Here is a 72,089-nt window from a genome sequence, read left to right on the forward strand (position 1 = left end):
TTTTATTGGTTGTCATTTTCGATGGAAAATAAATTAAATATGTGGAGTCAAAAGAGAGGTAAAATAGGAGGTGGTTGACAATTTAGTCATGGTTTATGTAACACTTGTTTTTCTTTTACATGAACACATTATACCATCCATCAGGACAAATTAATATGTCTTGGGCCTTTAAAAACTATAAAAAAATAATTTTAATGGTTCCAATAACAGCTCCAGATGAATGCTGGAAAACAGATACTCCAAACTGCCGAACAGAATATGTATTACTTGGCTCTGTTATAACTGCAAGTAAATGCTGCTTTTGTATGAAGTTTCCTTGACTGCCAGCGGAAGAACTGTAACACATTTATTACGAACAAAATTGGAATGGGAATGTGACATGTTACAACAGAATGGTACCAAATTTCTTCTTGCCACTTGGACTGAATTAAAATAATAAATCATTAGGACAATAAAGTGTTCTTGGTTAAATGAAGGAATAATTTAATTAAAAAGTTTTTTTTTTAAATAGCAGGTTCATACATATATCACTTGTGATACAGAGTATTTATTTTAAAAACATGATTTTTGTTATGTGGGGAAATAGATTTAGATCCCATATAAATGTGTGTTAAATGGAAAAAAGTCTCAGACAAATTTTAGAGACAAATTCAACTGTGGTATGGAAAGTGTTTACATAAAAGGGCAGTTCCTACTTGCTATTTACTGCAGGTAAGGGATTTCAGGATGCTGTCCTGTGTTTGAAATGGATGAATCATGCCATTATTTATTGCGGTTAATTGCTAATGTTTGTGGGAAGCACAGTATGTTGCAAAGCAGGACTGAGTAATCCATGATGACCTTTTGTGCTATCAAAGCTTTATCAATTAGAAGCCCCTGATTATAAATTCAGAGAGCACCCAGTGAGGACCATCAAAGAAAGATTACACTTGGCTTCTTATGCCATCCATTCTTGCAGGAGGCTCCTTTTCCTTCAAACTGAGTTCTCTCTAGGGTACTGTTTCCAAATCCACAAAGTGAAGCATATTCAAAATGTTTTCCAACTTCAAGGAGTATTGTGGCTTTTGCAAGCAATAGCAGGAATTACAGAAAAATAGTGGTTATATTTTCCTGATAAATGCCTTTCTTCTTAAGGCCCCTGCACTGGCTGCCTCACTTACTTCCTGGTCATTCCCCCTGCCCCATCTATTATATTTTGTTTATTCTGGGCTTGTATGACCTTTAGAAAACTTCGTTAAATATTTCCAAATTGTTAATTAAAGCCCTTATTTTACTGATGCTTTTCATTGTGAGTCAGTCTTAAAATATTCGTTCTCAATCACTGAGCTCCAGACAGGATTGTTCAGTTCTTACTCTCCTTCATGTTGCCGCAGCTTTGGACATTGTTTAATGCCTCCTTCTTGAAACGCTCTGCTTTCGTGTCTTCTATGACTACATTGTCATGGCTCTTTTTTTGTTTACTTTGCCCTTTTTCTTCTTTTTAGAACTGACTTACCTTTTTTATATTCTCTAATTTGGTCATTACCCAAGACTGAGGCCTCAGCTTTCTTTTCCTCCTCTACTCTCTTGGCAAGCTCATCTACTCCCAAAGATCATCCAGGCTCCAGGTCTGCACTTCCAACTGCTGTCAAACATCTCTGCCATCTACATCAAACATCCAGAATCACATTCCAATCTCTGCCCAGATTCAGCATCTTAAATTGTTACCTGAACTACTCCCTGAAATCCTCTCACCAGTTTCTCTTGGAGGATTGCTGCTACTGAGTCTCACGTTGCCACTAAATTGTCATTCTCCTTTCTCCCGTGTCCCCCCAGTGTGGGCTAGTCCAACAAGCCTACACTTCTGCTTTGGCTTCTGTTTATAACTGCTGAGGAGTTCATGGAGCGGTCGGGTAGTTCTGGTCTCTGCTGGGCTCCTTTGTGAGGCTGTGGTCAGCAGAGCCACCTACCCAGCCCGTAGCTGTCAGTTACGGGCTGGGTAGGTGGCTCTGCTGACCTTGTTGGGGCCTACTCACATGTTTCAATGTCTGCTGGTGATAGGTTGCTCTTTTACTTTCTTACCTGTCTGCTCCAAAGGCAGCCCCGGTTTGTTCTCAGGGCAGAGTCTGGGCTTCCAGATTGTAAGCCTCTGACAGCTCAGCTGAACTAGAGTGAGAGGCCTGGTGGTCTGTTCAGAGCAATAGGAAATAGAATGAGGGAAGTGGCTCCAGTAGAAGAGCATGTATGGAAGGCAGGACAGGTGCGGAGAGGCTGATCAAGCTGCAGAGACTAAAACTGCAGAAGCAGTCTCCAGTGAGGAAGCAGAGCAAGTCAAGAGTTTGTGCACAACAGGTGGTAGCTGATAGAGCATGGCACCCTCAGTGTGGAATGAATATACCAATGGCAAAATTAACGGCCTTCCTGTGCCCGCAGACTTCTGTGTGACTCTGCAGCTTTTTCCATGCAGAGGTGGAGATTATCCCCCCACCCTTGAATCTGAGCTTGACTAGGGCTTGCTTTGGTCAATACGAGGTAGGTAAAAACATCAGTGGCTTTCCCCTTCCCTATTCCCACTGAAAGGTGAATTGCATTTGCTGCATTAGTTAAGTGGTCAGTCAAGATGGAATGTCCACTCATTTGATCAGGCCTACATCACTATTGCTCTGGGGGAAAAAACAGGCAGATCTCCTGGAAATGACTATAGAGAGAAACAAAGATTTTTTTAAAGACTCAGATTGAATCAGTTAGTTATATTGGTGTCCTCCTAACTCCTCTCAATTGGGAGCTTTTCCAGTTCTTCAAATGAGCCATGTTTTTCCTGCTTCAGGGTCTCTTCCTCATGCTAGGAAAATGTCATCTCTTCATAATATAGTCCCTAAACAACTTATTTAAAGTTGGTTTTCCTGTTTTAATTTTTTTCTATTTTTAATTCTTTGTTTTTATAATTCATCATATTGAGAATTATTCGGTGTACTTTTTTCTCTTTAGTTAAACTGTGAGATCCATGAGGATCTAGTGTCTGACACATATCAGGGACTTGATTAAAGTTGAATTAATCATAACTTGGAGGGAAAAATCTTGGGGGCAGGGGACTAAGCTGGGTCTGGGCGTGGTCTGAGCTCAAGGTCAGACTATCTGAAAACCCCAAGACTGGTGCTCAACAGTCCAAATACAGTATCCAAAGTAGGGTGATGACTCAGATTCAGTCTCAACTGTTGTCTAAAAGGTTTCTTCTGGTGAGTTAAGAAAAGGCAATAGGAGTCTGTGGGGCAGTGGGTACATCTTAGTCATATTCATATGGGCTACTCACACACAGAACTTGTATCCTAGTTGTCCTACTTGGAACTACCTTAAATTGTTATTGGTCCTCAGTCAGTGTCTAGGGGAATAGACTAGAAGATCTGGAAAAGGCTAGGGATGTTGCTATCAGCCATCTCCCTTCCATTAGGGCAAGAAGGGACCTGAGCTTAACATGTGGGTTTAATTCACTCATTGTCCTTCTAAGGAAAAGAAGGTCTCAAGGTACTTCAATTAAGGTGGAAGGAGGTAAGCCAAACAGGAATTTCAGCCGAGTGGGCAGGCCTCATAGGAGTCTATGAGATGACCTAAGCCTCAAGAGAAAGCAGGAACCATACTACCACTGAATCTTAATGAAACTGAAACAAAATCTCAGGTGGCTTTTTGGATCTCAGACACGGAGTTCACAGATCTTTAGACCAGGTCTCTGCCTTTAATATAACTAAGCAATTCTCTGTGCTTCTTTTTTGATGTTCTCTCCCTTTCCCCATTTCTAACTTGCTCCTTTTCTTCAATAGTTCTTGAGTTTGAGTCAGACTCACCCGTGGAGCTTTAAAAATTATCTTAATTTGGGTTGCTCTAACAAAGCAAACAAAATCCATGGCTCATGGAATTTATTTCTCATAGTTCTGGAGGCTTGAAGTCTAAGATCAGGGTGCCAGCATGACCAAGTTCTGGCAAGGACTCTTTTCTGGCTTTTTATAAGGGCATTAATCCCATGCATGAGGGCTCTGCTCTCATGACTTAATCACCTCCCAATGTCCTCACCTTCTAATTCCATCACTTTGAGAGTTAATATTTCAAAATAGAAATCTTGGGCGGGGGCGGGGCGAGAAAAGCATTTAATCTGTAGCAAATATATACATCTAATCCTATACCTGTAGATTCTAACTTAGAATACAGACTGAATAAAAATAATGGTTTTATTTATTTTATCCTATGCCTATAACAGTACTTGATACTGTTCAAAAAGTATGTGTTGAGTAAACAACAGTCTATGGGCTGGGACCCAGATGACTAAGTTTTTAAGTTTCTCAAGTTATCTAGCTATGTGGTCAGGTTAACCACTACCATGTATACTTGGTTTCTTTTGGTTATTTTACAGATTCATCTTCAGAATGTCATCTTGTTCATGGCTTCTGCTCTATTTCATGGCCTGCTTCTCTGCATCATTTCAGCTTCATATTTTTAATATATTACATATTTCTATATTTCATACTATTTCTCTGTATTTTTTTAAGATTTAATTTATTTATTTGACAGACAGAGATCACAAGTAGGCAGAGAGGCAGGCAGAGAGAGAGGAGAGGAAGCAGGTTCCTCGCTGAGCAGAGAGCCCGATTCGGGGCTCAATCCCAGGACCCTGGGATCATGACCTGAGCCGAAGGCAGAGGCTTTACCCCACTGAGCCACCCAGGCACCCCTCTCTGTATATTTCAATTCAAGTTTCTATCAGCCACATACAACTTGGTTCTAAGAATCATTGGTCTAGTTTATTTCTGTTTGAATGGATTTCTCACATCAGAGCCCTGTACAGTTATCTTGCAGATTGAATGCCCTTGTTTCTCTCTAGCCTAATGATTCATAGCCAAGAAGAAGGGAAGTAGAAAGAACAGAACCACCTGGTATAAAACACAGCAGCCTAACAGGCTGTGGGTATGGTAGGTAATAGGATTGGTTTGTCTAGTACAGAAGGCTATATTTTTACTAATTATAATTAATTGATTAAATATCTTTGAGTGCTTCATGTGCAAGTATTGAGTGCTTAATGCAGTAAACAGTAAGCAAGAGAAACATGTCGTCTTCCCTCACTGAGCTTATTCTGTAATAGGAAAAATAGGCAATTAATAAAGCCATTAAAATAGGGGGTCAAATGAAAGAAAAATGGGTAAGTGGGGCCCCATAAAAATTGATATCTTTTGCTTTTCAAAAGACAATACTAAGAAAGTGAAAAGGTGAGCCTTAGTCTTGGAGAAAATATTTTCAAAACATATATTTAATAAAGGACTGTATCAGAATATAGAGAGAACACTGTAACTCAAAAATAAAGAGTCAACCCAATACAAAACTGGGAAAAATATTTGAACAGATACTTTACTAACAAAGATATATGAATGTCACAGGAGTATATGAAAAGACATTCAACATCATTAGTTATTAGGGAAATGCAAATTAAAACCACAGTGTGAAACCACTATGCAGCCACTTGAATGGCTAAAATTAGAATGACAGGCCATACCAAGTATTGCCAAGAAGACAGAGCAACTGGGATGCTCAAATATTGGTGGGAATGCAAACTGAAACAACCACTTTGGAAAGTAATTTGGCAATTTCCTATAAAGTTAAACACATATTTATCATATGACCCAGCAATCCTACTTGGAGGTCTTTGCCTAAGAAAAATGAAAATATATGTCCAGACAAAGACTTGTAAGTGAATATTCATAGCATCTTTATTCCTAATGTCTCCAAACCAGAAGCAAACATTTTGGAAACAGGGTAATAAATGAACAAACTGTTACATCCATGCAAAAGAATGCTGCACAGCAATTAAAAAAAAAAAAAAAAAGGAATGCACTGCACTTACATGCAACAAGGATGAATTTCAGAAGCCTTCCATTAAGTGAAAGAAGCCAGCTACAAATGACTGCCTATGAGTGCACATATGATTCCATTTATGTGATATTATAGAAAAGGCAAAACTACAGTGACAGAGGAGATCGGTGGTTAATCTGAAGTGGGTGGGGAGGTGGGGGAGGTAGGGGTGGGGGAACGATTAACAATGAAACTTCTTGGGCAGATAGAAATATTCTATATCTTGACTGTAGTGTTTGTAACAGGATTGATGTGTTTGTCAAAATGTGTTAAATTATACAGTTAAATTGTCTAATTTAATTGTGTACAGATTATACCTAAACTAAGCTAAGTTTTAAAAGAGAAAAATGACGTGTGATACATGCTTGGATTGAGAAAAGCAAGGGGTGTTCTGGGAGCACAATATAGGTCACCTCACCATTCAGCAGAGTCTGAGGGGGCTTTTCATGGGATGAACCACTGGCTCTCAGCATGAGTATGAATAGGGCAAGTGCACAGAGTTAGGTGGAAGGGATGGAGGTTCAACAGAGTCAGCAGCAGAGGCTCAGAGGCAAGAGAAAACAAGGAACTTAGGAAATGTTAGTGAAGGAGGAGGGAGGAAATATGAGTGTGGAGAAGTAGGCAGGGCAATATAAGGACTTTTATTTAAAGAGTGGATTTTATCCTAAGAGTGACTGAAGGCTTTTAAGCCCTTCTCATCATGGAGTTATATGTGATTTTCTGATTTGTAAAGAATCTCCCTGGCTGCTGTCTGAAGAATGGGTTGGATGGAAAAACCTTGACTAAGAGGGCATCAGATGATAGTGCCACGAATTGGGGAAGTTGTCAAGGGGATGGACAGAGGTGGATAGATTTCAGAAATACTTAGGAAGTAGAATTTTCTGTGGGAGTTGAGGGTGAAGGAAGAATCATCAAGAATGGCTTCTAGGTTTCCAGTTTGGATAACTGGGTATATGGTGATACCATTCACTGACGTAAAGAATAAAGGAGCCAGAAAGGGTTTGGAGACAATGTGATGACTTTAGTATTGTACATGTTGTTTTGAGGTGCCTGGGAAGCCTTGTGTTTTGAGGTAGTTAGATATACAGATCTGTTGCTTAGGAGACAGATCTCAGCTGCAGAAGTAAATTTAGTCATTTCCATGTAGGTAGTAACTGAAATCATGGAATTGATGACTGAGGAGATGAATGAGTAGGATGAGGGAAAAAGAGGCCCACAGAAGAATCCCAAGAAATTCCATGCTTTATGGAGAGGTAGGAGGAAAATTAGGAGAGCACTGTTTTATGGAAGCTACTAGAAGAAATTAAGAGTCAATACTATCAAATGGAATTCCTTCATTAAAGAATGTGGTGAATTAAATTATGATTAATATGTATATTAGAATTTTTGAGAGACGCACTTACAGTAAAAGATGAATCACTGTTACACAACTATCAAAAAGAAAAAGAAAGTAAATGGTTTGATGGCCTGTGAAAAAGCAGTGCATTTCTTACATAGATGGACGAACTCAAGAGTTTTCCATTATTTTGTTTTGTCCTTCCCCTTTTGGATTTTCCTCCCCCATTGGAGACTTTCAGAATACTAAACATTAAAGAGCTTCCAAAAATCCACTTACATATATTCTGGGTGGAGAAGCTCGCACCAGACATTCCCTTATTTACAAATCCATGAGCAAGAATGTACTTTTTGTAATGTTTGCTTAATAAGTACTATCCACCTTAATTCCCCTGTTCCTTTTGGTCTGTTTCATTCCCTGAGGGGTTGTGACTAGCTTGAAGAGCTCAATGGGAGAAGGGCTTTGATCCCCCTAACTTAAGCAAGAAGTGTTTGTGGAGCAGGCAAGAGAATCAGTCATTGGTACTGTTCTTAAGTGTGTTCCAGCTGCTTTCAAATTGATCTTACTACCATGGTCAGTTTTAGTGGTCCATGGAAGAATGCTGGAACAAAAGTCTCCAGTTCCCCAGATGCCATCTTTCTCTTCTTCTTCTTTTTTTTTTCTTTCTAATTCCCTTTTCCCCAAAAAGGAAGATGTAGAAAGCTTTTGAAAAGCTAGAATTATATTAGAATTATCATTAAAGATCCAATAGGAGAATATTTTTAAGGAGCCACTTAAAGGTCATGGTTGTAAGAGCTCAAATAGAATTGTCAGGGAAATGAGTAGGGGGGCCCTTACTCAGTCATGGTTCCAATCAAAGGCAATTTCTGTTGTCATTACTTTGTTCAGGTAAGAAGGGGGAAGACTTCCAAACTGTCTGTGTCAATTATCAATTTACTGTTTCTGAGCTCCAAATGTACTTTTCAACATATGCTTGGGATAATAGATTAGACTCTTAAACATTTTTCTCTCCCAGTGAACACAACATTAAGCTTTGTCAATAGAGCTTGCCTTGGGACACTACAGGAAGACAAGAGCTTCTCTTCCTGGTCCCATGTGCTACATTTGGCTTTTCTTTGCTCCTGCTTTGAGGTCTGCCAGTGGTGTGTGTTTATGGGCCATCTACTGGTGCTCTACCCCAAATATGACCCAGAATATGTGGTCCCTTGGTAACCTTAAAGGCCTGGGTTGGACCCAGTGACTATCTTGCTTCCACCCTCCCAAAGTGGACACTGGTATGCTCAGGTCTAATGCTGGCTGGCAGTGGAACCTGATTTCTTTCATGTGTTTTCCTTGCTTGCTTTACTCCAGAAGGTTGTTTCTTGTAACTGTCTCACTATAGATACCATGTGCTCCAGGCCTTGTACCAGCAGTAATACCCTGATTCCTTCTCTAAGCTCATCCAGAGCCTTGACTTGCCTACTCCCTAGAGGGTTATTTCTGGCTGTCCAGTGACTCCGGCCTGTCCAGTTTGGCAAATAGCTCCACTGTTGAGTGGGCTACAGCCATACCTTCTCCAATGAGGTTTTTTACCCCAGCCTTGGGGAGGAGGCCTTCTGTCCAAATTTCTTCTTCCTTACATAATTTCCACCAACCATAATGCTCTCTTTAGAGTTCTCTTTCATCATTATAGTTACTTCTCTATCATAGTTTAATGATTTTTTAACACTAAACTTCTCCTATTCAATTTATTGTGTGGTTTCTAACTTCTAATTACACCAGACTGATATATTATCCTTTCTTTAATCTATTACACATACATTTCCCAGATTAGTCTTCTAACAGCTCAACTCTTATTTAAGACACAAATCAACACTGCCCCCCCCCCCCCCTTAAACCCAACAACCATCCTTGAGTGATTTGGTATTGCCTGGCATTCAAGATCCTCCACGATCTGACCCCTGCCTGCCTTTACAATCTTATTTTCTACTCTTTCTAGAATAACCAAGGCAAGCAGCACTGTGCAGTACAGGAAGTCCACTCAATAGTTTTGACTTTTAGCTCTACTACTTATTACGAAGCAGACAAGGGCATGTCCTTAGATTCCACTGAATTTCAGTTTACTCTCAGAATGTGCAGAAGTGCTTTGTAAGCTGTATAATAGAAGGAAGTGGAGTATTTTTAGAAAGTTAACCGGAGAAAGAAAACCTTCAAGCTGGTGAGAAATTCAACCTATTCAAAATTTAGACCCCTTAGGAGAGGCTCTTCTATTCCATGAGAATTTGATGAAGGGTCATAGGGCCTTAAATGTGTGGTAAAAGATGAGGGACCCAACTACTTGTATAGAAAAGAGGCAGATTTCTCTGGTTGCTCATGGATTGGACTCATCTTTGTTGGGCATCAGGCCAGCCTGTGGATTTTTTTTTTTTAATCAGCAGGTGGTTCTTCTAAATTCCTCATTATCTTGGATACATAATGCTGGAGGAAAAAAATCCAATTCCAGGAGAACTTGAAACATGAATACGAAAGGCATTTAAAAATTTAAGTGAAAAAAAAGTCCTTAGGGAAGAAATACAGGATTCCTTCCTTTATAACCTGCAGAGAAAGGTGAGTTTAACAGAGGGAAAAAATGAAGAGAGGTAGCCATTCCAGTCTTGCTTAGACAACACCTTCATTATCTAACCTCTCTACAGCTCTTTGTATTTTCCAAAGACCTTTACAAATGCACTTCCCCCCAATATAATAAGCCTCTGATCAAAGCAGGTTACTTTTCATCTTTCCATTTTCTAGATGAGAAAAAAGGAGTTCCAGAGAAGTGAAGTCACCTTCACAAGTCCCCGGGTGGGTCAAAGGTGGAATGAGGTTTTGAACCTTTGCCACAGAGTTCTTGGCTTAATTGCTTTGCAACATGTTATTTCCTGTCTTGACTAAAGCTCTACAAATTGGTTAAAAAAGATTCTTAATCTAAGAAGCCAAGTCTAGAATTCTAACTAGAGAATCCTCTGTGGGAAGTCTTGAGGTTTTATTGAAACTGAGATTCCTCTGGGCCACCGTGCTTGGGAGGCGGTGGAGAAGAACAGATGTGGTTCACAGACTTGAGAGAAGGAAGTACTACACTTCAGATGAGGTACTCCTTCAGGTCTCCTGGGGATTAGAGTTAGATCTCTTTATAGGAAAAAATACGAAAGTGATGCTTATAAGATTGGCATCTGAGAAAGTGGCTTCACTCAGTGGTTGAGATTTGTGTCCAATTCTCATGTGCCCAGTCCATTCTTCTTGCATTTGAATCCCTTTTTTCCCCAGGGGAGAAATAGGCCAGTTTCCAATTTGTGGAATTCTAATTTAGGTTATATATTTCTTTGCAATGTGAATCTATTTCAGATTTGATGTAAGGTCACTGACTAGTACATTGCCAAATACCCTATAGGTACCTTAATAAATATTTATTAATGTTAATCATGAGAACCATCTTTTTCAATATTTACATTTACAGTATATACTCTACCAATACTGCAACAGGGAAAACTTTCAGGATAATTACATTTTGTATTTATATCCAGTGATTTATTTCCTAGAATCTCAATTTTGTCAGAGACATGATTATGGTATTTTTTCCCCCTCAACCTTAAGGTTACCGGCGAATGTTCGTCCTATTTTACAGATGAAGAGTGTAAAAGGAAAAGGGAGTAATTGGCAACAAGTCTCACAGTGAACTGAAGAGAAGTGGAGAATGAAAATTTAAGTTTATGTTTCCAAAGTTCACTAAAAATACCTGTTCTGGGAACTAAGTAATATTGAGCATTTTTTTATAACATTATATATTCTTATATAATACTAAACTATGCTAGACTAGACTAGACCATACTATACTTCATTACAATATTTTTATAATTTTATAATACTACTATTGCTTCTCGGCCTTTTGGCTAAGATCAAGTATAATTTTATAATACTAGACCATACTATACTTCATTGCAATATTTTCCAAACTGATGTTCCTGGCGCTTGTAAAAAAATAAATATGGAGGGGGTTAAGGAGAGCACTTCTTGTGATGAGCACCAGGTGTTAAATGGAAGTGATGAATCACTATATTGTACACCTGAAACTAATGTTACACTGTATGTTAACTAACTGGAATTTAAATAAACACTTGAAAATTATATATGTACATACATTATATATTTGGAATCTACATCACAGACCTACTAAGTCCAAATTTTTGCAAGGGGCACAGAAATCTGCATTTTAGTAAGCTTCCAGAGAATCTCTTACAGAATGGTTTCCATAGAAAATACCACCATTTAAGACCACATTCATATGGGAAAGTCATTCATGATTTCAACTAAGGATTTGAAGAATAAATCCTCCCTCTCCTTCTCCAACACTAGCTAAAGCACCTTCTTACTGCATTAGAGATATCCCACCCCATATCTTTCAAGTTTCTGTTGGTGGTTTGTACCTGGGAGAGAGCCTCCAACAAAGCTCAGGTGACAGTAAGGGAAATTGAGGAAGGACAGGCTTTCAAGTTACAGATAAAGGGATAAAGGCATTGGGGGGCCAGGACCTCCTGCCACTAAAAGACTATAGGAACACTCCTGGAACACACTCATTTTCTTGCCAGTCCCTTCCCTCGTACAGGTCAGTGTCACCCCATCCCCAGCTACCCATTTCTCTGCTACCTTCCACTGACTGACTACAATTTCTCTTTTCTTCCTGTGTCACTACAAAACCGGCCCCAAACTCACAACCTCTCCTCTCCTACCTCCAAAGCCTGTATCTAATGCCTGCCTGATTTCCTTATTATCAGCAACCAAGAGAAATAAATAGCAGCTAAAAAGAAATCCCATTGCATTGTGTCATTCACTGTAGGCAGGATTTCCAGATAAAATATAGGATACCCAGTTAATTTAAATTTCAGCAAATAATTTTTGTAATGTAAGTATGTCCCAAATATTGCACGAGATAATCATTATACTGAAAAAATTGTTCATTGTCCGAACTTCAGATTTCATTGAACATTCTATATGTTTATTTGAGAAATCCAAAACCTTAGCTGTAAGGGGAAAGAAAACACACAAATGATCACAAGGGATTATGGTCTTTGGGGTGTCTAAAAGACTGCAGTGAGAATTGTCTACATACCAGGAAACCTAGACTCAAACTCTTCTGGGCATCTCCCCTCAGGAGTAGAGACTGCTAGAGATGGAAGGGAGCCTCCCAGTATTACAGAGAGGCCTAGTGTTGAGGTAGGCAAGAATAGAATGAAACTGTAGAAAACAGTACATCAAATCCCAGAGTATACCACATATAGTAAGAGTAATTATTATTTTCTTAACAAAAGATATGAAATTTTTGATTTGGTACCTATATATTGGTAATGAGTCACCATGTAAAGTATATTCCTTATTGAAGTACAGTCTAGAAAGTTTGATAAAGACTTCTTTGGGCGATCTAAAAAGGTAGTTGCCCTCAATGAATGCCTGACTATAAGGAACATACATAAGTTAGGAAATATCTATAGTATGTTAACTTATTTATTTGAGCAGTTCCTACTCACTAGTATATATCTCTGGTATTGAATGATCTGTAAGAATGGTCTGTTGTGGCAGAAACTGACTCTGTTCTCTTCTTTCTCAATGAAGGATGAGACCACAGCTCCCAGATGCATGCAGCTCAATGGAACCATGACTGATTCTCACCAGGGGCATTTGGGAGAGGGGGTGATGTATGTCACCTCCAGTGAGGTGGTTAAGAGCATATACAACTCTTCACGTTCTTTCCGTACCTTGTCTGAATACTGGACGCAGACCACATTTCAAGACCTTTGAAGATGGAAAGACTGAAAGATGAAGATTGACAGAGGCCTGGATCTCTGCATGGTACAAAGCTCCAATCTATGCCTGACACCCTGCATTAGCTGTGACTAATGAGAAATAATCTTTTATTGTGTTGAGCCATGTTTTGGGTTATTTATTTCAGGAGACTAACATAACTACCAAAATTTTTTATTAATGCAGGAGGCAGATAACTTAGAATTGCAAATATACACAAATCGATACAAATTGCTACACAAATGGACTCTATAAATAGTATACCAGCCTTTAGGTACTTGGGTGGTTCAGTCAGTTAAGCATCTGTCTTTGGCTCAGGTCCTGATCCCAGAGTCCTGGGATCCAGCCTCTTCTATGATTCCCTGCTCAGTGGGGAGCCTGCTTCTTCCTCTCTCCCCTGCTCCTGCTCTTTCTCTCTCTTACTATTGCTCTCTCAAATAAATAAATAAAATCTTAAAAAAGAAAAGAGTATACCAGCCTTAAGCCAGGTGCTTCAGGAAAGTTTCCCATTTTATCAGCATAATGATGGCATTTATAGTTATCAATGATTTTATAATTATAAATGTATATTATTAATATTATCATTTTGACTCCTGAGTTTCTTTTTCCATACATTAATTTTTACATGAATCACAAGTAGAAATAATAGTTTACATGGCTTGTCATTCACAAGTAAAAAATTTGGAGCCATTAATACCAGGATAGTGAGGAATAAATCATATATATCTGATATCCTTCAAAATAATTTTATGTAAGAACACAACCCTATGTCTATTTAGCCTCACCCATCTTTCTTGATAGTGAAATTAACTCCACGAATAATTTATAAAAGTAACACAAATGAATCCAGTTAATTTATGTTGCTGCCTATCTTAAATCTCTATTACCTCCAGGATAAGATCCAAATGCCACAGCATATTGTGCCCTTCATGTCCTTGTTCATCTCCCTTGATTCGGTACCCATGTACCTTTCTTCTCACACTGAAGCAATGCTGAGTTATCTCCAGTTTATACTAGTCACTTAAAAAGCATATTTAAAATGTAGATTTCTGGAAAAATATATAAATTATAAATCTATAAAATATATAAATATGTAAAAATCTACTAAACTAGATAGTTTCTAAAACATCTACTAATATCTACATTTCTAAAATATCTACTGAACTTTCTTCTAAAATAACTAACCTAAGCCATTTTCCACTTTGATTAAGGGAAGTATTAACAGATATTCTAACTTCAACTACTATTTTTAATGTATGAATCTATATATTGAAAATCAAAATATTTGATAAATTTCTATATTGATAGGGTTGATTTAAAAAAATAAATGGTCAACTAATATGCAACAAGGCAGGAAAGACTATCCAATGGAAAACAGTCTCTTCAACAAATGGTGTTGAGAAAATTGGACAGCGACATGCAGAATGAAACTGGACCACTTTCTTACACTATACACTAAAATAAACTTGAAATGGGTGAAAGATCTAAATGTGAGATAGGAATCCATCAAAATCCTAGAGGAGAACACAGGCAGCAACCTCTTTGACCTTGGCTGCAGCAACTTCTTGCTAGGCACATCTTCAAAGGCAAGAGAAACAAAAGCAAAAATGAACTTTTGGGACCTCACCAAGATAAAAAGCTTTTGCACAGCTAAGGAAACAGTCAACAGAACTAAAAGGCAACCTACAGAATAGGAGAAGATATTTGCAAATGTCTTATCAGATAAAGGGCTAGTATCCAAAATCTATAAAGAACTCATCAAACTCAAAACCCCAAAACCAAAAAAAAAATCCAGTAAAAAAGTGGACAGAAGGCATGAGCAGACATTTCTCCAAAGAAGATATCCCAATAGCCAACAGACACATGAAAAAATGCTCAACATCACTGGGCATCAGGGAAATACAAATCAAAACCACAGTGAGATATCACTTCACACTGGTCAGAATGGCTAAAATAAGCAATTCAGGAAACAACAGATGTTGGTGAGAATGCAGGGAAAGGGGAGCCCTCTTACGGTGTTGGTGGGAATGCAAGCTGGTGCAGCCACTCTGGAAGACAATATGGAGGTTCCTCAAAGTTAAAAATAGAGCTACCCTAGGACCCAGCAATTACACTACTAGATATTTATCCAGAGGATACAAACATAGTGATTCAAAGGGGCATAGGTATCCCAATATTTATAGCAGCAATGTCTATGATAGCCGAAGTACAGAAAGAGTCCAGATGTCCATGGACAGATAAATGGATAAAGAAGATACAATGGAATATTACTCAGTCATCCAAAAGAATGAAATCTTGCCATTTGCAATGACATGGATGGACCTAGAGGGTATTATGCCAAGTGAAATAAACCAGTCAGAGAAAGACAAATATCATCTGATTTCATTCATAGGTGGAATTTAAGAAACAAAAAAGATGAACACAGGGGAAAGGCAGGGAAAATAAGACAAAAAACAGACATGGAGACAAGCCATAAAAGACTCTTAATCATAGGAAACAACTGAGGGTTGCTGGAGGAGAGGTGGGTGGAGGATGGGGTAATTGGGTGATGGGCATCAAGGAAGGCACTTGATGTAATGGGCACTGGGTGTTATATGCAACTGATAAATCACTAAATTCTACCACTGAAACTAATAATACACTATATGTTGATTAAATTGAATTTAAGTAAAAATTTTTAAAAATATACAGTAGTAATAAATTACAGTACTATAGGCATACCAAAAATTTAGTTATGATTTGTAAGTTTTCTAAAGGTATTTTATTTTAATATATTTTTATTAATTTATTTTAAAAGATTTTATGTATTTATTTTAGAGAGAGAGAACACATGGCAGAAGGAGAGGGGAGAGAATCTCAAGCTGATGCCACACTGAATGCAGAGCCTCAAGTGTAGGACTCCATCCCATGACCCAGAGATCATGACATGAACCTAAATGAAGAGTTGTTTGCTCAACTGACTAGGCCACCCAGGCACCCCATAATGTCTTTTTGTTTTCTTTTTTTTATGAATGCTTTCACAGTTTCAAGCTACATACTACTTAGCAAAGGACTTTTGGAACAGGGCCCTTTTCCAAATTTCCAAACATGGCTAATACAAGTGCCATCTAGTGGCCAAAATAATTTTAACTAGGTTTTGTTAAAAAAAAAATACTAGGGAATTTGATTTTCTATGTAACCAGCTTGAGGGACTAGCTCTGAGACATAAATGTTGCATGCTATTGTAAATTCTAATGGGAATCGCCTCAGTCACGTTGAAGTTACTGTGGCACAGATAGTTCTGCTTTCCCCATTTCTGAAGCAGGCAGCTGGGATAGGAGGCTTGGACCACAAAACGGCTCTGCTTATTCTCTGATGTTGGAGAGTATTTGATATTCACTCACTCATTATTCCATCATTCATTCAACACTGAGCCAACATTTGTTTACTTATTTGTTTGTTTGTTCATTCAGTGCCAACCAGGTTTAGGGCACTGTGCTAGGCAATAAAAGATTAATCAGACTGGATTTTTATTCTTTTAAGGGCTTATTATTTAATGAAACTGGTTTTGTGAGGTTTAGAAAGGTGAATCAGATATTGTCCTAACCTTAAGGAACTTACGGTCAGCAGAGGAGACAGGAAAGTCGTAGTACTGCTCTAGGCGCCCTCTCACTAAGAGAGATGGGACACAGGCCCACAAGACAGGGAGGAATGGCAGGCAGTGGCTGAACTGAGTGCCCCAGGGCTCCATCCACAAGTTCTGTTCTGCTACAAGGTAGAAAGGGCATTCAGTACTCTATGCCTTCCCTACTTAGTTCTGCATGTTTTGCAAACAATAGACAATCATTGATGTAGAAGGAGCAACCAATTAGCTGTTTTTCATATCCATGGTTATCAATTGCAACACAGCAGCTTTACAGAAAAGAGGGAAAAAAAGCCGGGGCCCTGTCACTCTCATCAAATCACTAATTTGTCTTAAAACTTTTATATAGATTTCAGCAAGCTTATGTAGCTAATTTTTTCAAATATGAAAATCTCATGGCTATTTTTTGGTTAATTTTGATGATAAAAAATGACACAACAAACTGAATATATAAAGAAAAGCTTGTATTTGAATTTAGCTATGGTGAATTAATAGCAACCCCAAGTCCCTTCCTTATAGCATTGTTAAAGTGTGTAGTGTTTTCTAGGGCCCCCTGTCTCTCCCATTTTCCTCTTTCAAGGTCATGATTAATTTTATTGACTTAATCTCAAACTGATATTTTTACAGTAAATCCTTTCATGCATTCAGAGACAGATTTCATTTAATGGTTTAAATTTGAACAGTTTTTCAGTGCTTTGCTGAGTTGCTGTTCTGAGTGCTCAGATGGGAGAAGGAACTTAAAAAATGATTTATAAAGTGATAATATCTGTGACATTCATTTTACCTACTAAAAGCTGCAAGAAAAAAATTGATCTTGCTTTTTTTTCCCTTCAAAAAAATTCCCAAACCACTACTCAATTAAAATCTCCAACCCAACACCCTACCTGGTACCATATTAATGACAGACCTACATAATTTGATGCTCTCTTTAAAAATTGTTATCAGAAAACACTTTGAGTGATTTATGATATGATAAAATTTAGTATATTTATATATTGGTAAAATATATTATTTATTTATGTATTTATTTTGCATGCCATTAATGTTGACTAACATGAAGGCAAACTTTGGTTACTTAAAAAACACTCCTGTAACAAGGTAAGTAGTATTGGTGACTGTGAGTGGGACTTATGCAAATTTCATGGCCCTTTATATAACTTTTTTTGAGTCTTATGATTTTCTAAAAAAAAAAAAAAGAAAGAAAAAAAGCAGCTTTGAAGTATAAGCCATTATTTCTGAGTTATCTGCTGAGAACGGGCTACAGAAGGTCCTCTTTCTGGGCAAAGGAAACAGTACACAGATGCTCCTGCTAGGCGCACACTGGTCACAGCTGCTCTGCCCCAGCAGGGTAAGATTATTTTTGTGATTCTCCAACTTCTTTTTTTTTTCCCAATCAAATACAAATTTGGACTTAAGTGTTCTTTGCTAATGATCACAGAAGCAACAACCTGACATAAACTAGCAAGTTGATAGGTAATGGTTAGACACACCTCCTTTAATAAGATGCTTCATTCATTCATTCAATCCTCCCAGTAAATATTTATCAAGCACCCACTATCTATCCCACTATATATCAAGTACTGTTCTAGGTGCTGGGGTTTCAACAATGGACAAAATAGGCCACCATCCTGGCTCATAGGCCCAAGCTTATATTCTAGTGGATGGACGTAGACAATAAACCAAACAAAGAAGTAAAACATAGTGTGCAGATGAGGTAAGTTCTGTGGAGAAACATAAAGGAGGAAAAGGGTAGAGGGAGTTTCTAGGATTAAGGAGGGGGATTCAAATTTAAATAAACTAGCCAGACAAGACCTCACTGAGAAAAAAGACAAAGGTGGCAAAGGAATGAGCCATGGAAATACATCCGGGGAAGAGTGTTATAGGCAGAGGAAACTGCAAGTGCCATGTGGGAGAGGGCTTGATGTGTTCGCTCAACAAGGAGCCTAGTAAGACAGGAGCAATAGTGCAGTAGACGGCACAGGGAGCCATGATCTTGTTTGTGAGTCATTGTAAGGACTCTGGTATTTACTGTGAGGGAGAAAGGGAGCTACTAGAGGGTTCTGAGGAGAGAAATAAAACTATCTGATTTATGTTTTAAAACAATGACAAGGTCTCCTTCAGTGAAATAGGAATCAAGGTCATCAGCTGGAGGTGAGGATAAAGGGGAAGGTGCTGGAAGAGATTATGATGTGGTTGTCTAGGAGAGTGGGACAGTGATTTGATTAGGGAAATATAGTGTGATTACCACATAGTGTTGTGGGCCCACTTGGGGTTAGTAGTCATGAATTTAAAGTGAGATCAGTCAGCCACATGGAGCAGGCAGAGTAGGATTTAATGAGGTTTGAGGTTTTGTCAAGTGACTAACAGGAGGGTGGGGAAAGGGAGTTGAGGGTCATGCATGGCAGTGATTTGGTGATTGGCTCTGAAATGTAGGCTGTGTAAGGAGAGAAGTGAGTACCTGAGGGGCAAGGACGATGCAAGTGTGGTAGGGTCACTGGACTGAAAGTGTCACGCTGCAGGACTGCTGGTCATGGGACAGAGTGAGCTGCTGGTCAGAGAATGAAATGCCCCAATTTACGATCATGGGACTAAATGGGGTTTCCTGTATGGTATGTTGAGAAGGCTATCTTTCTCAAGTGTGGAATGAAAATACCAAAGAAAAATGTTCACTGCAGTTGGGTCTCTCTGAGCCATGCCATTCCTTGTACACCCCCCCCACTGCACCCCATATATGTGAGCTTTCAGAGCACTAGCAGAAGTTGTCCACAATGGCTGATATAGTTTAGCTACTCAGTTTGTAGAGTTCATTAAGAAAAGAAACTGCAACCCAGTATAATCTATCTTTCCAAGATTATTTGCTTTATCCTAGCCAAAAAACCTAACCATACTGAAAACTAAGGAGGATTGAAATCAAGGACACAAAATAGCCACTGTTCAGTTGGAAATATTCAATGAACAAATGAAAATCACAATTTATAGATTCCATTGTTGCAGGCACTGGCTGTGTAGCAGGAGAACACTTGTGAATGGCAGCACAGTAATGGTTACAGTAAAATCAGAACACAAGATCCCTAACTAAATACTTGCCACTGGAGCACTCATCTCATTTACAAAATCATGCTGTTTCTCTGTTGCTTTTGAAGGAGACTAATAGAGTCTAAGCACATAAAACTTGAAAGAAGTGTAAACGTAAATTATTTAGTGCTTTTTCTTAATACAGATTAAAATGCCAACATTTGGAATTTTATAACATTAGGCTGCTTGAATAGAAACTGCATCAGGTTGTATAAGGATCCTATAAGTGAAGTTGGAATGAGGATTTGAAGACACCTCCCTTTTTTGTTTATTGTTATTTTCCTTAAGACTGTAGGTATAGATGATGTGAAAAAAAAAAATGACACTTCAACCCCTGTAAGTGGTTAAATAGCAAGTTAATTATACAATTATTTTGAAGAAATTAAAAATGACTTAAATACAAACTTAAAGGGCAAGCCCACAACATTGTTGTTTTATAGTTTCTAAAATTCAAACACTTAACAAATTTTTTGTTTTGTTATAGCTGAAATGTAACTAGAAATACATATATATTTAACTGAGTATGTGAGAAAATTAAATTAAACTGGCTTAAACAACTACTGTTAAGTCTGTGTATTTTAATAGAGAGTTTAGATAATCCATTTACCATGGTTTGGGAAATTAAACAGGGACACATGTTAGGAATCTTTATGCCCTCTTCCATCAGTATTAGAAGTATGTGTTTTTTTTTTTTTTTTTAAGATAAATTAGGGTCATATAAAAACACATTTGTTTTGGGGTACCTGAGTGGCTCAGTGGGTTGATGGCTGCCTTCAGCTCCGGTCATAATGCCAGGGTCCTAGGATTCTCCCTGCTCAGCTGGGTGTCTGCTTCTCCTTTTCCCTCTGCCTGCTGCTCCCCCTGCTTGTGGTCTCTTTTTCTCTCTCTGTCAAATAAATAAAATCCTTCAAAAAAAAAAAAAAGCACACTTGTTTGGATTTCCTCAAAATTACCAATCACAAAGTTCTGGGTTTTCTCCCCATTGCTCAAACTGTGGAGGAATTTACATGATTTTTATTTTCAGTCTATATAGAAATCTTTGGTCCTAGAGCTTTATCAAGTTAAGAAGATGTGATGTTTTGTAAAGAGCCAAACTAGCTAACTCATTAATTGAAAACTTCTTTTTCAATTATTAATTATTATTATAAATCCATTATAAATCAATTATTAATTAAGAATTGAAAAATTCTTTTTTAAAAAAAAATCTTATTAATTTATTTGACTGAGATAGAGAGATCACTCTCTCTAAGAGAGGCAGGAAGAGAACAAGGGGGAAGCAGGGTCCCCGCTGAGCAGAAAGCCCGATATGGGGCTCGATTCCAGGACCCTGAGATTTTGACCTGAGCCGAAGGCAAACGCTTAACCCACTGAGCCACCCAGGTGCCCTTGAAAACATTTCTGTAAGCAAAAATCACAAAGAAGGTTTGTTACTAAAAAGTCAATTTTAGTTGTACTTAGAGAGGCATATGGCAACCTAATCAACCAATTACAGATGAGAGCCCCCTCAATATTTAAAAGGGCCAACAATTTCAATTAATATATAATAAAAGAAAAAGCTAGATGAAAAATAACTACACTAGGGCACCTCGCTGGCTCAATCAGTACAGCATATGACTCTTGATTTTGGGGTTGTGAATTCAAGTCCCACATTGGGCAAAGAACTTACCTGAAAAGAAAAACCTTAAACTCATAATAAAACTGACAGTTGCAGTGCAGATGTAGGACATTACCACTAGTTAAATCAACTACTGATCATTAAACACTTTCTAGATTTGGCTGAGGTCTGCATGAAAAGTAGATCTGAAGGAGTCTATATATAATTTCAAGTGATCTCAAGGAGCTTGTAACTTCTTAGAGGAGGTAAGACTAACACACATCCCACATCCCAGAACACAGAATACAACATTTAATGAATGTAGGGAAGGGGCACTACCAATACTTTCCTTTCTGAAAAAATTCCACCCCCCCAGGAGACTTCATTTCTTTTGCACTTGGTATTACTCATATAGCACTTACTATACTCTTAGCTGCCTTAGGAAATACTTACCAATTTTGGGGGGTCTGTCTAGCTTCTGAGTTATCCTCCCAGATTTTGGAGAATTCTTACCATAGGTGTTTTGGTAGGAGGAAGAAAGAAAAAGCCAGATAGTCATTTTCCCTGCCTCCTTTGCAGCTACAACATAGGCCCATGACTTAGGCTCAACCAATCAATTTCATAAAATATAACAGCTTTATAGAGATATAATTCATATACCATTCAATTCACCCTTTTAAAGTAAATAATTCAATTGTTCTTGGTATATTTGTAAATTGTGTAACCATTACCACAATCAATTTAAAAATACATTTATCATCTCAAAAAGAAATAGCCACTTTCCATTTCTTCTAACCTCCTCAACCCTAGGCAATTCTACTTTAGATCCCTGTGAATTTGCTTATTCTGGACATTTCATATAAATGGAATCATAGAATACGTGGTCTTTTAAAATTGCTTTCTTTTACTTAGCATAATGTTTTCAAGGTTCATTCACTCATCACATGCATCAGAACTCCATTACTTTATTTTGCTCAATAATATCCCATTGTATGGATATACCATATTTTATTTATTTATTCATCAGTTGATGGACATTTGGGTGGTTTCCAGTTTTTAGTTATTATGAATAATGTTGCTATGAACATTTGTGTACAAGTTTTTGTATGGACATGTTTTAATTTCTTGGGTATATAACTTGTAGAATTGCTGGGTTTATATGGTAACTTCATACTTAACAATTTGAGGAGTGGCTAAATTATTTTACATAGTGGCTGCACCATTTTACATTCCACCATCCATGTATGAGCATTCCAGCTTTTCCACATCCATGATGGCTAATGATGCCAGTCATCTTCTGATGTTTTTTTTATTAGGCCTTTGTATATCTTCTTTGGAGATATGTCTACTCAGATTCTTTGTCCATTTAAAAATTGGGTTATTTGTCTTTTATTATTGAGTTGTAAGCATTCTTTATATATTCTAAATTCAAGTCCTTTATCAGGTAAGTGATTTATGATATTTTTCTGTTTCTATGGTTTTCTTTTTTACTTTCTTTTTAAAAAAAGATTTTATTTATTTATTTGTTGGAGGGAGAGAGAGCAAATGCACAAGCAGGGGAGGCAGCAGGCAGAGGGAGAAGCATGCTCCCTGCTAAGCAAGGAGTCTGATGCAGAATTGGACCCTGGGATTGTGACCTGATCCGAAAGCAGATTCTTAACTAACTGGGCTACCCAGGCATCCATCTTTTTTACTTTCTTTTTTTTTTTTTTAATTTTATTTATTTATTTGAGAGAGAGACAGTGAGAGAGAGCATGAGAGGGGAGAAAGTCAGAGGGAGAAGCAGACTCTCCAAGGAGCAGGGAGCCCGATGTGGGACTCGATCCCAGGACCCTGGGATCATGACCTGAGCTGAAGGCAGTCGCTTAACTAACTGAGCCACCCAGGCACCCTCTTTTTTACTTTCTTAATGGTGCCCTTTGAGGCACAAAATTTTTTAGTTTTGGTGATGTTCAATTTATCTAATTTTGTTGTGTTTCTTGTACTTCAGGTGTCACATCTAAGAAATCATTGCCTAATCCAGGGTCAGATTTATTCCCATATTCTTCTAAAAGACATAATTTTCTCTCTTACATTTAGGCCTATGATCCATTTTGAATTAATTTTAGTATATGATGTGAGGTAAGGGTCCAACTTTATTCTTTTGCATATGAATATCCAGTTGTTCCTCCCAGCACAATTTGTTGAAAGGTTTTTCATTCCACATTATTTGCTGTGGTGCATTTATCAAAATCAGTGGACTATAAAAGTGAAGATTTATTTCTAGACTATCAGTTCTATCCCATTGATCCACATGTCCATCCTATGCCGGAACCGTCTTGTCTTGATTCTGTAGCTTCAAAGTAAACTTTGAAATTGGGAACTGTGAATCTTCAATGTTCTTTTTCAAGATTGTTTTGGCCATTCTGGGTTCCTTTAATTTCCCCATGAATTTTAGTATCAGCTTGTCAATTTCTGCAAAGAAGCCAGCTTGTATTTATTTATTTATTTTTTAAAAAGATTTTATTTATTTATTTGACAGACAGAGATCACAAGTAGGCAGAGAGCAAGAGGAAGGGAAGCAGGCTCCCCACTGAGCGGAGAGCCCTATGCAGGGCTCGATCCCAGGACCCTGAGATCATGACCTGAGCTGAAGGCAGCCAGCTTGTATTTAGATAGAGATTTTGTTGAATCTATGTATCATTGTGGGTACCAGAGCCATCTTAAGTCTTTTAGTCCATGAACATTGATGTATTTTCATTTGATTTAGGCCTTCTTTAAATTTCTTCAACAATATTATATAGTTTTTCACAGTAGAAGTTTCATATTCCTTTTGTTAAATTTATTCTTAAGTATTTTACTTTATGCTAATATTGTAAATGGAATTTTTTCTTTAATTCAATTTTTGGTTTGCTCATTACTACTGTGTAGAAATACATAGAACCTTACTTAACTTATGTATTAGTTCTAATCATTTTTATTGGATACCATCAGATCTTATCATGGGTATCATTTTGTAATGTACAAAATTATTGAATCACTATGATTACCCCTGAAATGAATAGGATACTGCATGTCAAATATATTTTGATTAAAAAAAATATTAAGATAGGGGCTTCTGGGTGGCTCAGTGGGTTAACCCTCTGCCTTCGGCTCCGTCTGCCTCTCTGCCTACTTGTGATCTCTCTCTCTCTGTCAAATAAATAAATAAAGTGTTTTTTAAAAAAGATTAAGATAACTTTATCTGTACTAGCTAGCATAATGTATCAGATATAATAGGTACTAGGTACATGTTGGTGAAATAGAATCATACATTGTAGTGAAGACAAAAGGCTTTACAGAAACGGGAGAGCTGAGCTATGAATGAAGGATGACTAAGAAAGAGAAGGACAGTAGTGGGGAAATCTTAGTGGTGTAGAAGTAAATTTTATTACTTGGGTTAAAAAAAGCAACTGTTTAGAAATGTATTCTCTCACAGTTCTGGGGGCCAAAAGCTTGAAATCATACTCCCTCCAAAGCTTTTAAAACAGGATCCTTCCTGGCTCTTTCCAACTTCTAGTAAGCCCAGGTGTTCCTTGGCTTGTAATTGCAGTACTTCTGTCCCTGATTCCATTGTCTCTTGGTGTTCTCTCTGTGTGTCTCTGTCTCCATATGGCATTTTGGATGACTAGATGACACTAGTCAACTTGGATTAGGACTTATCCTAATTACCTTATCTAACAGAGTGAGTTACAAAGGTGGAGAAATCATATGGCGTTTGGCTTAATAAACTGGAAGGGTGTCCTACTGGGTACTAGAGGTTGGTACTATAGTCAGCACTGGAAAAAAGAAATGGGAGAGAAAGGATCATGAGAAGTATTTATGGTAGAACAGAAATTATTTGGTCAGAAAACAAAATCTCAGCATCTTGGAACAGAAGGGACTGAGCAAACCTCTTTATTTATAGATAAGACAGCTGAGGTTCAGGAAGAAACCAGGGGACTTCTGAGTATTAATGAAAAAATATCTGAATTATATGATAGGGCAATGGATTTGTTTTCCCTTATCCTCAGACTGAGGGGAATTTCGTGACACTATTACTGCTCCCTAAGAGGGTATTCAATTGTAGACAAACCCAAGAATTGCTATCTTCCTGTTTAATTGAAGATGTTGCTGATCAGAGAGTCAAGTATTATCTCTGTCTGGGATAAGAGTTTCCTTCTCAGACAACTTTTAGAACCAATTTGGCTGTGTTTCGCAAATAGGGATGGAGAAATGGAGACCCACGATGTTGCTTCCCCAGGGTCATCATTAACCAAACCAGCTGGCTGACAAGCCTGTGGCTATGGAAACCAAACTTACTGAGGAAAAGATGGATTATCAAAATAAGCCTATTTTCTTTCAAGTTGATTTGCTGGAATGACACTTTGTCCCTTTGAATTAGATACCACAGAAATACCAGATTGGGTCATTTAATCTCAGTCAATACCTTATCATAGTTTTTCTTAAATGTCCTCTCCTATGTGACTTTTCAGTTCTGCTGATGACAATAATGAATACTGCATTTTCCTACACATGAAGGTTTTTACATTGTAAACTCATGATATGGTTTTCACATGTGGAAACTCAGAATTTCTGAGATGGAGTAAAAATAGACTGTAGTGCTGGGCATACCTTTGCTGCAGGGACTCAGGAGGATGAAAGGAATAGTAGCTGGGAGTTCAATGTATCAGTATCTATCTATACACAAATATCAGTTTGTTTCTCTGAAATATATTTATTTTTGTTCTTCATTGAAGTTTGAAGGAGGTATGATTCAGCTAAACTGAATAGCAAGAAAATGATTTCAATCACAACTTGTAGCCAATAAAAACCTTCCACAAACTGGAAGAAAACCAGAGGGGCCTAATTTCTTGAGTTCTTACAATCAGTGGAGCTTAACACCTGGAACTTTAAAGATCAGTAGGCTCAACTCTGGGAGAGCTGAAGAGTTAGAGGAAATGGTGTCCCTGTCCTTAAAGAGATGGCACAAGAAACAGTCCCACTGAAATACAACATAGGAGCAATAGCTTGAAAAATGCCTGGGGTATACAGGAAGGAGATTTGTTTACTAATCTCAGAGTGTTGCTAGAGGGACAGGGATCATTGGGAGACTTCTCCAGGAACAAAGGAGCTGGCAGGTGCCACTTCCCTCCTCCATTTCCTTCCTTACCCCCCAGCCTAGACATATGAACACCTATGGGAACCAGTGCTCTACCAACACTCACTACCTAACTTGCTAACAGTGTACCCTGCCCCTGCATTTTTTTGCAGATATGCCCCTTTAGCATTGGTTCCACATCTTCCCCCACAGAAGACTCATGCAAACCTTGCTAACACTGTGTGCACTGCCCCCACATTCTCCTGTGGACCTGCCTCCTTGAAGAAGCCCTTGGCCAGAATCCATCCAAAGAGGTGCCATAAGCTTGGCAATGTGTGAAAGCAGTTCCAAGAGGGGCCATTGCTACTCCAAAATGACTCTTGCATGGGGAGAGAAGATAACCCACATACCAGTCTGACTACAGCCCCAGTCCCATCTCAGAGGATGACACAGGGAAAGAAGACTGTAGTTTGGTGCTACATTTCTGGAAAATGCCTGGTCTGACTCAAACTCAAGCCCACAAGAAGCAAAAATAGTCATTGTAGATGACTGGACTGAAGGCTAACATAGTTCAGCCACAGTAGTAGTGGGGTGACACACACACATAGGAGATACACCTGAAGTGCCAGATTCTTGTGAACAGGGAACATTGCCATGCAGGGCAACAAAGGAACTCTTCTTCATAAGGCCACTACTTTCAAAAGCAGAAGAGATAGCTGACTTTCCTAACACAGAGAAACAGACACAGAGAATTAGACAAAATGAGGAGACAGTAGAATATATTCCAAATGAAAGAACAAAACAAAAATCACAGTAAGAAAGCTAAATGAAATGCAGATAAGTAACATGCCTGATAGACCATTTAAAGTAATGGTCATAAAGATAATCACTGGGGGCGCCTGGGTGGCTCAGAGGGTTAAAGCCTCTGCTTTCAGCTCGGGTCATGATCCTGGGGTCCTGGGATTGCACCCCTCATTGGGCTCTCTCCTTGGTGGGGAGCATGCTTCCTCCTCTCTCTCTCTTTCTGCCTGCCTTTCTGCCTACTTGTGATCTCTCTCTGTTGAATAAATAAATAAAATCTAAAAAAAAAAAAAAAAAGATAATCACTGGACTTGAGAAAAGAGTGGAGGACCTCAGTGAGAGCCTTAAAGAGATAGAAAACATAAAGAATCAATCAGAGATGAAGAACTCAATAACTGAAGTTAAAAATATATGAGATGGAATAAATAGTAGGCTAGAGGAGCAGAAGGACAGACCAGTGACATGGAGGACAGAATAATGAAAAGAAATCAAGCTGAACAGGAGAGAGAAAAATGAAAATAGATTTAGGGAACTCAGTGACTCCATCAAGCATAATAATATTCGCATTATAGGGATCTCAGAAGGAGAAGAGAGAGAAAAGGAGGCAGAATATGTATTTGAAGAAATAATAGCTGAAAACTTCCTGAATCTGGGGAAGGAAACCAAAATCTAGATCCAGGAGGCACAGGGAGTCCCCAACAAAATCAATTCAAGGAGGACCACACTAAGACACATAGTAATTAAAATGGCAACAAGTAGTCAAAGATCATTTTAAAAGCATCAGGAGAAAAAAAAAAAAAGCATCAGGAGAAAAGAAAACAATTACATACAAAGGAAACCCCATAAGGCTATCAGGTAATTTTTCAGCAAGAACTTTGCAGGCCAGAAGGGTATGTATGACATATTGAAAGTGTTGGGCGGGGTGGCGGGAGGGGAAGCCCTGCAGGTAAGTATGCTTTATCCAGAAAGGCTATCATTCAGAATATAAAGAGATATAAAGAGTTTCCCAGACAAACAAAAGTTAAAGGAATTCATGACTCCTAAACCAGCCCAGCAAGAAATGTTAAAAATGTTAAAAAAAAAAATGGTAAGGAAAGACCATAACTAGGAGTAAGAAAAGTAGGAAGCACAAAAGCAGTAAAATTTAGTGTATCTATAAAAATCAGTCCAGGGATTCACAAAATGAAAGGATGTGAAGTATGATACCATATAAATAAAATGTGGGGGCAGAAAGGTAAAGAAGGAGTTCAAACTTAAGTGACCATCATCTTAACATAGACTGCTAAATGCCTAGGATGTTCTATACAAACCTAATGATAAACACTAATCAAAAACCAGTAATAGATATGTGAAAAATAAAGAAATCCAAAGATTTTGCTAAAGAAAGCCAGCAAACCATGAGAGAAGAGAGGAAGAGAAAAAAGGAACAGAGAATTACAAACATAACCATAAAACAAGTAACAAAATGGCAACAAGTACATACCTATCAACAATTACTGTAAACATAAATGGACTAAATTCTCTGATTAAGAGATATAAGGTGAGGGATGGGTAAAGAAGAAGAAGAAGAAGAAGAAGAAGAAGAAGTAGTAGAAGAAGAGATCTGTCTATATGCTGCCTACAAGAAACTCATTTCAGACTTAAAGATACATGCAGATTGAAAATGAAAGGATGAGAAAGCATTTGCAAACAAATGGAAGTGAAAAGAAAGCTGGGTAGCAATACTTGTATTAGACAAAATAGACTTTAAAGCAAAGACTGTAACAAGAGTCAAAGAAGGACACTACATAATCATAAATGGAACAATCCAATAAGAAGATATGATAATTATAACTGTGATGAGCATTATACACATCTGATGAATTATTGAACACCACATCTGAAACTATGATGTACTGTATGTTGGCTAACTGAATTCTAATTTAAAAAAATGTGTGCATGAGAACACTCAAATACACAATGCAACTAATAACAAACATAAAGGAAGTAATCCATAATAATACAATAATAGTAGGAGACATTAACACCTAACTTACATGGATAGATCATCCAAACAGAAAATCAATAAGGAAATAGAGGCTTTGAATGACATATGGGACCAGATGGATCTAACAGATATATTCAAAACATTCCATCCTAAAACGGCAAATGTACATCTTTTTAAGTGTGCATGGAACATTCTCCAGAATACACCACATATGGGTCCACAAAACAAATCTCAACAAATTCAAAAGGGCTGAAGTTAAACCATGCATCTTTTGCAACCACAATGTTACAAATCTAGAAATCAACCACAAGAAAAAATTGGGAAACACCACAAATACAATAGAACAGATCAGTGAAACCAGGAGCTGGTTCTTTGAAAGTATCAACAAAACTGATAAACCTCTAGCTACATGCATCAAGAAAAAAATAGAAAGGAATCAAACAAAGTCACAAATGAGAGAAAGGAAAGAACAACCAACACTCTAGAAATACAACAATTATAAGAGAATATAATGGAAAAAAATGTATGCCAACAAAATGGACAACCTACAAGGAATGGATAGATTCCCAAAAACATAATCTACCAAAACTGAAGCAGGAAGAAATAGACATTATTTTTTAAAGAAATAGAAATTTTGAACAGACAAATTACCAGCAAGGAAATTGAATCAGTAATCAAAAAACTCTCAACAAACAAAAGTGCAGGACCAGAGGCTTCAAAGGGGAATTCTACCAAACATTTAAAGATCTAATACCTAGGGGCGCCTGGGCGGCTCAGTTGGTTGGACGACTGCCTTCGGCTCAGGTCATGATCCTGGAGACCCAGGATCGAGTCCCACATCGGGCTCCCGGCTCCATGGGGAGTCTGCTTCTACCTCTGACCTTTTCCTCACTCATGTTCTCTCTCACTGTCTCTCTCTCAAATACATAAATAAATAAAATCTTTTAAAAAAAAGAGTTAATACCTATTTTTCTCAAACTCTTCCAAAAAATAGAAGAAGGAAAACTTCCAAATTCATTCTATGAGGCCAACATTAACCTGATAACAAAATCACATAAAAACACCACTAAAAAAGAGAATTACAGGCCATTATCTCTGATGAACATAGATGCAAAAATTCTCAACAAAATACTAGCAAACTGAATCCAGTAATATGTTAAAAAAATCATTCACCATGATCAATGGAATTTATACCTGGGTTGCAAGCATAGTTCAATATTCTCAAACCAATCAATGTAATACAACACATCAATAAGAAAAAGGGTAAGAACCATACAATCATCTCAATATATGCAGAAAAAGCATCTGACAAAGTACAATATCCATTCATGATAAAACCCCTCAACAAAATAGGTTTAGAGGAAACATACCTCAACATAATAAAGGCCATATGTATATGGCCTTTATATATAAAACCCACAACTAACATATTCAATGGTGAAGAACGGAGAGTTTTTTCCCCCTCACACCAGGAGCAACGTAAAGATGTTCACTCTCACCACTTTTATTCAACATAGTACTGGAAGTCCAAGCACAGCAATCAGACAAGAAGAACAAATAAGCAAGGGGGAGGAGAGCCCAAGATGGTGGATGAGTAGGGGCCCCTATTTCAACCAGTCCCCTGAATAAAGCTGGATGTCTACCAGACCACTCTGGACACCCATGAAATCAGCTTGAGATGCAAGAAGATATATCCAGGTCTATACCAACAGAATATCGCCAGTGGCTGGTTTCAATGTATGAAGCAGGGAGCCACAATTCCAGCAGATATTGGAAGATGAATGGAAGGGGGAGGAAGGTGCCATAAGTGGTGGCACCAGGAAGGTGAAATAATACAGGAGCACAAAAGCGTCCTGTGCTCGGGATTGGGCGCAGACTCACATGTTGGTAGCCACAGGGAAAGGACTTTAGGGAACACCCCAGACTGAAACCTGGAGCTGTTGGCATTTGTGTGTGAACTAGGGGAATCTGGCAGTTTTAGAAGGTTGAAGGGCACAGATGTGCCTGGACCTGGAAGTGAGGACTGGCAGTGTGGCTATGGAATGCACAACCCAGGATGCTGAGGTTTTTAGCAGCACAGACAAAAATGGAGTTATTGTGGCCTGGAGGGCTTTCTTGAGAACAGACCATGATCTCCCTGTTCTGAGACAGAAGTTTGGATATGGTCACTTCTGCTCCGACCCTCAGAAGAGATGCAGAAAGCCACCAGGGAAAGCCGCCAGAGAACAAAAGCCCCCCCCCCCCCCCAAACTGGTTTTCACTGAGCCCATCCGCTCCCAAAGGGGCAGGGCAACTCTGCCCAAACAGTGTTGCCTGAGTAGTAGCATGGCAGGCCCCTTCCCCATAAGACAGGCTGGAAGAACAAGAGGCTGACAACCCTAACATCCCTACAAAACAGGTGCAACTTGAATGGGTTGTGGTCAATAGTTTGGACTATTGACCTCATACATTCCCTCAACCACCCCTCACCAGAATGAATATGAGAAGGAACCTGGAACACAGGAAAAATTCAGACACAGTGACCTCTGCCACAGAACTAATGTATATGGATATAAGCAAGATGTCAGAAATAGACTTCAGGGTAACAGTTATGCAGGCAATACCTAGGTTGGAGAAAACCATTAATGTCAACATAGATTCTCTAAGGGCAGAGGTGAGGGCTGATCTGGCAGAACTTAAAAATGTTATCATTCAGATCCAATCTAATCTAGATACTCTAACAGCTAGGGTAAATGAGGCAGAAGAATGCATTAGTGATCGACAAGACAACTGATAGAAAAGAAGGATCAGGAGGAGGCCTAGAACAAACAGCTTAGAATTCATGAAAACAGGATGAGAGAAATAAATGATACATAAAATGTTCCAATGTCAGAATTACTGGGATTCCTGAGGGGGTGGAGAGAGAGGACTAGAAGATATATTTGGGCAAATCCTAGCTGAGAACTTCCCTAATCTCAGGAATGAAACAAGCATTCATGTTCTACAGCCAGAGAGAACACCCCTCAAGATCAAGGAGAGCAGACTGATGCCCAGGTATGTAATAGAGAAACCCACAAATCTTAAAACCAGGGAGACCATTTTTAGGGAAGCTAGAGGGAAGAGATTCCTTATGTACAGTGGGAGTAACATCACAATAATATCAGGCCTGTCCACAAAGACCTGGAAAGCCAGAAAGGGTTGGCAGGACATATTTAGGGTACTAAATGAGAAGAACATGCAGCCAAGAATCTATCTGGCAAGGCTGACATTTAGAATGGATAGAGAGATAAAGAGCTTCTAAGACCAGCAGAAACTGAAAGAATATGTGACCACAAAGCTGGCCTTGTGAGAAATATTAAGGGGAGTTCTATAAAAGGAAAAAGACCCCAAGAGTGACATAGAACTGAAATTTACAGAGACAAGCTATAGAAACAAGGACCTCACAGGCAACATGATGACAATAAAATCACATCTTTCAATAATCCACTCTCAATGTAAATAGCCGAAATGCTCCCATAAAATGGTACAGGGTTGCAGATTGGATAAAAAGACAGGATCCATCCATATGCTGCCTACAAGAGACTCATTTTGAACCTAAAGATACATCCAGACTGAAAGTGAAGTGATGGAGAACCATCTTTCATGCCAACAGACCATAAAAGAAAGCTGGGGTAGCAATTCTCATATCAGACAAATTGGATTTTAAGGTAAAGACTGTAGTCAGAGATACAGAAGGATACTATATCATTCTTAAATGGTCTATCCAGAAAGAAGACCTAACAATTGTAAATATCTATGCCCCCAATGTGGAAGCAGCCAACTGCATAAACCAACTGTTAACTAAAACAGACATATTGGTAATAATATGTTAATTTCAGGAGATCTTAACACTCCACTCTCTGCAACAGACAGATAATCTAAGCAGAAAATTAACAAAGAAAGAAGAGTTATGAATGATACACCGGATCAAATGGACCTCATAGATATATACAGAACATTCCACCCTAAAACAACAGAATATTCATTTTTATTGAGCACACATGGAACTTCCTCCAGCATAGACCACATACTAGGTCACAAATCAGGTCTCAACTGATACCAGAAGACTGAGATTATTCCCTGCATATTCTCAGACCACAATGTTTTGAAACTGGAACTTAGTCACAAGAAAAAGTTTGGAAGAAATTCAAACACTTGGAAGCTAAAGATGATCCTGTTCAAGAATGTTTGGGTCAAGTGGAACAGAGTAGAGAGCCCAGATATGAACCCTCAACTCTATGGTTAAATAATCTTTGACAAAGCAGGAAAAAATATAGAGTGGAAAAAAGATAGTCTCTTCAATAAATGATGCTGGGAAAATTGGACAGTACATGTAGAAGAATGAAGCTTGACCATTTTTTTATACCATACACAAAGATAAACTCAAAATGGATAGAAGACCTCAATGTGAGACAGGAATCTATCAAAATCCTGGAGGAGAACATAGGCAGCAATCTCTTCGACATTGGCCACAGAAACTTCTTTCAAGATATGTCTCCAAAAGCAAAGGAAACAAAAGCAAAAATGAACTTTTGGGACTTCATTGAGATCAAAATCCTCTGCACAGCAAAGGAAACAGTCAACAAAACAAAGAGGCAACCCCCAGAATGGGAGAACATATTTACAAAGGACACCATAGACAAAGGGCTGATATCTAAGATCTATAAAGAACTCCTTAACTCAACACACACAAAACAGATAATCAAGTCAAAAAATGTGTGGAAGACATGAACAGACACTTCTCCAAAAAAGACATACAAAAGGCTAACAGTCACATGAAAAAATGTTCATCATCACTGGCCATCTGGGAGATTCAAATTAAAATCACATTGAGATACCACCTTACACCAGTGAGAATGGCCAAAATTAACAAGACAGTAAACAATATGTGTTGGAGAGGATGTGGAGAAAGGGGAACCCTCTTACACAGTTAGTGGGCATGCGAGTTGGTGCAGCCACTTTGGGAAACAGTATGGAGATTCCTTAAGAAATTAAAAACAGAGCTTCTTTATGGCCCTGCAATTGCACTACTGAGTATTTACCCCAAAGATACTGATGTAGTGAAAGAAGGCCCTTCTGTACCTCAATATTCATAGCAGCAATGGCCACAGTCGCCAAACTGTGGAAAGAACCAAGATGTCCTTTAATGGACGAATGGATAAAGAAAATATGTTCCATATATACAATGGAGTATTATGCCTCCATCAGAAAGGATGAATACCCAACCTTTATATCAACATGGATGGGACTGGAGGAGATTATGCTGAGTGAAATAAGTCAAGCAGAGAAAGTCAAGTATCATATGGTTTCACTTACTTGTGGAGCACAAGGAATAACACGGAGGACATTGGGAGATGGAGAGAAGTGAGTTGGGGGAAATTGGAGGGGGAGACAAACCACGAGAGACTGTGGACTCTGAGAAACAAATTGAGGGTTTTAGAGGGGAAGAGGTGGAGGGTTGGGTGAGCCTGGTGGTGGGTATTATGGAGGGCATGTATTGCATGGAGCCTGGGTGTGGTACCTAAACAATGAATGCTGGACACTGAAAAGAAATAAAATAAAATAAAATGGAAAAAAAAAAGAATGTTTGGGTCAACAAGGAAATCAAAGAAGAACTTAAACAATTCTTGGAAACCAATGAGAATGAAAACATATCAGTCCAAAACCTATGGGATATGGCAAAGGCATATTTCCCTTAATACATAACCATCCAAGCCTCACTCAAAAAATAGAAAAATCCCCAATACACAAACTATCTTTATACCTTAAAGAACTAGAGAATCCGCAACAAATTAAGCCTAACCCATGCACAAAAAGGCAAATAATTAAGATTAGAGCAGAGATCAATGAATTAGAAACCAGAAATACAGTTAGAACACATCAATGCTACTAGAAGCTGGTTCTTTGGAAGAGTTAATAAGATCTATAAACCACTGGCCAGACTTATTCAAAAGAAAAGAGAAAGGACCCAAATTAATAAAATTATGAATGACAGGGAGAGATCACGACTAACACCAAGGAAATAGAGAAAATTATCAGAAATTATTATCAACAGCAGTATGCCAATAAGTTAAGCAACCTAGAAGAAATGGATGCATTCCTGGAAACCTATGAACTTCCAAGACTCAACCAGGAAGAAACTGACAACCTGAATAGACCAATAACCAGTAACGAGATTGAAGCAGTGATCAAAAACTTCCCAAAAAACGAGTCCAGGACCTGATGGATTCCCTGGGAATTCTACCAAACATTCAACAAAGAAATAATAGCTATTTTCCTGAAGCTATTTCAAAAAATAGAAACAGAAGGAAAATTTCCAGACTCTTTCTATGAGGCCAGCATCACCTTGATCCCCAAACCAGAGAAGACTCCACCAAATGGAGAATTTCAGACCAAGACCACTGATGAATATGGATGCCAAAATTCTCAACAAGATCCTAGCTAACAGGGGCACCTGGGTGGCTCAGTTGGTTAAGGGACTGCCTTCGGCTCAGGTCATGATCCCGCAATCCCAGGATTGAGTCCCGCATGGCGCTACCAGCTCCATGAGGAGTCTGCTTCTCCCTCTGACCTTCTCCCCTGTCATTCTCACTCTCACTCTCTATCAAATAAATAAATAAAATCTTAAAAAAAAAAAAAAAACGTAAAAAAAAAAAAGATCCTAGCTAACAGGATCCAACAGTTCATTAAAAGGATTATCCAGGTAGGATTTATCCCTGGGATGAAAGGGTGATTCAACGTTTGCAAATCAATCAATGTGATAGAACAAATTAATAAGAGAAGAGAGAAGAACCATATGGTCCTCTCAATTGATGCAGAAGAAGCATTTGACAAAATACAGCATCCTTTCCTGATTAAAACTCTTCAGAGTATAGGGATAGAGGATTCATTCCTCAATTTCATGAATTTGATCTATGAAAAACCCATAGCGAATATCGTTCTCAATGGGCAAAAGCCTTTCCCTTAAGATCAGAAACACAACAAGGATGCCCACTCTCACCACTATTGCTCGACATAGGACTAGAAGTCCTAATAATAGCAATCAGACAACAAAAAGAAATAAAAGGTATTCAAGTTGGCAAAGAAGTCAAACTCTCTCTCTTTGCAGATGACATGATACTTTATGTGGAACACCCCAAAGACTCCACCCCCAAATTACTAGAACTCATACAGCAATTCAGTAATGTGGCAGGATACAAAATTAATACACAGAAATCAGTTGCTTTCTTATATACTAATAATGAAACTGCAGAAAGAGAAATTAGAGAATCGATTCCATTTACAATAGCACCAAAAATTTTAAGGTACCTTAGAATAAATCTAACTAAAGAGGTAAAAGATCTCTATTCTATGAACTATAGAACACTCATGGAAGAAATCAAAGAAGACACAAAAAGATGGAAAAACATTCCATGCTCATGGATTGGAAGAATAAACATTGTTAAAATGTCTGTGCTACCCAGAGCAATCTATACTTTCAACACCATCCTGATCAAAATACCATTGGCATTTTTCAAAGTGCTGGGACAAACAATCCTAAAATTTGTATGGAACCAGAAAAGACCCTAAATCACCAAAAATGTTGAAAAAGAAAAACAAAGTTGGGGGCATCCTGTTGCCTAATTTCAAAATATATTACACAGTTGTGATCACCAAGACAGCACAGTACTGGCATAGAAACAGATACATAGACCAAGGGAACAGAACAGACAGCACATATATCGACTCTCAACTCTTTGTCAAATAATCTTTGACAAAGCAGGAAAAAATATCCAATGGAAAAAAGACAGTCTCTTCAATACTGTACTGGGAAAATTGGACAGCTATATACAGAAGAGTGAAATTTGACCATTTGCTTACACCATACACAAAGATAAACTCTAAATGGATGAAAGATCTCAAGGTGAGACAGGAATCCATCAAAATCCTAGAGGAGAACATAGCCAGTAACCTCTTCAACATTGGCCACAGCAACTTCTTTCGAAGACACATCTCCAAAGGCGAAGGAAACAAAAGCAAAAATGAACTTTTGGGACTTCATCAAGATCAAAAGCTTCTGCACAGCAAAGGAAACAGTCAACGAAACAAAGAGGCAACCCCCACAATGGGAGAAGATATCTGCAAATGGCACTACAGACAAAGGGCTGGTATCCAAGAGCTATAAAAAATTTATCAAACTCAACACCCAAAAAACAAATAATCAAGTCAAAAAATGTGTGGAAGACATGAACAGACACTTCTCTAAAAAAGACATACAAATGGCTAAGAGACACATGGAAAAATGTTCATCATCATTAGCCATCAGGGAAATTCAAATCAAAACCACATTGAAATATCACCTTACACCAGTTAGAATGGCAAAAATTAACAAGGCAAGAAACAACAAATGTTGGAGAGGCTGTGGAGAAAGGGGAACCCTTTTGCACTGTTGGTGGGAATGCAAGTGGGTGCAGCCACTTTGGAAAACAGTACAGAGATTCCTCAAAAATTAAAAATAGAGCTACCCTATGACCCAGCAATTGCACTACTGGGTATTTACCCCAAAGTTACAGATGTAGTGAAAATAAGGGCCATATACACCCCAATATTCATAGCAGCAATGTCCACAATAGCCAAACTGTGGAAAGAGCCGAGATGCCCTTCAACAGATGAATGGATAAAGAAGATGTGGTCCATATATATAATGGAATATTACTCAGCCATCAGAAAGCTTTTGCATCAACATGGATGGGATTGGAAGAGATTATGCTGAGTGAAATAAATCAAGCAGAGAAAATCAATTATCATATGGTTTCTCTTATTTGTGGAATATAAGGACTAGCATGGAGGACATTGGAGAAGGAAGAGAAAAATGAAGGTGGGGGGAATTGGAGTGGGAGACAAACCATGAAAGACTATGGACTCCCAGAAACAAATGGAGAGTTTTAGAGGGGAGGCAGTTGAGGGATGGGTTAGCTCAGTGATGGGTATTAATGAGGGCACGTACCTCATGTAGCACTGGGTGTTATATGCAAACAATGAATCTTGGAACACTACATCAAAAACTAATGATGTATTGTATGGTGACTAATACAACATAGTAAAAAAAAATTTAAAAAAGTTTAATTCCTAAAAAAAAGTTATAAATTTCCAGTTTAAAAAAAAAAAAGAATAGGTGCACCTGGGTGGCTCAGGAGGTTAAGCCTTTGCCTTCAACTCAGGTCATGATCTCAGGGTCCTGGGATAAAGCCCTGCATCAAGCTCCCTGGTCAGCAGGGTGCTGGCTTTTCCCTCCCCCTCTGCCTACCTCTCTGCCTACTTGTGATTTCTCTGTCTCTCTGTCAAATAAATAAACAAAATCTTTAAAAATATTAAAAAGAGAATAAATAAGAGGCATCCAAATTGGTAGGGAAGAATTAAAACTTTCACTCTTTGCAGATGACACAATACTATAAATAGAAAACCCAAAAGAGTCCCCCCAAAAGTTGGGGGGAGAGTTCTATCAGTTCTATCAGTAGAATTGATAAATGAATTCAGTAAGGTCAAGGATACAAAATTAATAAGAGAAATCCATTGCATTTCTATATACTAAAAATGAAGTAGTAGAAAGAGAAATTAAGAAAACAATCCCAGTTACAATTTCCTAAAAATAATAAAATACCTAGAAATAAACTTAACCAAGAAGGTGAAAGACAAGTACTCTGAAAACTATAAAGTACTGATAAAGGTATTCAGGACAATGAAAAGAAATGGAAAGACATTAGATGCTCACAGTTTGGAAGAATAAATATTGTTTAAAAGCTCGTAGTACTCAAAGCAATCTACAGAGTTAAAATAATCCCAATAAACTAACAGCATTTTCCACAGAACTGAAAGAAATAATCCTAAAATTTTTAAAATTTTTTTTTCCTTTTTATTTATTTGATAGAGAAATCACAAGTAGGCAGAGAAGCAGGCAGAGAGAGAGAGACAGGGAAGCAGGCTCCCTGCTGAGCAGAGAGCCCAATGCGGGGCTCGATCCCAGGACCCTGAGACCATGACCTGAGCTGAAGGCAGAGGCTCAACCCACTCAGCCACCCAGGCACCCCAGAAATAATCCTAAAATTTGTGTGGAGCTGCAAAAGACCCCAAATAGCCAAAGCAATCTCGGAAAAGAAGAACTCATAACTGGAGGTGTCACAATCGCAGATTTCAAGAAATACTACAAAGTTGTAGTAATTAAAACAGTGTGGTAGTGGCACAAAAATAGATATATAGATCAATGGACCAGAATAGAAAGCCCAGAAATAAACTTACGATTATATGGTTAATTAATCTATGACAAAGAAAGCAAGAATATGCAAAGGACAAAAGCCTCTTTAACAAAAGGCACTGGGAAAACTTGACAGCTAAATGCAAAAAGAATGAAACTGGATTACTTTCTTATGCCAAACACAGAAATAAAGTCAGAATGGATTAAAGACCTAAACATGAGACATGAAACCATAAAACTCCGAAAAGATGACTTGTAGTAATTTCTCTGACATTATTCATAGCAATATTTTTCTAAATATGTCTCTGGAGGCAAGGGAAATAAAAGAAAAAGTAAACTACTAAGACTTCATCAAAATAAAATGCTTCTGTGCAGTGAAGGAAATAATTAACAAAATAAAAGACAAATGACTGAAATGGGAAAAGATATTTGTAAATGGCATATCCAATAAAAGTTTAGTATCCAAAATCTATAAAAAACGTATACAACCCTACACCAAAACCCCCAACCATCCAATTAAAAAATGGGCAGAAGGCATGAACAGACATTTCTCCAAAGACCTACAGATGGCCGACATGTGAAAAGATGTTCAACACCACTTATCAGGAAAATGCAAATCAAAACTATAATGATATATCACCTGACACTTGTTAGAATGGCTAAAATCCAAAACACAGGAAAAAACAAATGTTGGTAAGGATGTGGATAAAAAGCAATGCTTGTGCACTACTAGTGGGAATATAAACTGGCACAGACCCCATGGGAACCAATATGGAGTTTCCTCAAAAAATTAAAAAGAGAAATACCATATATTCCAGTAATTCTACCACTGAGTATCTACCCCCAAAATATGAAAGCACTAATTTGAAAAGATATGTATTCTATATTTATTGTAGCATTATTTATAATAGCTAAGATATGGAAGAAGCCCAAGTGTCCATCAACAGATAAGTGGATAAAGAAAAAGTAATCTTACACACACATACACACACAAACACACAAATATTACTCACCCATAAAAAAGAATGAAATCTTGACACTTGCAATAACATGGACAGATCTAGAGAATATACTAAGTGAAATAAGTCAGGGAAAGACAAAGATCATATGATTTCAATCTTATGTGGAATTTAAGAAAGAAAACAAAGATAAAGAGAGATAGCCCCCCCAAAAAGAGGAAAAGACTCTTTTTAAAAATTTTTATTTATTTTTTTAAGTTTCTTTTCAGTGTTCCAGAATTCACTGGACTTTTAACTACTTAATAGAACAAACTGATGGTTACCAGAAGATAAATGGGTGAAGGGATGAGTGAAATAGGTGAAGGGGATTAAGTGTATAGTTATCATGATGAGCACTGAATGATGTTTAGAACTGATGAGTCACTATATTGTACATTGGAAACTAATATAACACTGTATATTAACTACACTGGAATTAAAATTAAAAAAAAAGATTTACAGTATAGTAAAGAGGTGACACTCTGACTTCTACTAAGCTATTTTAAAGAGTGTCTTAATATGGTACTCGCACAAAAACAGACTCCTAAATCAATGGAACAGAATAGAGAACCCAGAAATGGACCTCAGCTCTATGGTCAACTAATCTTCAACAAAGCAGGAAAGAATATCCAATGGAAAAAAGACAGTCTCTTCAACAAATGGTGTTGGGAAAATTGGGCAGCAACATGCAGAAGAATAAAACTGGACCATTTCCTTATACCACATTAAAAAAGATAGATTAAAATGGATGAAAGACTTCAATGTGAGATGGGAATCCATCAAAATCCTAGAGAACACAGGCAGCCATCTCTTCGACCTTGGCTGTAGCAACTTCTTGTTAGATATGTCTCTGGAGGCAAGGGAAACAAAAGCAAGCAAACAAACAAACAAACAAACAAACAAACTATTGGGGGTGCCGGGGTGGCTCAGTCGCTTAAGCATCTGATGTCAGCTCAGGTCATGATTTTAGGGTCCTGGGATGGAGCCCTTTTTATGGCCCCATACTGAGTGGGGAGTCTGCTTGTTTCTCTTCCTCTCTCCCTCTGCCCCTCCCCAACTCATGCTTACTCTATGTCGAATTAAATCTACAAAAAAGAACTATGGGGACTTCATCAGGATAAAAAACTCTTGCACAGCAAGGGAAATAATCAACAAATCTAAAAGGCAACCTATGGGGACGCCTGGGTGGCTCAGTTGGTTAAGCAGCTGCCTTCGGCTCAGGTCATGATCTCAGCGTCCTGGGATAAAGTCCCACATCGGGCTCCTTGCTCAGCAGGGAGCCTGCTTCTCCCTCTGCCTCTGCCTGCCATTCTGTCTGCCTGTGCTCGCTCTCTCCCCCTCTCTTTCTCTGATAAATAAATAAAATCTTTAAAAAAAAAATAAAAGGCAACCTATGGAATGGGAGAAGATATTCACAAATGACATTTCAGATAAAATATAGTATACTATAAAAAAGCATAGTATCATACAGATAGCATAGATATGGTATAGTATCCAAAATCTATAAACAACTTATCAAACTCAACACCCAAATACCAAAAAGTCCAGTCAATAAATGGGCAGAAGACATGAACAAACATTTCTCCAAAGAAGATTATAAACGGCCAACAGACACATGAAAAAATGTTCAACATCACTCGGTATCATGGAAATACAAATCAAAACTACAGTGAGATACGAACTCACACTGGTCAGAATGGCTAAAATTAGCAGAAAACAACGGATGTTGGTGAGGATGCAGAGAAGGGGGAACTCTCCTATAGTGGCAGGGGAGGTTGGTGGGGGGGATGAGGTAATTGGGCATTAGGGAAGGCACTTGATATAATGAACACTGTGTGTTACATGCAACAGATGAATCACTAAATTGTACCCCTGAAACTAATAATACACTATATGTTAATTAAATTGAATTTAAATAAAAAAAAATAGAGTCTTTTCTGTTTTTAAAATTAACTCCAAAGAAAGATCCATGACCTCCACTGATAACCCATTAAGTTAATAACTCTTTCTCCCAGGATTTAGGTTCATTTGTTGTTATAGCCAAATCAAATGTATTAGTTTAGGTGAACTAGCTTGACATACTCCCCTGGGGTGTAGACATTCTTATATGTGATGATTACATTAGGTGTATCCTTTTAGAAGATGGTAATTCCTTTAGCCTTATTTTTTATACTCCTTAATCATCTCGATTGCTTTCCTCTAAACCCTTCAAAGTTCCCTGACTACTAAAAATATGAGCTTGGTTTTGTCTATGATTATGTTGGGGTCAGACTTTTCGTTTTGGACTCTGTAGGAAATGTGAAAACATTGAAGTAGTTTTCAACTTCTTTCCCTTGTAAATAAAATATGCTATGGGTGACTTCACATGTATAACAGAACATCAAAATGGACATTTCTGCCAAGATCCAAAGATATAATTAATGCTGCATGCTAAGGGAGGAGGTAGATCTTATGCAGTTTCCAAAGGGGTAAACTGGTTAGATGATTCTTAAATCCCCTACCCACATAAAAGTCATGAAAAGGTTGAGAAAGTAGAGGTGGTTTCAGGATGTGTAAGGATTTCTTTAGAGAGTGTTGTGCTGAGCTTTACCTCTAAGGAGGTAGCTTGGGAGGGTGTCTTCTTCTTCATCTCAGATTAAGAGAAAGATTTAACAGTTGGTGTGAGGAATTTGATGTGGGCCCCTGTGGTTAAGGGAACACAGTGGACTAGTGTCTAATGATTACATGGAAAATCTAAAAGTGAGACCAGTCTCCTGATGTTCCAACCACAGGAGTGAAGGAGAGGTGTCTGTGTTGGTTGACCTTTCTTTCCAGTGTATGTTGGGCAGTGAACACAATTTGCCACAGACCAGATGTGGGATATGCAAGGCAAATATGGTCTGGAGTCTGGGGTTCAAATTGTTATCAGTGTCTATTTCTCCTTTCTCCATCTCTCAGTGTAGCTTCTTGTGTGTTCAATCTATTCTCAGGCCCTCTCTTTGTAACTACAAGATGGCTGTCAGAAGTTCCTGGGCTAATCCTTCAAAGTTTCAAAACCAGTGAAATAGAATAAGACTCTCTATCTTAGTGTTCTTAGCACAAGGCCCGAGTGCTTCTATTGGACTGGATTATGTCATTTACTTGGTCCTGAAAAAAGGCCAGGTTGACATCACCCATGGAACTGGGAAGTGTGTCCAATCCAGCAGGCTGAAAGTGGGAAAGAGGTAGATCCCCACATGAATGTTATACATTTTTCCCTTTTGTGAGTGAGTGTGTGTGTGCGTGCGAGTGCGCGCGTTTAGGATTAAAAAAAAAAAAAAGAAAAAGGACTTAGTGAAATCTTCTAAAAGATTAAATGTGAGGCTAGCTCCAGAAAAAGTGAGATGAAAATGTTCCTGCCAATAATTTGAAACATTTAGTGGAGTTACAGGAAAGCTGAGAAGTGAGAGAAGTGCATGGTCTGAACTTGGAGACATACAGCAAGACTTTATTGCAAATCTTTGTGAATGAGATAGGCATTTAAGGTTCAAATTGTCTCTAACATTTTCATGTTAACAAATAACCCACAGAGATAGTGCTTGATGTGTGCTACATCTTTGAGTCAAAATTGTTCTTTAAATAAGTCCTCTGATAATATTCTTTCATAGTACTCCATATTTCCTTTCATAATAGGAACACGGTTTTGTACTAAAGATATTGGTGAGGTTATTTATATCTCATGCTAGATTGTAAATTCCATCAGGGCAAGAGCCATGTCCATTTTGCTCACCATTGGGCCACCAACATTTTGCAGAGTGCCTGGCAGAGGCTTTAACCCACTGAGCCACCCAGGCGCCCAGGAGATGTCCAGTAAGTGTTTGCTGAATGGATAATTGAATAAATATTGTCCTCTTACTCCTACAGCATGACTTGGGAAATGTAGTACATGTTGCTATGGGGGAGGAGGGCCTGCTTGTCTTGGCAACCAGTGTGCCTGCAAGAGGACCCTTATATCTGCTGTGGGTCATGTTGGGCTGTTACCCAAAGCATTTACTGTAACTGTGTCAAGAATCTGCTTTCAAGATATGGTACATGAAGAAAAAAGAAAACCGCCTAGTATATAGTAGATATTTGTAAATTAGAGGAATTTTTAAAGGAGGGGGAATTATTATTTTTTTAAAAGATTATTTATTTATTTATTTATTTGACAGACAGAGATCCAAGTAGGCAGAAAGGCAAGCAGAGAGAAAGGAAGGGAAGCAGGCTTCCTGCTGGGCAGAGAGCCTGATGCAGGGCTCGATCCCAGGACCTTGGGATCATGACCTGAGCCAAAGGCAGAGGCTTTAACCCACTGAGCCACCCAGGCGCCCAGGAGAGGGAATTATTTATAAGATTAATAAACTGGACCCTTTGGTGATTAAAATTATATTTACATGTTATGTACATTTTTATGTTTTGATTTAAAATACCTATTTTAGAAGCATAAGTATGATATAAATTTTTCCCTCAAGTAACAAAATCTTCATAACCATCATTTAATGGCTATTTCTGTGAGTAGATTGTCTATAAGACAATTAATCATACTCCTATTGTTCAACACTTAGTTGCCTCTAATTTTCCCACTGTTGTCAATACAGGGAGCAACAGCTCTCTACCTATAGCCTTTACCATCCTTTTGCTATTTTCCTAGGAAGGTTTCCTTGGGGTAGTATTCCAAACTGCTGGCTTAGGGAATGACGAGTTAAACTGATTTTTTTTTTTAACATGGGATGTTTTCAGAAATCTGGAGCTGAGTCTGTACTCTGTCCACTGAAGATCACACTTCAGGTGAAGTCTCAAAGCAGGAGTTCCTGTGATATCAAGCCCCCGCCTGGGCACCAACTCCAAAGCAAAGAATCTCTGCCACTATAATGAAAGAAAGTTAGACAGTCTGGGTTGTTGATCTTCTTTCACTTACATTAACAAATTTATTTTGGGGAAAGTGTTTTTTAAAATATAAGCATTATTTTTAGAATAGTTTAGATTTATAGAAAAGTTATGAAGATACTACAGAAAGTTTCCACATAACCCATGCCAAGTTTGTATAATTATTAACATCTGACATTAGTATGGTACATCTAGGTTATATTGGTATATTATTAGATTTGTCTACTTTTATTTTTCAAAATTAAAATTATAAGGCTTTTATTTCAATAAAGCAGAAGTCAAGTAATCCTAAATTTAAAGAAAGGAAAATAGAATGGAACAAAGAAAGACAGATGCTTCTTGAGAAGACCTGGAAAGTAGTCCTTGTCTTTATTTCTACTTAAAAAAAAACAAAAAACCAATGTGTAAGATAATATGCAAGATGGCAGAATGTCAAAGTCTTCTATGTTTAAGAGAGTTCCATTAGCAATTGCTTACTATATTTTTCATTGTTATTGTTGAGAACTGACTAGTGTGTTTTCCAAAATACTACTTTTCTTCTTGTATTTTTACTCTAATTCTGCTAAAATCTTCTATTTTAGTAAACTCATTTTGAATTAAAAATATTTTAAAATAACATCTTTATCTACCCGCCCCCCTCCCCATTATAATCTTTAGATGTTATTGTCAAACTGACTTGCAATCCTTCTTGGGTTGTCCTTTTTCACCTTACAAGTAATTTCCCATCACCTCTCCCGAGAACAATCTGCTCACTGAAGTATGCTGTACAGGACTCCTGTCTGAAAAAAGTCGAGAAGATCAAAGTTGTCTTTCTCATTTTCCCTTTTCTCTTTCATGGTTACTTGTTTTCCTCTTTGGTTTCTTCAGTCTCCAAATGTGGTCTGAGGTCCCTAAGATGGCCCCCAATGATCCCTGCCTCCAGACATTCATGGCCCAGTATAAGTCCTTCCCATTAAGTAACTTGTTTCTAACCAACAGAATACGGCAACATTGAGGGATCTCATTTCTGTGATTAAGTTAGACAAGACTCTGACTATCTAGTAGACTCTGTCTTTCTTGCTAGCTTTGATGAAAGAAACGGCACATCAAAAAATAATGATGTATTTTATGGTTATTAAAAAAACACAATAAAAAAATAAAAGAAATAAATAGTAAGGAGGCCCATATGAAAAGGAACTGAGGGTTGTCTCTGGTCAACTGTTAGTGAATAACTGAGGACTTCAGTACAACAATATTCAAGGAACTGAATCCTGCCAATAACCATGTAACACATTCAGGTAATCTTTTCCCAATTGGGCCATTATTAAGATCCTAGCCCTAACCACAATCTTGATTACAGCCACATGAAAGACCATGAAGCAGAGGACCTGACTAATTAGTGTCTGGATCCTGACTCACAGGAAACTGTGTTTTTAGCTACTAAATTTAGAGGCACTTTTTTTTTTTTTTTTAAAGATTTTATTTATTTACTTGAGAGAGAGACAGTGAGAGAGAGCATGAACGAGGAGAAGGTCAGAGAGAGAAGCAGACTCCCCATGGAGCTGGGAGTCCGATGCGGGACTCGATCCCGGGACTCCAGGATCATGACCCGAGCCGAAGGCAGTCGTCCAACCAACTGAGCCACCCAGGCGTCCCTAGAGGCACTTTTAAATAATACAGTATTAGATAACTAATGTACCAATGTTCCTTCTACTCCAAAGAATTTGATATATCACAAACAAGTCACTCTTGAATATATATATTTCTCAAGACAATAGTAATAATAATTTTAAAAATTTAGGCACTTTCAACCCTCAGTAGAAAAGATATTTTTAGGGGTGCCTGGGTGGCTCAGTGGGTCGAGCCTCTGCCTTCGGCTCAGGTCATGATCCCAGGGTCCTGGGATTGAGCCCCGCATCGGGCTCTCTGCTCAGCGGGGAGTCTGCTTCCCTCTCTCTCTCCACCTACCTCTCTGTCTGCTTAAGATCTCTCTTTGTGTGTCAAATCAATAAATAAAATCTTTAAAAAAAGAAAAGATATTTTTAGCAAATTCTTAAGAGTATTAAAACAGTAAGAGATCTCAGAGATGATCTGGTTAATATTTCTCTAGGACTCTTCCACAGAAAACAGAACTCTTGTGTTTTTCTTTAAAATTGGTTTCACTCCCAGCCTTCTTTATTTTATAAAAGACGTCTCTTGGCACTCAGCTGATAAGCCTGAAAGACCAGGAATTTAGGAGTCAGCCTTGATTTCCTCCTTTTGTACCCACCTCTTCACCAATATAATCAATCATCGCCAAGCCTGTTAATTCTACCTCCAAAAACATGTCTTAAATCAGTCTACTTTTACCATTGCCAGGATGCTGGTCTTATCTTTCTAATGTGTCACTTGGAACTGCTATCACAGCTTTTGTGGTAGGTGGCACAAAGGAACGTGGGTTCTTCTAGAAGCTGAGAATGGCCCAAGCTTACAGCCAACAAGAAAACAGGAAACTCAGTTCTACAACCTGAGAGAACAGAGTTTTGCCAACAACCCAAATGAGCAAGTAATTGATTCACCTCTAGAAAGGAATAGAGTCCTGCTGATTTTAGCTCAGTGAGACCCATGTCAGACATCAGACCTTCAGAACTGTAGGATAATAAATTTCTATTGTTTTAGCCACCAAGTTTCTGAATAATTTAGTACAGCAGCAGCTGAAAACTAATATAGCTTCTTATTCTTCCCAAGTATTTCCTTGGCTTTCCAAACCGTTCCTTGCAGGACAGCAGGAGTGACCTTTTAAAAAACCAATTCCATCTATTCCATCTATCAGTACTTCTAGTTTAAATTCATTTCTATCCTACTTAAAATAAAACCCAAGCTCTTCTTTGTGGCTCTGAAGCTCTGCAAAATCTGGCTCCTGGCAATCTCTCCAGTCCCCTGAAGAAGTCACTCCTGCTCTTGCATCTCCCTGGCCTTTTTATTCTTTGAGCTTGTTAATCAGTTTCACACCGTGGGGTTTTCACAGATGCTGGTATTTTGCCTGTAATGCTTTCTCTGGTCATATGCCCTTCTCTTCAAATGTTAACTTAAGTGATAATAATTATATGAGGATCTTATAAATTACATTAGTAGCACTTAAGATACTATGATAGCTTGATATATTATGATATTAGAGAGGCCTTTTTTCGCTATCTTATCTGAACATGCCCCCTTGTCATTATTTTTTATTAAAAACCCCATTTATTTCCTTCACAGCACTTTTCTCAACTTGGAATCATATATCTTTGTTGCTCATTTATTGTCTGTCTTCCTGACTAAAGTATAGTAGTAGTAGATGTAGATAGATATAGTAGATGCTCAATAAATATGGGTGTTTTGTGGTTTTTTGAGTGAATAAGTGGATATTATCCATATGTTTGTAGACAGTATCTCTTAGGACTGTTCTGTGATATGCAATTTGGTGAAGGTCAATATAGTTAAAGGTCCTTGTTTTCTACACAAGGACACCGTGGCCCAGGAAGATTCACTGACTTGTTTAGGGTTATACTGTGAGTTTTTGTAGCAGTCAGGTCTTTCATGAAAGTCTAAACACTTAAGAATGTCTATAGCATCTTTAAATGATTAGCTGAACCAATAGGGAAAGTTATGTTTACAGTAAAATTATAGACAAGAGTTTAGAACAGACTATATCAAGGAATTTGGCCTCCTTTGGAAATTGCCATTTTTGATAAAAATGCCACAATAGAGAAAAAATTATTCAGACGCCATAATTTAAGAATGCTACCACACCCCCTCACCCATGCCCAGATCAAAACAAAAATTCATACAATTTAGTTTGCCCCAACTGCCTGGGATATGAAGGAATCATGCAAGAGGCATAAACCAGTCTGGCTTTCATTTACTGACTTGATTGCTATGTTGTTGTAGAAATTTTTGTGTGGAAATTCTGCGAATGTCTGTGAGTAAAATCTGTAGGTTCACTCTCAACACAGGGAATCATGTGTGATTAAGTACTTGGCTTTGGAATCCTACCTAATAGGATTATGGAGATCAGATGATGCATGTAAAGAGTTCAGCCCAGGGGCACCTGGGTGGTTCAGTGGGTTAAAGCCTCTGTCTTCTGCTCAGGTCATGATCCCAGAGCCCTGGGATCGAGCCCCGCATCAGGCTCTCTGCTCAGCAGGGAGCCTGCTTCTCCCTCTCTCTCTCTGCCTGCCTCTCTGCCTACTTGTGATCTCTGTCTGTCAAATAAATAAAGTCTTAAAAAAATAAAAAAAGTTCAGCCCATTGCCTGGCACCAGCAAACCCTATAAATGTTAGTATTTTTAGGAGAAAGGCATTAGGTGTACCACTGGTAAGTGTTTGAGGGATTGGTGAAAATTCTGAGATGGGTTCCAAGGTTGCTCATTGAGGTACATTAACTCATTCAAAATTTTCTTGTTAAGACTGTGCTGAATTTGCAAAGCATGCCTTCTGCCTTGGTCTGGAAAAATAACAACTAAGAAAAAATAGTCCACATGACTTCTAGTTTGCTTCTGGACTTCTTAAGATTTTGCCTATAGCTCTGGAGTAAGATTGTCTGACCTACTGCAGCATAAACACACATTGGCCATGATTTAATGACAAGTAGCATAATTAACACCTTGTATTACTAAGGGATTTACATGGTTTACTTGGCAAAACAGCCATTCATTTGATCTTTGAGGCTGGTTTTCCAGCTGTGTGAGAGCAGATGTAGACTATCTTTACTAGGACTAGAGCAGTTCTCCTAAGGCATGGTTTTTTCTAGGATCTTTCGAATGCTCAGGGTGTTCAGTGAGGTCTATTTTGGCAGGTTGAACCTTGAACATTTCCAAATCCTGTGGGAGCTCTGCTAGTTGTTCAGCTCATAGGTCCCCTGTAGTTGTTCCTTCCCTGGCTTTCTAGAGTCTTGTATGTGCATCAAAGACTCAAGGAGGCCCCTGCGTGGATTTTTGGAAATTCTATTTACTCCTTTCTAGCACGTTTCTCAACCTGGAATTAATGTATTTGTGCAGACAAATTACATAGCCCCTTTCTCTCCAGTATTGTGCCCCATGAATTCCAGCTGCCTCCATGGCCCTGAATTCTGACCTGTTTCCTTAGCACCCTACCCTGAGATCTGTAAAGCACTTCCAGGCTCAGCTTGTTTGTTTCCCTTCTCTCAGGGATCAGATTTTACCTGTTGCCCAACATCTGAAAGCTGTTATTTCCTAAGTCTTATCAAGTTTCATAAGTTGTTTAGGAGGATAGGTTTCTCTGTTGTGGCCAGAAGTGGAAGTCCTTCCCACTTTTAGTTATTATTACTTTACCAGAGGGCCTCTATCTTGAAGAATCTCTGCCCTCACTTCCCCCAATACTGTAGCGGGAATTTGCTCTTACACCATACACTCTTGTGAAGTTTCTCTTCACCGAGGCCCTGAGTAGGACACATGGGGATGGACCAGAGAATCGGTCTATCATCAGAGATTAAAACCAAATGAACTCTCAGGAACTGAAACAGTACTTGCAGCTATATGGCTGACATATCTAACACACCCACAAGTACTGGATTCTACACCATACACATGATAGCATTTTGGCCTATGTGCTGGGTTCATTTCTGATCTAATTTCTAACCAAACTTGATTTTATTGGTTACATTGGTTATGTTGGTTTTAATTGGAATCACTGGAATCTATGCTCATTTCCATGTTCTTAAGTTAAAGAGACCTGAATTTATCAGGAAAGGACCTGGCTTTCCTATGTTGGAAGAATCCTTCCAGCCACAGGGTCATGCAAGAACATTTATTTTCTTTAGTCATTTTAAGCACATTAATTTTGATGACCTGAGCTAATAAATCTATTTCTATGCTCATTTCTTTGATATAATTTGAAGTGAGAAGTAATCACATATTGGTATCTTTCATAAGGAAGTACCAACAAAAATGGACTCTTTCTGCCTGTAACATGACTAAGTGAAGAAAAATGCAATAAAATAAGATTTAAAGGGCTCAGAGGCTTTCAGTCATCTTTTTGCTTAATATATAAAAGATAATATAAAAATTGAAAAAATTCAAGAAAAATAATTAGTTTATTTTCCTTCCTCATGGTTGGTAGGGACCCACTGGTGAGAAGATGTTCATTAGTAAGTTTTTGCTACAAAGAATGTTTGCTGGCATCGGTGAAGAATGTTTATCTTTGCTTGCAAATGATATCGCCTGTATCATGAAAAACTATAAGGAGAACACAAAAGGAAAACTTCCAAATTTAAATTTGCGCATTTATTGCAGTTCCATGTTTCAAGTGTCTAATGCCTATTACTGCAAATGCCATGATTTTCTTTTCTTCTCCATGATCATTTTTACTTGAATAACTTTGGAAAAGCATTTGAAAGAAGATGAAACGTCTTTGTTTCATGACTGGTCTGTGGATTTACTGACTCTAGGCTTCTTTAGGGCCTTGAACTTTGAGAATTTCCTATCCATTTGTAACTTCGAATAATCTTTAAAAAACAAACCACTTTGATATTTCCTTTTTATTCTTTTGAGTGTGTGACTTTATTATGCTAATTGTCGATATAGATAGTAATATTGCATACTCATTTTAAGAAGACCATAGAGTGGTTGATATTATCCTGCTTTTACAGGGGAGAAATAAGAGGTAAAGAAGGATTTTGTGATTCCCTCAGTGTCACTCACTGACAATTAAGTGTTATGGCTAGAGCTGGAACTGAAACTAGAGTCTAGCAAGATGAGCACTGGTTGAATAGGAGCAGGGAACCTAACTGTGGTTGCAATCTTGTCCTCAGTTTAGGCCAATTCCTTATCTGGGCCTCATTTTCCTCATTTGTAAAATGCTGGGGTGGAATAGGTGAGCTCTTGGGTCTTTCCAGCTCTGAAATTTTATGGTCATTTGACTCCCTTAGGCTTTTCTCCTGCAGTGCACTGCTTCCTGTAGCTTTTATCTGGATATACCTGGATCACGTTTGAGTCCTTCACTTCTCCTTGACTCTAATATATTATTTTGCATTTAAGTAGTGTTTCTGAAGAGGTTTTTGTTGTTGTTGTTTTCGTTTTTATTTTTAAAGGCATTCAGCTACCTAGCATACAGTAACTCTGTGATTTAGAAACAATCTGGTGGATATTCTCAATGTTCCTTCAACATTTTATTATTGTGTTATATACAATAATTGCAAATTTACCTATGTGTATGCAGTTCAACTAAAGTAGGGAAAAAGCCATCACTATATTTTCAAATAAGGTGGCTTCAAATAATTACATCATTTAGCTTCATTGTTAAACATTTCTGTAATCTTGGGCCTTTTTCTAATGTAATGAGGGAGGGTTATCAATAATTTGCCTTTCTCACAAAGATATGGTGATAGAATAGAAAACTAAATACTACTTAATTCCATGCTTGTTTTACACTTCTGACCTTAAGGATATTAAGGTTGAAGCATTTAAAGATGAAATATGTGTTTCAATGTCTTCAAAATAATTTAAAAGTAGAATTTCAAAATAATGCAGAAATTCAAAGACTACTGGACCTTTCAACTGGGTTATGAAATGCATACCAAAGTGTGGACTTTTTGGAGGCACTTCCGTACTTTTCCATGACTGATAAGTCTATAATTTGCTACTAAAATGTTGTGATTTCAGTTTCAGAAAGTTGAGCTATAAATTGCTGAGATCTGGGATAAATGGCCAATTATATTAGAACAAATGTCTATTGTTTTATTCAGGGAGGAGAGTTCACTGTACTACTTACTTAGAGTGATCATTTCAAATTCTCTTTCAGAAGAAAAAGTCCATGCCACATTTGTGGAAATGGTTAAGTGACCACAGGAACGAAGAATTCAGGGATGATTTAGTGCAGATCATCATGAAGGCTTCCTGGCATGTGCATTTTAAACAGTACTGTGTTGTCTTCAAGTTTGCCAAAGTGTAATCTGTGAGCAATTGAGGCAAAATCAAAATCAGAAACCTAGGAGAGTAATATTGTTTTGGAATTGTCAAGCAAAAGACCTTGGTTTGGGTTGTTACGTCTGGAACCAAAATGTCACATGTGGCATACATCATTTGAAGTTTATTATTTTAACCTTAGACCTCCTTGTTGAAAATTTATGCTATTCAGTGCTTGCATCCCAGTATAAGCATTTTTATTCTATTTTAAGTGAGTCTGTGCCAGCTACATGGTGAGCATGGCAAAACCATAGCTTGGATGCCTGGATGGCTCCCTCCATGGTTCCACTCTTGCTGGCACTGCCAAACCCAACAGATTCGAGGGGGTGCTGAAGAATTAAGGCATGGCACCAGGTAATTAAAACCATTCCCTACACATCTGGAAGAAAACCCAATCTAGCCACATTCTCTGCTGAAAAAAGAAATCATCCCATGCTATTGCCAGGAGTTGCAGGAAAGTAAAAGTGGTGTCGTTTTACGTTTACAGAAGCATTTGGCATTTTCACAGAAAGACTTAAAACTTGTGGTTACAAAGTGTGAAATTCTTATTAAAATTCCTCATAAAATCAACAGAACACGCATCTAGCGATTGTTCCAAGTCCTCCTTTCCTTCCATTTGTACACTGTCGCAATGATCCCACTGATCCACTCTGTTCTCCATAGCAAACAAACCTATCCCACTTTCCCATTCATTGGTTGACTTGCTCCAGCCAGGAAATTTTTAATTGTTTGCTATTCAAGGTAGGATCACCCTCAGTGCTATGGCCTCCTTCATGATGGCATGAGGTGAACTGTCCTCTGGGATTAAGATGTAGTGAACCTGGGCTGTTCATGACCCTAGTAGAAGAGAGAGAGTTGATGGCCGACAGTGTATATTTTTGCTTTTGAATCTAAACAAATATTTATAAATTGAGATGCTGATACCATTCCTTGCGCCGAATTTGAACATGTGGTTCAAAACTTCTATGTCCTCCAAAGTTGCATATCATTTTCAGGGAAAATAATAACATAGTACTCTACTGTGTGTGAGGCACTTTTATTATCATGTTTACTTTTATAGTATGGGGCAGATGGGGTAGGGATTATTTCCCCCACATTGAAAATAAAGATCCTGAGGCTCAGAGAAGTTAAGTGGTTTACTCAAAGTCACACAGCTTGTAAGAATAGGGCTAGCTCTCAAACAGGTCTTCTGACTCTAAATCTTATGTTCTTTCCATTAGCATGCAGTGCCTCTTATGTTTTTTATCCCTTCTTCTCACCAAAAAAAGTTTATTTTGGACAAGTTTTCAAAGCAATTTTGATGGTATGCATTCAAGTGCTGTTGACATGGAGCAGGCAGCATGGAAATGAGCAGCTTCTCAATCAAGACAGTGCTTGTCCTCTTAGAACCCCAGGACTGCTGAATATCAGTGTGAAATGGTTTCATCCTGCTCTATTTGTCTAAGCTTGGCAATTTGCTTATTCCTCAACTACAGCACACATTTCTGTTTTATAATATAAGTAGTCACTTAAATGTATATTTCTAAATCTCAAATATAAGCTTCTGATGCTCATTTGCCATCACATTCATCTTTGTATGAACATGTACCTTGCTCAGTGTCTTTCATGAAGTAAGTGCTCAATGAATGTTCACTAAAAGATACTGAAGATCATCTAGCAGGATTCAAAGAGTCCAAATGTAGCTCTCTGTATGATCTATATCAGTACTGTCCAATATAACTTTCTGCATGGACAGAAATTCTTCATATTTGGGCTGTCCGAGACTGTAGCCACACATGACTAGTGTGGTTGGGGAATGGAATTTTCAATGTTACTTAAAGTAATTCAAATTTAAAGAGCTGCATGGGGCTGATGGTTACTGTATTAGACAGCACAGCTCTAAATTTTCCTACATTTGAACTTTGTCAGATCCCTAAAATCTGATTTTATTTAGGTCCTTCCATACTCTGATGGTTCTTACTATGTTTTTGATGAGGCTGTACAGCCAGCCTTGGGCAAGATGAGGAAGGGATGTGTGGAGATTTTCTCTTCCACCTAAAGTAGGAGGCCTTTTTCCAACTTGAGGCCCTTGGAAAGAAGCTGGTGCTGGTTCTGAGTGTTTTCTGCAAAGCAGAAGTGATTTTTTTTTTTAAGATTTTTTTTATTTATTTGACAGAGAGAAATCACAAGTAGACGGAGAGGCAGGCAGAGAGAGAGAGAGAGGGAAGCAGGCTCCCTGCTGAGCAGAGAGCCCGATGCAGGACTCGATCCCAGGACCCTGAGATCATGACCTGGGCCGAAGGCAGCGGCTTAACCCACTGAGCCACCCAGGCGCCCCACAAGTGATTTCTTTCTTGGAGTTGCAAAGGGTTAGAGGGGCTCTAGAAGATGACATAGTGGGGATTTCTTAGTTCTAGAGGCTCAGTGATATTTAGTCTGGGCCTATAGGAGAGAAAAGATCCACTGTTTTCTAAGAAAAGCAAATCTGCAGTCAGAAGAGAGGAGGGCAAGAGGCTAATGCTTGTTAATCAGATTTCCTTACAGATAGTCTGAGTAGTGTTCCACTTGGGGTTCAAATCTTTAGGTTCTGGCTTTCTCCTTAACATGGAAGGTTGTGTACATCACCCTTAGCCATTAAGTTTTACATCTCTTCTAGCTGTGAAACTTCTAAGTTCCTACTCTGAAGTTGTTAGCTCGGAATTAATGAAACAAACAAACAAACAAATGAACAAAAGCTCCCCCAAAATCTCTCCCTCTCCACCATAGCAAAACACAACCTGCCCAGGAAGAGAGAAATTCTGTTCATGCAGGGTGGACCCTTTTGATCGCAGTAGCTTCTAAGAACCCCCATTCTTCATACTGTGGCTTCTGCTGACTGCTCTCGAGGATGCAAAAGGTTAAACAGAGAGCTATGCAGAAGTGAAATGGCAGCCAAGTGGGAGAATTCAAGTGGGCCCTTAAACAGATGTCCGTGTGTTATGTGACTCAGGGCACACATCCTTTCTTAGGATGTAGACAGCGTTTGAAAGGCAGATTTTGGGGATCCTCGTGCTCTATGAGAAGTGAAACAAATATTTAGAGGAAGATGAAATATTTAGAAAGTGCATTGTTAATATTGGTGTACTCACAGGTAGCTGCAAAAGCTACTTACTATAAATGAACACTAAATTTTAGGACTAGAACTGTAGAGTTAAGGATTTGCAACGTTATTTGTTAAGGAACGCAAGAGTGACTATTGTGATTTGAAGAGCAGAATTTGCCTTTGGAAGCTTGTTATTTAAGGCTGACAAAACCAGCAGACAGTAATAGCATTGTGTATGAAGCTGGCACCTCAAATTATGTTCTTCTTCCTTAAAAAATATGTTCAGATTAACGTTTTAACTTTCTTTCCTTTTCTAGTAGAGATGGGAGCTAAGAATTATCTGTCCCTTTAGGCACAGGATGTAGCAAAGCACAGAGAGGGAAGTGACCTGCCTAAGCTCACAGGGCCATCATGTCTCTATATTAGCATTTGAACAGGAAACTTCAAACCAGGAGCCATCATGTGAGTCTTTCTCCTCAGGAGTAAGATGGTAGCTCTAATCTCCTCGCAAGGTAAGGGAACTTGTCTATACAGAATACATAAATAAATGTACAAAAGGAAAAGAGCCCTCAGTCTGGTAAAGCTGTTGGAGAGAAGACAAATTAGCTCTGACTTTGGTTCTGATTCCCTGAACTGTGTGTAGTTTTTCTTTTTTCTTTTTTAGATTTATACATTTATTTGAGAGAGAGAGAGAGAAAGAATGTGTGCATGTGGAGGAGAAGGGGCAGAGGGAGAGAGAAACTTAAGTAGACTGTGCTGAGCACGGAGCCAGACGGGCCTTGATCTCATGACCCGGATGTCATGATGTGAGCTGAAACCAAGAGTGGGGCACAACTGACTGTACCACCGAGGTGCCCTGTGGTTGGTTGTTTTTTTTTTTTTTTTTCATAATTTGTATTTGGGGAAGTGGGCAGGGAGATGGGTTAAATGGGTGATGGGATTAAGAGGGCACTTACGGTGATTAGCACTGGGTGTTGTATGTAAGTGATGAATTATTAAATTCTACAACTGAAACTAATATTACATTGTATGTTAACTGCTGAAATTTAAATAAAAACTTGGAAAAATTTTATTTTTAAATAATCTCTATACCCTATGTGGAGTTTGAACTTACAACCCCAGGATCAAGAGTTGCATGCTCTACCGATTGAACAAGCCAGAAACACCTATTTTGTTTTGTTTTTAAATGAACTTTTTGTTTGGGAATAACTTTAAATGTACAGAAAATAGGTAAAGATAATACAGAGAGTTTCCATATAATCTTTATCCAGTTTCCCATAATAATAACATATTATTATTTATTTATTTAAAATATTTTATTTATTTATTTGACAGATGGTGATCATGAGTAGGCAGAGAAGCAGGCAGAGAGAGAGGAGGAAGCAGGCTCCCTGCTGAGCAGAGAGCTCGATGTAGGGCTTAATCCCAGGACCCTGAGATCTTGACCTGAGCCAAAGGCAGAGGCTTTAACCCACTGAGCCACCCAGGAGCCTCAATAATAACATTTTAGATTTGATTTCTTCAGTCTTGTGGTAATTTTATATGCATGTGTACCTCTTAAATAGTGTCTTGATTATAAGTGGGTTTGTTTCTCTCACTTCCTGTAGTGTTTTTCTAAAATCTAATGCTAAGATAGAATAACTTACATAAATATTCCATAGTTAAACACTCGACATTTTGATCATAAAGTCATTTCTGGAGAAAGAGGAAGGAAGAAGAATATTTGATAATGTGACAAGAGAAATAACTTTGGAATAAAGGAGAGTCTTTTCAGATAGCTCTCAGGTTGGAAGGTATTTTTCCTTTCAAGGAACCACTGAGGCTTTATACTCATCAATAGTGAGATGACAAGGAATTTTGGGAGTTTTCATGATATTTTATAGAATAATTACAGAAGGAGATCTGCATTTCTCAAAACTCTTGGATTTGTTCTCTAGTAAATAGAAACAGTATTAACCGAGGACTGCAAAAATTTGGTTGATAATGATGTTCAACTTTCAACTTATAACTTTGAGCAATTGCAGACTGAGCGAGAAATTTCTTCAGTGCTCACCAGAAACGAATTGTAGATCAGTGCCAAGGATATGAAAGTACACAGGACCCAGTGAGAAGATCAGTTATACCACTGAGCTGTGCCACTGATGAAGAGCACCTGGGAAGGACCAGGCCAGGTTTCTCTAGTCATGTAGTGAAGAGTGACAGACACAATATTGGACTAATACTACAGTTACATTTCTTTATTATCCATGTTTGTTGAATTTACATTAATATTTAAACTTACTATGGAAGGAACCATATGACATTTTCAATATCTGACCATTTTGATCCACAAAAATGGCAATCATTCAACCTCATATCCAGTAAACTATATGAGGTTAATATCAAAAATTTTCACTTGGTTTCACTTCATATTTTGTTGTTCTTTGAACTTGGAAGTAAAGAACAACTATTGGGGCCTAGGAAAACCCAACTGACATTTGCTGTGAAAATACCTAGAATGGGCAGCAGATGAGCACACAGCTTGACAAAATGAACTCTTCTTGTGTGCCAGATACTGCACACTTCCATAGTAACCATTCTATACTTTATTCCCAGGATCGAATTGGTTCTATGTATTTAGATTTATGAATTTTACAGATTTAGTGGTACTCACCATTCTCGCCATCCCCCATCTAGAAGGTATATCTGAAAATGACAGTTGATCATCATATTTAATTTTCAACCATAAGGTGGCATCATATCACATTTTATGACAAAGAAGCAGGCTGTTTCTCTGTTCACTGAAATGACTAATGTTTTGAGTTGTGGGTGTAACATGTTATTGAATTTTGAAGTTTATAAGCAAATATTAGAAGCTGGCATCTTCATCTAGGAGTTTAACATTTTTTTCCTTATATTTGATCTTTTTATATTATGGCCAAGAACTTAGTAATAGAAGAAACTATTACTATATTAACTAATACTATGTTTTACCTCATTAAGATATGTAAGGCAGTTTCTTGCATATATAGAAGCTTCTCAAAAATATTCATTGCATGATTAAATTAAAATATTCCTTTAATAGGCCTTACCCTCAGGAATTCATTTTCTCATTTGTCAAGTTGAATTTACAGCACACTTTTACTGCTATGACCCATTTCTTACCAGAATAAGAAACTTATTTTCATGGAGAAGTTAAGCCCAACTGTACACTTTTAATTTCCCTACTACCCTTTAAAAATACATTGCTTTTTTTTTAAGCATACTGGTTTTTTTTTTTTTTTTTTTTTTTTTTTTACTTACTTAGAAATGCCCAGGACTTAAAATTACATAAATCTGCCAGTTTACTTTCTGTAGTTGCTTGACAGAAAATTCTGGTTTCAAATAAAAAAATTAAAAAAAAAAAGAAAAGAAAATTCTGGTTTCATTTTGAAAAAACGAGTAAAAATTTTGTTTCCTCTTTCTCCACAGAAACTTTTTGTACCCTCATAGGAAACACTGTAAATGCTTTCCACACAAAACCTCCCTTTGTTCAGATGAAGTGATTTTGTTCTTGGAACTCTTTGTTTATAGTTTTGTGGGAAGTTGGTGCCACTTGGCCTGCAGGGAACACTCCCACAAGGTGTGTTGCAGGGCACCTTAGAAGTCTAGTTAGGAATTCAGAGATTGCAGTAATATGTCTTTGGTCTCAACATTTCTCCACTTGGATCCCTTTATCATACTGACTGATTATGATCCCACAGCAAAAGATTGAAAGTGAAAAAGTGTTAACCATTAACAAACAACAACTCTGTACTGTATAACCAGCTAGAAGGATGTTTCTATTAAATTGATTGAATGATTTCATGAGTTGAGGTTTGGCTGTAAGCTAGGTATTAAATCTTGCCTACCTACCAAATCCAACCCCCCCCCCCAGCCCCACCCCTGGTGGAGCTCTGCTTTAAAAATAACCATGTTGTATTTCTTTCTGCTATCAACAATGTAGGCATTTTATCCTTCATATTTTCCTCTTAGAGCTAAAGTGAAAAGTCAAGATGAAATAAGGTAAAAAGTCAAAGTGAAACATGTAGGGTGGTATGAAACAGGGTAAGGGGATGTTCCAAAGGAGAGGGCTAAGAACGGCATGTTCGAGAACAAGATCTTGGTTTAAGCTGAAGGATGGAGTCAGAGCCAGCCTTGTAAATGTGGCCTTGATTTGGGTTGGTAGAAGATAGGATGGTAATGTCCAGGAAGAATATTCGGGAAAGTGACTAGCCTGAGTGAAGGCTCTCTGTTGGGAAAGAGTTTCACATGTAATGGAGAGAAGAAATAGAAACAAGGACTCTGTGGCTAGAGCAAGGGGGCTGGGGAAAGGGTGCTGTGGGTGTGGTAAAGTTAATTAGAGAGGTATGCTAGAGTCACAGTAAGGACTTTTGGATACAATGGAAAGCAAGTGAAGTGTTATTTAGGGAAATTACCTGATCTTATTTATTTTTTAAAAAGTTATGACTCTTAAAAGATCACTCTGGTTCATCAACAGTGGAATAGAAAAATAAGTTGTGATACTCCATACAATGGAATGTTAAATAACAGGCAGAATGAACAAATTTGTTGCTTCCCACAACAGCATGAAACAACAGGTCAGCTCAAATATAAGATTGAGGGGGGAAAGCCAAATGTAAGAAAGGATGCATTGTATGAGTTCATTTATGTGATTATTCTATTTCTTGATTTGAGCACTGTTACATGAATCTGTTCAGTTTGTGAAAATTCATCAAATTGTATATTCATGATTTGCGTACTTTTATGTGTGTATGTTAAGCTCAAAAGTGTTAAAAAAAAAAAAAAGATCACGCTGGCTGCAGAAGAGGGAATCAATTATAGAGGAAGGTGGAAGCAGGGGGACCATTAGGAGGTTCCTAGAATTTTCCAGTTGAAAGATGATGATGGTGGTGATGGAAATGAGAAGTGGATGGGTTTTAGATCTAATCTGTATTATAGCATAGCATGAAACTGTTGATATTTGATCACTTCTGACCACCTTCAAAGATGACAATTTCTATGATTTAATCTACTAGGAATAGATTGTAGTGGCATCCTTGACTTGTTACTGTTTCTCTGTGAGGTATGCGAACTCTTGGTTTTATACATCTTTGTGATGTTAAGAACAAACACTTGGGATTTTGCTTGAGAACAGATTCTGAGTTTTAGTGATTCTCCTTATATTCAAATAACTACGTTACTCTATGATGAATTATAGGTATTTTCTATATTCTCCATACTAGGATTTAGTATCAAAACTAGTAGTTCTTCACTTGTTCTTAGTCAAAAGGCCAAGAAACTAGTCGTTCTTAATGTAACTGATGTTAACTAACATTATTAGTATTAGGTCCTACTTTGCTGTAAAGATTGTTAAGATAGGCAAAAACTTACTTTGTTTTCAAAGTCAGGAGTTAACTGTTTGTGCCATCATATAAAGTATAAATTGTATATGAGCATATGGATGTTAGATATTCCAGGCTGATCAGCTTTGCTCCCTTCCCCCAATAACTAAGGTAGTTTTTGGTGTCTGTTTATATAGCCTTATGTGGGTTGTCAGATTTCTGAGGAGACGCATGGATCAAACAGCCCCTGACTGGTACAGTAGGGGCTCTGTAAGTTGTGAGCACTGAGGTGTCTTAGCTGAGCTGCTGAGATATACAAAGACGGTTGCACAGTGCATTCTGATCCTGTAGTCCTTTCTATTGTAACTGAATCTTCAGATTCATATCCATCAAATTGACATGTGATAGTCTAAGCAGAAAACAACCTTGGAAATGGTGTACTGAAAAGTAATTTACTCCTTCATTTGTCACATTCTCAAATGGTCTACATTTGAGCAAAGCTGTGGGAATATAATATCCATATTCTGGAAGTTGAGAGGGTTTAGGCAAATGTGTTTTAATTTTATTCTTTTTTTCTTAACATACATATATATTTTTCACATAAACATAAAAAGTAAATGGAGAAGAGGCACATGACATTTGATATATACTTTTTTTTTTTTTTTTTACCAGCTTTGAATTCATTTCCTCATATCAGAAAAGCATGCCTCCTGGTTAGTATTAGATTTTCAGAATGTACAGATGGAAAATAGTAAACGGAAATCACCTTCAAATAGATTTATTTTGCATTGTGCTTCACTGAGTACAGGAGTCATCTAGAAGTTTCTAATTTTTTCCCTGGAGACCATCACAAAACACAGTCCCAAAAAGAGGGGTGGGGTGGATGGGGAAACAATCTGCAAACACATTCTTGAAAGATGCCCTTTCCTGCCTAGTTATAGAGTGAAATCGATATCAACCTCCAGATTTGTTGACCTGTTGGTGAGATGGGAACTAAAACGTGAAAAAAATGAAAGTTTTCCTTGATAGATTTTTTCCCCCTCTTACAGATGCAGCTAGTGTGAACAATCTAATGACTAGAAAGATCTTCAGACCTCTATATAGTGCTGAAGAATGTCATGTTGAGAAGGGGCATGCTTTCCCTGTATCATTGTGCCTTAATCTTCTTAGATTTTTCTACAAAGAAATCATATTAATCAAATCTCCTTTCTGTTACATGAAAGGTGCAGGCTGACTAATGCTCGACTTTGGGTGAAATTGGATATGGAAGTAAATCCTGACTTGAAATAATACCAGACTTTCTATAATCTTGTGTTGTTGGAGTCTTAGTTCAGGACTGTAATTTCCAGCTCAGGTTTTGTGAAATCTAAGTCCTGTCAATGAGCCCAAGAAATACTGCACACTTCTGAGAGGCAAAACAAAAGAAAAACAAAACCAACCTCCATCCTAAAAAACCGAAAACAACACAAAACAAAAAACCAATTTGAATATATTTAGACACCAAAAGAAATATTTGCTTTAAAAAGGTTTAACAGTAGGTTTTATGTATATTCAAATCAAATAAAGAACAGCATTTACATGTTACAAGTACAAAAAGGCAGAAACTGCAGTTCATGAACTTTGCTTGTTATAAAAAGGTAAAAGGTATCTAGCATGTAAACTGACTTTTTAAGAATTCAGAATCTATAGATCTAAAATCTGGTCGCTTTTTCAAAATGTTTTTCTTGAGAAGCTATATACTTGCTTCAACAATTCGTCTATTAAAATATTTTAGAATCCTTTGGAAACTGTATTTTTGATCTTAACATATCTAAGTTGAGTATCTTTGGGGGGAGAGGCTGTACTTTTGTGAAAGTATGAAGTCACTAGGAATAGACAGCCCAGAAGTAAATCCATGTATATATGGTCAGTTGATCTTAGACAAGGGTGCAAGATTATACAAAGGGGAAAGGAGAGTGTCTTCAATAAATGGTGTTAGGAAAAATGATAATCCAGATGCAAAAGAATGAAATTGAATTCTTATTTTACACAATACACAAAAAGTTAAGTTGAAATGGATGAAAGATTTCAATGTAAGATCAAAAACCATGAAACTCCTAGAAGAAAACATAGGGGAAACATTTCTTGACATTGGTCTTGGCAATGATTTCTTGGATATGACACCAAAAGCATAGGCAACAAAAGCAAAAATAGATAAATGGGACTATGTCAAACTAAAAAGCTTTTCACAGCAGAGGAAACCAACAAAATATAAAGGTAAACTTTCAAATGGGATAAAATATTTGCAAATCACCTGTTAAGGTGTTAATATCCAAAAAATACAAGAAACTCATATAATCCAATAGCAAAAAAACCCAGCTGAACTAAAAATTGGGCACAGAGGCACCTGGGTGGCTCAGTAGGTTAAGCATCTGTTTCTCGGTTTTGACTCAGGTCACGTTCTCAGGGTCTTGGGATGGAGCCCTATGTCAGGCTTTCTTTCTTCCCCTGCCCCCTCCCTGTTTGTGTACACATGTATGCATTCTCTCTCTAATTAAAAAAAAGAAATCTTTAAAAAAATTTTTAAAAATTGGGCATAGGAACTGAGTGGACATTTTGCTATAAGGAAGATATACAAATGGCCAACAGGTATACGGAAAACACTAATCTTTAAGGAAATGCAAATCAAAGCCACAATGAAATAGCACCTCATACTTGGTAGAATGGCTTTATCAAAAAGACAAGAGATGACAAGTATTTCCAAGGGTGTGGAGAAAGCCATGAGAAAGGAGGAAATCCTGTCATTTACAATAACATACAGGAACCTGGAGGATATGGTAAGGTGAATAGGTAAGACACAGAAGGATCAAAACTACATGATACCACTTATCTGAGGAATCTGATCTGGTCAAACTCATAGAAGCATTTAGCTGTAGGGTCTACCTAGTTTCTTCCATTCTAAGAAGTTCCTCATCTTTTAATTTTTCTTGTCTCTCATGATCATGACTTTTTATTTTTTTAAAAAAGATTTTATTTATTTTAGAGAGAGAGGCTAAGAGAGAGCGCACAAACAGGGGGAGAGGCAGGCAGAGGGACAAGTAAGCTTCCCACTGAGCAGGGAGCCCGATGTGGCACTAGATTCCCGAACCCTGGGATCATGACCTGAGCTGAAGGCAGATGCTTAACTGACTGAGCCACCCAGGTACCTGGTCATGACTTTTTAAAAGTATTGGCCAACGGGTGCCTGGGTGGCTCAGTCATTAAGTGTCTGCCTTTGGCTCAGGTCATGATCCTGGGGGCCTGGGATGCCTCGCATCTGGCTCCCTGCTCTGCTGGAAGCCTGCTTCTCCCTCTCCCCCTCCTCCTGCTTGTGTTCCCTCTCTCGCTGTCTCTCTCTGTCAAATAAAAAAATAAAATCTTAAATAAATAAATGAATAAATACATAAAAATATTGGCCAATTATTTCATTAAATGTCCTTCAATTTGGGTTTATTGGATATTTCCTCATGATTAAATTCAGGTTTTGCATTTTTTGCTAAAATACCTTAAAAGTGTTTTTATAATTTTAGTGCATCACATTAGAAGCACTTGGTTTGGATTTTTCCATCACTGGTGATGTCAACTTTTAGTATTTGGTTTAGGTGGTATCTGCCAGGTTTTTCTACTGTAAATATGCCACTTTTGACTTTGACATTTGAAAATATAATTCAAAAAGTATACTGAACAAGAGTTAATATATACAGTCCCTCAACACCACTTACTGGATGTACCGTTTTATTTGCTAAAGAAGTCTCTTTAATTTGCTGTCAAATGACATTTTGAGGCAATAAATTTTCTGTTTTTCATTATGTTTTGCCCTGAATTTTAGCATCTATTAATTATACTTGCTGAGACAGTTGTAAGAATAGGTGTTTGCTGTATGGTGATTTTCTATTTCTACTATTTCTTCTATAGTTACTAATGGAATTCTATAGCAAGGAAAAGATGTCATTATTTATATCAGTAGAGACTGCTTGAATTCTTATTCTATGAGTTATAATCTATTACTATAACTATTTACTTTGTTGCTAAAATGTTCCTCAAATTGGCCATTGGGAGACTCCTCAAGTTTAGAGTCCACATTCTTTTTTTTTTTTTTTTTTTTTAAGATTTTATTTATTTATTTGCCAGAGAGAGAGAGAGAGAAAGTGTGAGCACAGGCAGGCAGAGTGGCAGCAGAGGCAGAGGGAGAAGCAGGCTCCCCGCCGAGCAAGGAGCCTGATGTGGGACTTGATCCCAGGATGCTGGGATCATGACCCGAGCTGAAGGCAGCCGCCCAACCAACGGAGCCACCCAGGCGTCCCTAGAGTCCACATTCTTAACTACTACTTTAAACTCCTTCTTTATAGTTGTGCTCATTTACTTCAGATAGGCCCTGTGCAATCCTGTTTTAATAGGTCCTCATTTACATGAATAATAGGTGCCTTATTTTGGCATCTGGATATGATACTATGTCCTTTTTTTTTTTTAAAAGCAATTCCTAATCTGTCATACCCCAGGTTTATCTGTCACTCTCTCACAATTTTTGCTACAGACTTCACATATGGACATTTGTCAACTTCAAAGACTATTCATAAATATCCTATACAGGCAGTAAGGATTCAACTATTTTCAGTATTTTTATCTTCAATTTGATTAACTCAACAAGATTTATTTCAAGGCACATTGGAGAGAAAAAAGAATAAAACCTATTCTCTGACCTCAACCAACTTGCTATCCAGTGGGGAAACCAGACATATATGCAATTATGATGTAAGTGATGTGATAACTATTTGTTATGGAAACATAAATAAAAGCTGCATGCCATTCCAACTTAGGGGTGGGTTAGGGTGATGGAGGGAGAAGGGCAAGGAAGTGGGGGCATGTGAGATCTCTGAGGTTTACCAAATGAGGATAAAAGATATGAATGTTAATCTGAAGAAAAAGTCTGCCAGACAACTCATTTCTTTTGCCATTTGGTCTTTATCTTCATTCTTTTGAGACTATGTTTCTTTAGAGTTTCAAAAATCCTGAAAACTAAAGGTCAAAGAGGCTTACATTTTTACAACTAATTGCAGAGACATGGAACTGATGGTGACCTAGGGGGTGATAACCTAGAGGTGTAATGAGAATGGGTTAAATTTATATCACTTTGCACTGCAGTGTAGTCCAGTCTTGAGAATGGGGAATCGGAGCAAGCCTGGGCTGGGAATGTCTTATAAAACCCACTTTCCCCCCTTGCTTTTCACTTCTCTTGGCAAAGTAGAACCACCTCTCCATGTTATCTGGCTGGGTTCAGAAAGAGCTTCTGTCATGATATCCCTTTTCCAGTTATCTAATCAGGGAACAGGATGACGAATTCCAGCACAGTGGATTGCATTTCTGAGTAATAAGCAAGTATCAAGAGACAGTTTTTGGAAGGTGATGATGGTGGTAGTGGGGACTCTTGCAGTGCTTTTGTGTAAATAGTTGCCTCTTTTTGAAGTAGCTTTTCTCTTTTAGCATGCAGTGCAACTGCTGTTGGGATTCCCTTTTTCCCCACTGCTTTTGGTACCTAAGGCATTTGTATTTTCTGAGCGCTAGGGGTGAGGCTATTTGGCTCCTAGAGGGTCTCTGTTGAAGTTTTTGATGCCTTGAAATTCTTCAGGCCTGAGGCCTGCCAGAGAGCAGGGCAGAAAACACAGCAGCCTGGGTGAATGAATACTCAAGTGAGCTTCAGAAGTAGAAAACTGGCTCTCACAATCTGGTAGAGAATGAAACAGAGAAAATGCCATGTGCTTTTGTGCAGAAAATAATAGTGAAGCTAATTAGCATTACAGAGATGTGGATATGTGGGTATAAATTTCCAAAATTATAACTGAGTAAAAGGTGAATTTAATACATATAAAACACTTGAAAAAGGACTGGCTCTGAACAACTTCTGAAAATTATTTATTTATTACTAAATGATTTCTATAATGCTGGCACCAAGAGATTCGGGACTTGTCCACTCTTATAGTCTTCTTATGAGGAACATAAATACTTAGAAATATGCATATATGTATGTAATGGCTTTTCTATATATAATTCATGTTCACATGTATAATTTATATTCCAACCAAGAGTGTTTGTTTGGATGGCTTATTTGTGATTTGATAAGTGAAAAATCCTAAAAATATTTTTATAAGAGAATTGATTCTCATTCTGTATTATATGGCTTCTTATTCAGTAAACACAGAGGGTTAAACATATACTTGATTTGTAAGACAAAAGAAATCAAGGACAGAAGTTCTTCCAAAGTTTCCATCAAGTGGTTTAAAAATTGTTATTGACTTTAAGTCCTGAATTGAAGTTCTTTTGTTAAACATATGTGAGTATACATGCACACACACACACACAAATGCAAATACCTACTAATCTGAAAGATGAGCTGGAAATGAGCCTACAAGAAAATAATAACTCAAAAGTGATAATATTATATGATAATATTATAACATTATCAAAAGTAGTGCTGCATCTGTGGAGAAGTTTTACCTTGTATTTGTATCACAACCACCTTTGAGAAGTCCTTTTTGCTTGGAGGGGGGGTACATCAAGAGCAAGAGGTTGCTTCATTCTTGGTTCCTTAGAGAGTTAGACTGTTTGGCCAGAGTTATGGAAAACGGATTGTGTCACAAGTGAAGTTATGGTTTCAGGACTGCATCCAAATATTCCAGCTCTGGTTATAGGGGTAAAGAGCTGAGGATTCTTGAAGCAGTCTTTTTGGTCAAACAATTTAAAAGGCAGTGGGTCTGGTGCCAGTGATTCCATTTCTAAAGGATTTGTCTTTGAAGTGTTTGTTCCTCACTATGTTTTTCCAGCCAAACATATGCCTGTGATTTGAAATCAGCTTAAGAATTTTCTTTCACACTCTAGTGTTCATGTTTAGTTTGCTGGCATTAAAAGACACAAAATAAACTTGTTTAGTTCTTCCAATCCCTACAGTGATTTTGCAACTAAGGGTAATTCTCAAGGGTGGAGTTTAGTTATCTCTGACTCTACATAAACTTTTTAAAGTTTTTTAAAATAAATTTATTTCCGTTGAAGGAAAATGTGCTCAAGCTTGCATATACTTTGCATCTAATAGTTTTTTTTTAAAGAAAATTATTTCTTAACTGTTAACTATTGTCTTAGTAGTTTAAAGTTTTTAGTTTGTCAGTGAATATAGTGTTATTCCTGATGAGCATTATATCTGGCTATTGCCTCCATACTCTACTCTTTGGATTACTTCTTGAGAATTCATTGAATGCATGGGAGCAAAAGATTGAAAACACTGAGATCTCTGTTTTCTGCCTTGTTCTAGAGAGACAAGACTCATGTTTGATAAGACATGTCCACTGTGGGTGAATTGCCTATGATTTTGTTGGTTTTGTGAATGCTCATCAGGATCCAATGTTGAAGGACAGAGAAAGAGGCCAAAGTGAGAGCATCAAGCTCATTAGAATAACTGAGATGAGATCGCTTGGGAAGGAACCAAGGGGGAGTATATTCTAAACCCCCGCTTCAAAAGTAGGACTTAGGTTTTCTCTTCCAGCAAACTGATTTTCAGATCCTGAAAGACCAATTCTGACCACTAGAGACCTTTCTAAAGCCATTCTCTCTTTAAGTATGGAAAATCCTAGTCACGCACTCCTATGGACTGCATATTTGTGTCCCCCCACTTCAAATGCTGAAGCCCTAATCCTCAATGTCATGGTATTTAGAGGTGAGGCTTTGATAGGTATTTCAGGTAGAGCTCTCATGAATGGTCTTTATAAGAAGAGACAGGAGAGAGATGATCTCTTTCCACCATTTGAGTATTCAGCAAGAAGACAGCCACCTGCAAACCAGGGAGAGGGGAATCACCAGATACCAAATCTGCTGGCACCTTGATCCCAGCTTCTTGAACTGTGAAAAATAAGTATTTACTGTTGAAGCCACCTAGTCTATGGTATTTTGTCACAGCAGCCTGAACTGAGACACACAATTCCTTTGTAAAAGCACCAGAGTTTACAGATAAAAAGGTTATGAATTGTTTGGGTACTACATATTTAGAAGTCTAGACCTGGTTGTTTCAGTTGGTACTATTTCTTTGATTTAGGTAACTTAGAGTACCCCTTTATCCAGGTCCTTTTTAAGTACTCACCTGAAGGAGGTGATTCTTTTTTTTTTTTAATTTTAAATTTTAAATTTTTTATAAACATATAATATATTTTTATCCCCAGGGGTACAGGTCTGTGAATCGCCAGGTTTACACACTTCACAGCACTCACCATAGCACATACCCTCACCAATGTCCATAACCCCACCCCCCTTCTCCCAACCCCCCTCCCAGCAACCCTCAGTTTGTTTTGTGAGATTAAGAGTCACTTATGGTTTGTTCCTGAATGAGGTGATTCTGATGCCTTGTGGCTCCAGTGATAGGTGGCACCTTGTTTGTTTCCTGTGATGAAATCACTGTTGCTCTTGTGAATGGTCATTTGGATTCAAAGGCTGGAGGCTGGAGAAAGAGAGTGAAGTAGGAGCAGGTACCTTTCACCCAGGAGACTGACTTACCTTAAGAAGTCTACTAGGTTCTCATTTCCTCTCAGTGGATCTTCATTGTGCTCATTGGGCCCATTGACATCTGAAACCAAGATAATAGACAGACTATGATGGATTCCTCTAGTTCATTGTACCTAAGTTAATAGCTTTGTCCACTTCTCTAGGCTCAAGTCTTGGAAGGCTAGCACTTTCAGAGTTATCACATTTATTATGGGTACTTTTTTTTTTTTTAAAGATTTTATTTATTTATTTAACAGGCAGAGATTACAAGTAGGCAGAGAGGCAGGCAGAGAGAGAGAGGAGGAAGCAAGCTCTCCACTGAGCAGAGAGCCCGATGCGGGGCTCGATCCCAAGACCCTGGGATCATGACCTGAGCCGAAGGCAGAGGCTTTAACCCACTGAGCCACCCAGGCGCCCCAATTATGGGTACTTTTAAACATACAGTGTATACTTAAACATGAGTTTCATTTGGTCACAGAGCTGATGTTTTAGGAAAAAATTGGATTTATTTTTCCCACTTTCTTCCTTTTTGATTTTACATTATCTCAATTTTCTTTTCAGCTAAATCAGACCTCTATACCATGTACTCTTCTTTCAAAAGACAGCCAATTGCCATGATTGTCAAATTTGGTGTGGAGGTTGCTTCTACAAGAGGTTGTCTTAATTTATGACATTTAATCATTCAACTCACATTTTTGCTAACTTCTTCTATGTGCTAAGCTTTGTGTGAAGAGGTAATCAGATAATAACAAATATATTATGGTTTTGCCCTCAGCTCAGATCTAGGGAGAGACATGGCATATTAACAATTAACTAATACATTAATTGCTATATTAGTAGCACAAATGAAGTCCTATAGGAACACAGAGGAGCTTTATTCTTCTGGGAGACTGAGACCAGGCAAAGATCCCAGTGGGAGACAACATATGTATTATATCCAGATGTATGTTACTATGGTAACTACAGTCTCAGCTTTGAAAGACTGAGGGTTGGTCCAATCATGGTGGCCCAACCTGTTAAGTGTATTTTTGTTCTCTACTAATTGCAACCTGAGTCACTATGCAACATTTTATTTTAATAGAAGTGGAAATATTGCATTAATCCTTTGTAATGTACTGTATCACATCCTAAGAATGAAAGAGGAAGGAAAGCAGATGTTGAGGGATATGGCCACTAAACAAATTAAGCTAAATTTTTCTTTCTTTTCTAATGCCTACCTCTTTACAGCAGAGACTTTGAAGGAAAATTGGTACAGTTTTCTACTTGGAATGATAATGTAAGAAAGACAGAGATGGAGAGAGAAGAGAAAGAAGAAGACATTACAGTTTCAGAATTTCCTTATAGGACAGGTTTGGGGTGGCTGTCAAGAGAGGGGAACAGAGGAATTTCTTGTAGTATATCAGCAACCACCCAGTGGTTTTATTTAGGGTTGTATGTTTCTTTGGGTGGCTTGGAAGGGGTTATTTGACATTTTTGGTGGAGAAGCTCTCAAGTCATTCCTTGTTTCCACTGGTGATAAGGTGCTCAGGAAAAAATGCAAATACTTTTATTGGGAGGTAATTTATTAAAAAGCATTTTCATACAAAGGAATGTTACTCAATTTTAGAACTGAAACCCTGGAATAGAACTTTAGAAAGTTCTGACATGTAGATTTGTTTAAAGGAACTTTACTTGACTCTAAAAGAATGCAATATCTTATCCTTGATATAATTTAAAGAGATGAGTTTAAGTAGTCCAAGGAAACAGTTTCTCTAACCTCAAGGAAACAGAATAAGGTAGTGCCCAAATAAAACCACAATTATCCACTTGTCTTACTAGCCCACTCCCTGCTCCATGTTTTTTGTCTCAGTGCCGCAGTGCTAAGGAAAAATAGAAACCTGTTCAAGTGTGCCAGAGGACA

The sequence above is a fragment of the Mustela nigripes genome, chromosome 4 (genome assembly GCF_022355385.1).
Source record: "Mustela nigripes isolate SB6536 chromosome 4, MUSNIG.SB6536, whole genome shotgun sequence".
Classification (NCBI taxonomy): Eukaryota; Metazoa; Chordata; class Mammalia; order Carnivora; family Mustelidae; genus Mustela; species Mustela nigripes.